The sequence below is a fragment of the Folsomia candida genome, unplaced genomic scaffold, assembly GCF_002217175.1.
Source record: "Folsomia candida strain VU population unplaced genomic scaffold, ASM221717v1 Fcan01_Sc008, whole genome shotgun sequence".
Taxonomy (NCBI): Eukaryota; Metazoa; Arthropoda; class Collembola; order Entomobryomorpha; family Isotomidae; genus Folsomia; species Folsomia candida.
This window is the reverse complement of record NW_019091200.1, coordinates 1,849,818-1,918,796: the sequence shown is the minus strand read 5'-3', so window position 1 is coordinate 1,918,796 and position 68,979 is coordinate 1,849,818. Positions and strand designations below refer to the sequence as shown.

Here is a 68,979-nt window from a genome sequence, read left to right as displayed (position 1 = left end):
AACACACACTTGTATAATCTTTTATATTATCTTTTAAAATAATACAAAATTTCCTTTACGCCGTCTAATTTGGTAAATCTCAAATTCCCAACTATTCAAAAACAACAATTCTATCATATTATTAACATATTTTTTAATTGACATATTTAAAAATAATAAGTGTAAGTACGATTATTTTTCAATTTTGGAAACAGATAATTTTACATCAAAAACTCCAATCAAATTTCTAACCAACGTCTAAAATGACTTGTGGACCGAATATATCTAACCTTTGAAATTAAGTCTCAAAATAAACAATTACAAAATTTCCCTTTCGCCGTCGATTCTTGCAAATCTCAAATTTCCTAAATTTTCAGAAACAACCATTGCCATCATTTTTTTTACTCCCACGTTCCGAAACTATATATGCCCCATAAAAATTGCAGTCCAGTCACATATTTTTTTTTGCTATCATGCATCCCATCTCTCTCCTCGTCCTCTTCCTACACTATTAAATATTATCCGTAATATACGTATCTCTTCTCCCATCAAAATCCAAATTCTACTCTACTTCCTTCCGGAAACTACATAAATAAATTGTTACACTAAAACCATACTATGTAACGTAACTGAAATGATAATTATGTTAATTTATGTATCCAGACCAGACCCACCTCATCCTCCTCCCCTCCATTTAACCAAGAGCTCACTCACTTCACTTCACTTCCCCGTCATCATAATCCCACCAATTTATGTCAAAATTAACCACAAACGCGTACATACACTTTTCTCAAGTTCAGGTTCACCCAAAGCGCATATTTAGTCCGACCAGATGGATAAATACGTTCCATGTTTCCTCCTTATTTGTTTCTAATCTCTGAAATTAATCGGGCAATTAAAAAAACCGGAGGAGAAAAAAGTGGAGCAGCAAAACAAGTAAAAATACTTCCCATTATGCCACACCGCTGACAGATCGTTGTCCAGATATGATATGATGTCTGCAATTATTACATGCACACAGGCCAGGCTGCATATTCTGGATGGATGGATGGAGGAAGTGGGCCTTCTCCATAAATATAAATTGGTCCGTTGTGCGGTGGCCATAAGTCCACGTCCACAATTTCGGTTAACCAACCGACAACTACTTATCATTTTGTCACCAATTAAAAATGAAATAAGGGAAAAGTTCCAAATTGAAAGTTGTAAAGTGTCAAAGTGGAAAAATAGTGCTCTTTTCGAAAATAGTAAGCATGCCTCTCTCCAATTAATAGGTTGGCTTGTATTTTGTCCTCCAGGTAAGTAAGTAGGCAGGCATGCATATGAGATAATACGTAACGTAACGTACAACTGGATTGGACTGGAATGAGTATAGAGCTACTGTTTTTAGTGAGAGCGAGATGGGCCAGTATGATAAGATGGCTTACTTTTGATAACACGTATATCCGACATGATGATGGGAGTTAGAGTCAAACCTGGTTTCCGGTGTGTACATTCGTAAAAAAGTGGTCCTTTCTCTCTCTCTCTGTCCAAATAAATAAGGAGCCTGCAAGCATTCCTATTATCGTATCATAAATAGTAAAAAAAAGAGTCGAGTATGTATGTAAAGCTTTATTATCGCTGATGAGATCACCCACCACAAATAATAAAACAATGCCAAAAAGCGAACCCAGACCAGACCAGGCCACAAATGTGGAGAATGTATATGTATACAGGTAATTATAAAAATTGGGGCGACAATGAGATTATTTATTTAGTAACAATGGGATCGTTTGCAGAAAGCAGGCCAGGTTTGGGTGCATTATTATGTTGTAAAATAAACCTGCCAATTCTGTGAGATTACAATTTGCAGGATCAATGTCTCATTGCAAATGGAAATTTAGACAGATGCAAACTTTGCGGATCAATGACAAGTCTTTATTTACAATATGTGCATGAATTTCAGGCGTTAAACGTGTCTTCAACTTCGACTTGTAATCTTTTTTTGCGAATTTAGACAGATGCAAATTTTACAGATCAATAACAAGTTTTTAGAATATACATATGAATTTCAGACGTTAAACATGTCTTCGCCTTCAACCTGAAATCTTTTCCCCCGTAAAGATTGAGACATCGTCTCTTTTCTAACAAAATAATTAAAACACGCACTTCCAACCCATCCCATCACATCAATTCTCTCCAAAACTGAGACAAACATCCGTTTCTACCCACACCTACCAAAACGCAAGAAGACGGAGGAACGAGCCCGTAAAATAAATAAATAAATAAATAAACCGTCATAAAAAAATGTCTAATGAATGAAGAACTCAAGATGCAACTTTTTCTTTAAAAAAACATAATTTTAATTACTTTTACGACAACAATGAACCCAAACCTCATTCATCGCGGGTTGCGTGCAGTACATTTTATTCGCCATAAAAAAACTGTACAGAGTGTCAATTGTGTGTGACGTGTGGTGGTTGAGGTGAGGACACAACTCGACGACATTGTCGTGGTGTCATTGTCACTGTCTTTCCCAGCGTGTCAACAGTTCTCAGTTTTCACATTATGACAGATTCATCTCATTCGGTGTGACACACGAATTTTCATGACTTCTTCCGTCTCACTTACGTAAATGCAATGCATGCAAACCGAGAAGTGGAAATGACTTTGTTTTAATTTTGGAGCTTGGTGTTGGTGTTGTTTCCGTCTTAAATATTTTTTTAATTAAGAGTGTGTATGTAACTCGTAATTAAAAAGGTCATCCAACGGGACGATAAACTCGGATGAGTGGCATGACATTGTGACAATTAACGACCAAGACCACCACATTGCGAAATAAATAAATATTTGCATACATTTTATTTATTCGCATTTCTCACAAGGTAAAAATACCTAAATGATAAACTGCCAACTAATTTGTAAATGATAAATAAATAAATAAAAGTAGCAGAAATTCTGCAAGGTTAGATTTTCTCAGGTAAATAATTTTTACACACAGATATTTGCCTAAACCAGGATAAATACAAATTCACAAGCAGGATACGGAGAGTGATGGATGTTGACGTAGATTGAGGCGAGATGCGAAAAATATACGCGATCAGTTTGCTGCTTCTCTTCACTCTCCACTAATGCAAATTGTTTGTAGTAGGTAAATTATTATTCTAATGCCAGAAGATAAGGCCAACTTGTACAATGTGTAAGGAAATGAGCACCCAGTTCGGCATGGATGAGCGAATATCAGAAACTACATATGCACACTTTTGCAAATAAGTAATTGTACATAAACCAAGCAGCCAGCGCCCAAGAAAATAAATGGCTTTGACTTTAATACCACTTAATTATGACTAATTGCTTCCAACACAGGAGAGGATTTTAGTCCAAGTGGATACCACCCAGCAGAAAAAAACTGGATGATGCGGAAAGGATAAGTCAGTGGTAGTGGTCGGTTCGTTAGTTATAAATATCTTATCGTACCGCTTATCAATAATCCTCTCTCTCCTGCCAAGACGTATGTTCGCAAACCACAACAAAGAAGAACAAAAAGAGTACATAGCACAAGCAAATTGTAGAAATATGTAGAAACAATGGCTGATAAGACAGAGAGTAATGATTCTCCGCGATCAAAAGTGCAGATTTCCTTGCCTTTTTTTCTGCAGGAAACCAGAAATATTTGGGTGGTGGTTGGTGGGGGTGAGTAATGTGCGAAATCCGGACCATTTCAAAAAATGTGGTGCCTCATTTGTCAAAGTTTTTCAAGTTAATTAGCTAAACTGGATTTAATTTATGAGGATAAAAGTGTATGCGCCATTTAGTTCGAGGTTTTACCCTTGATAACATCTTATCTCGCTTGTAAAGCTACTATTTATGAATCCGCTTTCTTTCTTTTATTTTCCGTGTATTTGTTCGGGGCGGTGGTTTTGGGACGTGAGCTTTTACCATTTTTTCCTGGGTTCTTTCCCGAAGAAAAACTGACACTAATTATCTCACAATTTACAACTTACATTAAAAATTGGCTTAATTAATACTAATTCTTGCGAGATGGACATGTCTGATTGTTTGTTTACTTAGTTGTTTTTCATGTATTTGTTTTAATTGGAGCAATTGAGTAGTGATTTTGACCGTCGTAAATTATTCAGTTGCGTAAAACATGATTAAATTGGTGTTGAGGTTTTGTTGGGGAAGATAAAGATTTGGATGGCCATTTCCTGTAAAGATTTTAGCCGTGTTTCATAATTTATGTATGTATTTGCATATGTATGTATTCATACGTTGAGGTCTGTCCAAGCCAAGGCATGCTAAATTTGTGCAAAACTTCATGCCAAAATGCATGCAAACATGTAAGTTCGATCCCATGTTTGCAAGAAACTCTAAATTCATGCAAAATTTGATGCAAAAATGTAAGTAAATGTTGATTTCATGTTTATCGTTAAATGTTTCTACCTGTGTAAATGAGATGCAGCCAAGAATTTTCGATCCATAGTCAAATCAATAATGCGCAAACTGTCATGCACACAAATCTGCTGCATACATGCAAATCTGCTGCCCTTTTGTGCATCAATCTATCGTTCTGTCTGCTGCCGACTTGTGCAACGCGATCATCCAACTAAATATTTGTCAAACTTTGAACATCCAAATGAGGACATTGTCCGCAAACGGAGGCTATAAATATGAGTGACAACTCGACCAAACTCCATTTCGTTCTGGAGATCTGAGTAAATAGTTTGCCGCGCCGTTCCGCACGTCCCAGATTTGTATTAATTTTTGATGAATTATTGATTTAATACAAGGACGAAGCACATCTATCAACTAAACGTGGACAAGTCGGCCTGCTTAATTTACAAAGTTCAAGGTACGCAATAATAATAATCAGAGTAGAAATTGCCCTCCCCCCTCAGAAATTTCGAACAATTTAATTTACCCTAAATTAATTTTTCCCTCCAGCTTATTCTACACATCATGAATTCTGATCGCCCCACCCCCGGAATTGGTCGAGGTCGTGCCCGTGCTCGGGTTCACCGTTCCATTTCGCCCCGTCCTCGCGCAGAAGATATCCCCCGAGCGCATGATGACCAGCCTTCACTTGCTCACCTGCAGCGACCCGTGGTCGCACCGGGAGCACCCTCATTTCCCGAGACGACCGCCCGTGTCGCGCAGCTCAGCATTTCGGATGAAACCGCGGCCGCGTCGGTGTCCAGTAGCGCTGCTTCGGATACGGAGAAACGGGGATCGATGCGAGGTTTCCGCCAATCGGATTCCCTTTTTCAAGATTATCGAATCAGGACGAGGCCGATCACGCTGGAATCGAAACAGGGAACGAAAGGTAAATTTTCGAAATTTGTTTTTTTTTCGAGTAAAAGTAACCACTTGGAAGAAATAACTGCAAGAATGTAGTTTGTTGGTGCTATTTTGACCTGCAAGAAATGCAAGGTGCAAGAAATCGCTTCCCGCCGCTAAAGTTCACACATCGCGTGGCTAGATGGCGCATATTTCTTGCACTGTTTTACCTTGTACTGCAAGAAATGTAGCAAACCCGCAAGAAACTAAACACTTCTGGCGAAAATGTATGAAAAAAACTGAACAATTTTAAAATATTTTGTAGGTGAACATCTTCGAATGATTACGAACTATTTCCGCCTGAAACGCGCCCCTCTCTGGACCCTGCACGAGTATCATGTCGAATTCCAACCACAATGTGACTCCAAGGCGATGATGAAGGCAATGCTGCGAAAAAATAAGGACAAATTGGGCGCCTACATTTTCGACGGGATGAAAATGTACAATTCACGACCACTCGAACCATCCCCGTTCATCTTCCAACAAGAAATGACTGAAGGGACCTTTACGGTTAAGATCAAGTATCATGGACCCGTTGAACCTGGCGACCCGACTTACATGCATTTTTACAACTTGTAAGTTTTTACACTTTCAAACTCCCAAAAAACGAGAGAACTGTTCATGATATTTGAATTTTTTTCCTACAGGATTTTGAGAACTTGCTTGTTTGGCATGGGGTTGGAAGAAATGGGACGAAACTTCTACGACCACACGGCCGCGATTTGCTTAAACGCACACAGATTGACTTTATGGCCGGGTAAGTTTGTTATCTCAATATTTTCGACACATTTTCGACATAGTTTAGCTGCGAACTTATCTCTATTTTTCCTTATTTATTCAGGATTCATCACATCCCTCCGCCAACACGAGAACGACGTCCTCCTCTGCGTCGAAACGACCCACAAGGTCCTCCGCCTCGACAACGTGCTCGCCACGATCCGCACCATCCAACAAGGCGCCCGCGGTGGGAATGCCGAAGAAGCCATAAAAGCCCAGCTCTTGGACACCATCGTGATGACCGCGTACAACCGAAAAACCTACCGAATTGCGGACATCGACTTCAAAACGACGCCATCCTGCACCTTCGAAACGAAAGCGCGGGATGGAACCATGTCGCAAATCAGCTACGTCGAGTACTACCAGAACCGCTACAATCAGACCATCACGGACCTGAAGCAGCCAATGTTGGTGGCCAAACCGGGGAAGAAAGACTTGCACCGCGGCGAAGACCAGTTGATCAATCTCATCCCGGAACTTTGCCAACTGACCGGACTGACGGACCAGATGCGCGAAAACTTCACGTTGATGAAGGAACTCAGCAAATATTTGCATGTCGGACCGCAAGAGCGTGTCAAGGAGATCACCCACTTCATGGACCGTCTCTCCTCCAAGATTTCCGACAGTCAGGTCCCCTTGGGAGAGTCGTTGAAAAATTGGGGGCTCGAGTTTGAGAGGAAGTTGTCCCCCGTGAAGGGTCGCACCTTGGGCTCGGAGAAGATCGTGTTTGCCTCGGGGGAAGAGTTGGCGGATAACAAGGGCGATTGGACAAAAGCGTTCAGAAATCAGAAGATGCTGACGACAGTGAATTTGGAGAGGTGGGTCGTCATCGTGCCTCAAAGGGATGCCCCTGGCGTGGACAATTTGACCAGGACGATGTCCAAGGTGTCGGCTCCGTTAAATATGAGGATTGGGAATCCGTTGGAAGTGTGAGTAATTTTGAAAATATTTGTCTAATTTTTCCCAAAATTTCTTTTAATTTAGGAAATATTTGTCTCACTTTTCCCACTCTTAAAAATTCCTGTTGTCTGATTACAGCTCTCTTAATTTAGAAAATATTCGTCTCAATTTTCCCACTCTTAAAAATCCCTGTTGTCTGATTACAGCTCTCTTAATTTAGAAAATATTCGTCTCACTTTTCCCACTCTTAAAAATTCCTGTTGTCTGATTACAGCTCTCTTAATTTAGAAAATATTCGTCTCAATTTTCCCACTCTTAAAAATCCTGTTATTTAATTATTTACAGCTACAAACTGGCCGACATTAAGGGGACGAGCTACGTGAAGGCGATCAACGACTTGGTCGCGAAGCACCAAGATCTTCAAATGCTCTTCGTCATCCTGCCGAACAACAAACCGGAACCTTACGGAGCGGTCAAGAAGCGCTTGGCGGTCGATCAGGGGAGTAAGTTGCAAAAATTATTTTTTCGCAAAAAAAATTGATACAGAATTTATTTTATGCTAAAAAAATTACCTTCGTTTTTTCCAGTTCCATCTCAATGCTTCGTGTCAAGGAACGTGACGTCGAAAGGACTCATGTCCATCGCGACGAAGGTGGTCGTCCAGATGAACGCTAAGCTGGGTGGGGAACCCTGGTCGATCAAAATCCCCCTCAAGAAACTCATGGTGGTTGGATTCGATGTGTACCACGGAGCCAAAGGGAGCAAGGGCGGCAGTGTGGGAGCCATGGTGGCCACGATAACCCCCACTTTGGCCAAGTACTTCAGCACCACGTCCGTTTTCAACGGTCCCGACGAGTTCTCAAAAGTTCTGCTGTCTGATTTTACAAGTAAATCCAAAAAAATTGAAACAGTTTGAAATTTGTTTCTAATTTTGTGAAAACTTTGCCTCTTTTTCAGAATGTCTGCATACATTTGCTGAAGAAAGAGACCAAGGGCTCCCCGAGAGGATCGTCTTCTATCGCGATGGCGTCGGAGATGGTCAGCTTGGACAAGTTTTGACGCAGGAGTTGGTGCAGCTTCAGGTAAAATGATTTCCAGTTTTGACAAAAAATATTTTTTTTACAATATTTTAAAATTGGGGGTTATTTTGCGCAGGAGGCTTTGAACCAGGTTTACGTCCATGCTGGCCTCCCCCTCCCCAAGTTTACCTTGATCGTGGTCACGAAGAAGATCAACTCTAGAGTTATGCTGGACCGTGGCGGAAAGTATGACAATCCGGCCCCTGGAACGGTGGTGGATGATGTTATTACACTTCCGGAACGGTGAGTCCAATAAATTTTTGTCGTGTGGAATTATTGACCTTATTTGCATCTTACTTTCTCCATTTTCGGTGATACACGTTGAATAAACTGTGTCTCTCGCTAATGCGTCAAATTTTGTATGTAAATGAGGTGACTGGCAATAGAAATTCCACTATATTTACTCCCAACTTTCTTATTTGGCTTGAAATCTCACCTTGCCTCATCGGGTCGCCTCATTTACATAAGTCTCACTATTCCCACATGGACTTTCCATGAATAAACTCTGTCTCTGGCTAATGCATCAAAATAAATATGCAAATCAGGCGACACGCAATAATTCCACTGTACTTCGACTTTATTATTTTACTCGAAATCTCATCTTGCCTCATTACTAATCCTAAATTCTCATCTTTCCAGCTACGACTTCTTCCTCATCTCCTGCGCCGCCCGGCAAGGGACCGTGAGCCCGTGCTGTTACAACGTGATGTACGACTCGCAAGGCCTCGACCCTGACAAGATGCAGATGCTGACGTACAAAATGTGTCACATGTATTTCAACTGGTCCGGAACCGTGGCCGTCCCCGCGCCCTGCCAGTACGCTCATAAACTCGCCTTCATCACGGGAATGTCCTACGGAGGCGCGGCGAACAAGCGGCTCTCAAAATATTTACATTTTCTCTAGAACGAAAAATTTATAATTTATTTACCAAATATATATATTTATTTTCGAGTATATTCTAGTCTATTTGCCAAAAAGAAGAAGAGATCTATTTATCACAGAGCTTTTATATATTTGTCAGAACTTTATTGTTATTTATCAATAATTTAGGAAGAATTTAGCTGAGATCTATTTATCATACAGAGAATTTTATATATTTTAACGAAATCAGAATTTTATACATATTTATCAAGCGAAGAACTTAACTTTATTTAACTTATACTTAAATAATTTATGTAGCTTTTACTTTAACGAGATCAGATCTGCGTGTGTATGCATTTGTCGAGCGATGTCCAATCAACTATTTATTCGCGACATGCATACACATTTTTATTAATCAACTATTTTATCGCAGAAACTCTGATGTAGTTTTATTTTTAAGATTTTTCTCCAGTTTTACCTTGTTAGTCGTTATCATGAATCGTCACTTTGTTATTGTTGAAATATTATTTATCGGAGAAATTAAAGAAACTTTTTATATTCCACTAAAAAAAATTAAGAGGAAAATTGTCGCATTTTGTTGGCATAAAAAACGGTTTGGATGGCATAATATTGCACGTTTGTTGTTGTATAATTGTATTATTTTATTTAAGGTTTGCATAGCGTGACTACGTACTCGTTGGTTTGTGGAGGTGAGTGAGTGGCATGTTTGGACTTTGTTAATACATGATTTCGCGATAATAATGGATGCTCTCTCTCTCTCTCTCTCTAATCATAAACAGAGTAATTACTTATCATTAAGATAACGCCGCAATCGTAATTAAATCGAGTCATGCGATGCATTAAACTCCACCAATTTCTTTCTTCTGTTGGGTGATGGGTGTTAATTTAACTAACTGTCTGCATTATCGGGGAAGGGATCTTTTATTTCGAGAAAAATCACACATTTTTTGTGTCACTTTGCTTTCACTCAGGTCGACGTCCACGTCCACGTTCACCTTTTGGAATGATGAGGACGGTGGTTTGGTGGGTTAAATTATTTATATGTCGTCCTTCTCTTCTGGCAACTAGGTTGTTAATTAATCTCCGCTAATAAACTGGGAGGGAAGGCGGCACTTATTAGGAGGATGGGCAGTGTTTCGTTTCTTGCACTGTAAAGGCAAAATTGCAAGAAATGGGAGGTGCTAGAAACGGGGAGAAAGTGCACATAAATATGCCACGCGCCCCATGTAGGACGGTCAGCGGGGTGTATTTTCTTACGCTTTGCATTTCTTGCAGGTCAAAATTTGCCCATGAAACACTGATGAAAATGTTTGTGTTTCGCTTCTTGCGCGTTTGCTGCATTTCTTGCACTGCAGATCAAGAAACTGCAAGAAACTGCAAGAAATTGCATGAAACGTGCGTCATGCGAAGTACAGCGGCGGGGCGTAGTTTTTTGCGCCTTGCATTTCTTGCAGGTCAAAATACCTGCAAAAAACCGCTTTCTTCCCGTCATTTCTTCCAAGTGGTTTCTTGCACCCGAAACACTGACTACATATGAATACGTGCATTTGCAGGAAGCACATACACAATTTCTGAAAATAACTCAATTTGTGTGCACCACAAATGGTGAGCCGCCACACATAATCTTTCCCATCGATCTTGACGGGAAAGTTTTTGGCCTATTTTCATACTTAATTTACTTTGGTAATTGCATAATTTTGGGGTTATTTTCTCCCTGGAAGATTTTGGGGGTTGGTTTTGTATTTTATTATTTTAGAGGATTTGTTCCCTATGCAATTTGTGTGTAAAATGTGTAGCTGGGATTTTGCGTAAGTAAGAGAAGAAAAAGGAGTGCACACAATAAGAGAAACTAAATGTTGTGTGTGATGCGAGACAATCCACCACTCGTCCAAATCTTAATCTAAATCTTAATTGCTTCTTGTTTTGATTTGACTCCGTTCTGTTGCTTTGACTTGTGACTTCCTTAACCTTACGCAATATTAAGTAGGAGAGGCAGAATTCCCTTGTTCTATGCAACCTGTTACGATTTTTAGGAAATGTCAAATATTCCCTAAACTAAGATATCAATTGAAATACCTTATCTGAAATGTAAACTTCCACAAAATAGTGCAATCCAAAAAAAAATCTGACTGTGCAAGCTGTCACAATTTTTGGGAAATGTCAAATAATCCAAAAAATATGAAATCATTGAAGTATCTAAGATGTACCAAATATTGTGAAATTCCAAAAAAAATCATTAATGTCGTATGTACCAACCAAGCAAGAAATAAGTCGGGTTAAAATCCGTACTGCCCAGCCCAACTAAATCCAGGGGATGAGAGAGAGAGACAAGATATTATCTAAAATTTAGGAGATTGTTCTACCCATCCAATTACTGTTGGTCTAATTAACGATCGTCCACTTTAATTCGTTCGTCTGTCTCTGACTGAATCTCAGCCAGGAATTAAATGAAATTCGTCCTTTGTTTGTGTTCTCGTCGAACAGTTTGTGTTTTATCGTCTCAAAAATTCCTGTTAATTCGCTCCCATGCCCTTTTCCTCCAGCAACATTTGTGTATATCCAACCCAGAAATAAAATGAGAAAAAAGCGTGTTTTCTTCAAGTATGCAAGTATCCTTTTGGTTGTTGGGAGTGTCACTGGAAAGTTGTCTCTGAAATAAAATAAATTGGGGATCCCACCAACCATCCAACCAGCCAACAATTCATTGAGTTTTGGTTGAGTGGAGTGCAGTCCTTTTCTTGTTGGGTAGCCCTTAAAACAATTAAATTAAATTAATGTCAAGGGGCTCGAAGGTGGGTTGACATCTGTGGTGGTGGTGGACAGTGGCCGCGGAAGCGTGGGGACAGAGGGACAACGTCCCCACGTTTATTCGATGTCCCATCATCTGCCCATGCTATATAAATGCCCCTCCCTCCCCTATCCTGCAATGTTAATGTCCCCACATGTCCCCACGGCTTCCGCGGCCACTGATGGTGGACTTGAGGAAGTGACACAAAATAACTTATGGCTGTTACTTGTTGTTGTGGTTCTTCTTCTTCTGGTCACAAATTTATTTCGAGTTGACATTTAAAGAATGAGAGGGAAAGAGCAGAAATGGTCCACGGGTTGGTTTGCTGGATTGGATCATGATTGATTGTGGCGACTGAAAGAAAAGAATTAAGGTGACCTTTCCTACATCGTCTGAAGTAAAAAAAAATGTAGTGAGGAGGATGAGACTTTATGTATCCTGAAGGGAATTTTAAGGTATAAGGAATGGGACAAACTTATCTGGAAACAAGTCGATAAGATAAAGAGAGATCGTTGTGGCAAGATTTTTATGCAATTTTCCGTGTAAAGCTAACCTTCCAATTTGTAAACGAATTTACTCATGTTACGTGATCGCTTAGAAGTAAATTACGGTTTTAATTTGAGTATCGTTGCGTAATTTGGTGAATGAAATGTGTAATTTTTGGTTATTTTTGGTAATTTTTGGTCGTGCTTATATACATCCTTTTCCCGTAATATGTAAATGAGAATTTCCACTACAGCAAAGACAAAATGTGACTATTTTGTACGTATTATTACTTGTTAATGCCTCCCAGGGTGAGCTAAAAGTATGAGAAGAAATCGTCTCAAGACTGGTTTTTGGGATGGAAAATTCATATTTTTCGTCTCACCTCACACACACAGGCGACAATTTTTTCTCACTTTTTCCCATCCAGTTATACGTATAACGAGAGTGGTTGGTTGGTTGTGGTGTTCGTTGGACCAGGTAAAAGTTGAGACGGTAAATATAAATGAAATATGTAGTAAAAACGGTAAAAAGTGAATCCTTTTTATTTTTTGGCTGGTCGGGTGGTCGTGCTCTTCATTTATTTCAGATTGGGCAGGTTGTAAAATAATTTATTTCTTTGGGATGGATGGATGACTGACTTTACTTATTTCACTTTTTTCTGAGTTTTTAGCTCTTGGTTAACCTAACAATTAACTTTTTATAAATCCCTATATTTTAATTGGTAATTATTTTCTTAAAAAATATTGAAATTTAAATTTCATGAAAATTTCGAAAAGCTAATTTTTCTCCCTTTAATTTTTTTTCTATTTATTGGGTCAATTCATTTTCCACCATGAACTTTATTTTATCTGCGTAGAAAACTAGATGTTTATCATGTTTTACAACTTTAGAGCTCTAGTTTTAACAGATTTTATTTTTATTGGGGCAAATATAATGGATGGGTTACGTACGTTAAGTTAATCCGGAGACTAAACCATTTCATTGTCAAATTACCACTCTAAAAGTTTTCTAAAAGAAAAGAAGAAACCACGACTAGGTTACATTATTGCTGCTATATTATTGTTTAGGATGCATCATGTCCCGGTTGATGGAAAACAAAACAGCACCTTGTTTGTATTTTTTGACTGCACTTTAAAAAATAATGGGATGCAGATCTAACAAAAACAAGATTCATATCAGATTAGACGATTTTACTGAAAACCGATTCGCAAACAGTACGCAACTTTTCTGCATTTATTTTTTGACTGCACTTTAAAAAATACATAATGTGATGCAGGTCTACAACAAGATTCATATCAGATTAGACAATTTTACTAATTCGTAGATAAACTTAAATTTTGTGCAGAAACTAATTCGCAAATAAATACTACGCAATTTTTCTGCAGTGTCCATGCCCCGAGTCCGTCGTAAATCAAGGTGGTTTCAAGCATCACTTTTAGCATGCTGACTTGTAAACCAAATTCATACATCTACACATCCACTCACACGATTCTGGAATACAAATTAATTAAAGGTGAATGGATTTGGACGTATCCATCTTCACAATTTGTCTGCCGTAATACTTACGCGATATCTGTCTGGTATTTAGCTAAACGGATCATTAGATAGCGTCCGGTGCGCCATGAAGGACATTAACATTTCCAACGTGAACATATAATTTGCTCAGGTTGGTTTTACCAAAATCGTGGTCGTGGCTGGTTTTCTTTTCTAGTGCAGGCAGGACAAAGTAGGCTCTTGAGCAGTCTTTCCTTGGTCAGGGGAAGAAGTTTAACTCGTTTAATTGGGATTGATCCCATGAGCGAGGGTGTAATTACGAGTAATAATAATGCAAATATTGCAATATTATATTTCCCATTCAAAAATTCTACGACGGATTTACCTCCAGCCCGAAGCGAGTAAGATTTCTCATCTAGTTCTTATGACTTTATATAATTTTTAACTCTCAAATTTTCCAGAATGACTCCAAAATTTGGCGAGTTTTTGAAAAATTCAAATCTTTGTAAGAATAATAACTTTAGTCCAAAACAAATACGAGAAATTACGTATGTATGAAAGACAACAACTTTTTTTTAACAAGTTTCAAGTACCTACATGCACAATCCAGTCGTAATTATGCACTTAATAATTGACTGATTTTCGTAATCACTACTCTTACCAGGGAACGATTTAACATAACCATCCATCCATTGTAAATAAACAGAACATTTATTTTTTCCACGGTATAAAGCAAGAAAGACAGCAAATTGTCTGCTAGCTAGCTTTTCTCGACTGCCTTTTTCCTATTCGGGACTGATTATTATACAACGTTCTGCCTCCCAGTAACAAATAAAAATCGTAGGTTGTCGATTTTATTTTCTCTCCAGTGCGGAACAAACATCAGACCAATTTGTTAAGGCCACGAGGCTGGGTTAAATAGTAGATTGTGGTAGAGGAATTATAGAATTATTATTTTCTGCTCTTTTATTATTTTACGATGATTGGACTCGGAGTTTTGGGTGGATTGGATTTTTACGAGTTTTTATGATCTCTCTGTTTTCTTGTTTTTTTCGCAAAAAAATATGCCACACACAAACAAATAGAAATAATACGATAAATGTGTAAAGGTATGAGGGAAAGGGTTAAAACAAGAAATTTCTACATATGTGGTCGAGCAGCGTCGAGTCATGTTATTATTTTTTTTTGAAACAGGATCACAATTTCTGTGTATGAATAGAGGAACCTTGTGAATCTTGGGAATCTTGTGTATCAAGATATTTTTAGTAAGAAGAAAAATTCAGTTTATTGCAAAATGAACATAAAATAATGACCGCAAAAAAGAAAATTGCATTAATTCCTATGCATGTGCGAAAACAAGGAATATATTTTTAGTAAGAATAATTAAGTTTAATCGAAAATAAGGAAAAACTAATGAACTTTAAACAAATGGGAGTTGCATGTGGAGAAAGAAAGGTGAGAATAGGTACGAGTATCGTTGTATCATAATTTATCATGATCTACTTTCCTTGTCATCGTGTCAAACGTTTTGTTTTAATAAAATGACAAAAAATGGGAAAACAAACCAATGTAAGTAATAAAATAGCCATAAAATTATTGTGATTATTTTGTGATTATTTCGAAATCTATTTTTTTGTTTACGTCAAAACATGGAAAGAAAGCGTCACCTGAACAGAGGTTGGAAGGAGGGGTCAAACTCGGTTGCATAATAAAAGGATGAATGACACTATAAAATGTTGGCTTTTCCTTATTAAATGTCGACCATCACTCCCTGCGTTCCAAAAACACTCAGAGTAATTAACAACCTATTATTCAAATGGAATGGAATAGAATAAATTAGGAATTGCATCGCATGTGCATTTAAATTTTGTGATAAAAAGTTATTTCCAAGATTTTATTGCATTTCAAAAATAAATCGGGTCTGAGAAAAAGTGAGACTTGGGAGGAGAGGTTGTGAGGTTGACAGTATCGGAATTTTATACCATTTAGTAGTAAGCGATGAATGTACCAAATGGTTCATTTCATAAACCTTCATGGTCGCATTTAACGCCACACCCACTCAAATGCATGAAAAAGTCCGTTTTCAAAAATCAAATTTTAGTCGGATTTTGAAATTTTTTGAATTTTCTTCACAGTAAATAAATTTATTTATGGCCAACATTAAGTTTTTTGAAATTTAGATGTTTTCGAAGATGAAAAAATTTTCAAAAATGTTTAAAAAATTGTAAAAATTGAGTGAATTCATGTCGGACATCGTTTTTTCAGTAAATCCATATCCAAGTTGCACCAAAATCTGCACCACCATCTGGTCTTGCCAACCTCACCTCCTCTCCTTCTTCTTACGAGTTCCATTTTATTATGGAATGAGACAGACTTATACGTTTAGTTTGGTGGAATGGGCCGTTTGCGTGTCGTGAGGCTGTTGTAGGAACAAAGTCGAAAACTGATTTATGATCTGGGCACAGAAACAACAACAACGCAGCCCAGCATTGATACGTATGCAGCAGGGACACAGGATTTCGTGGGACTTGACCCACCAGAAACGAAACTCACTACGGCGACAAAGAAAACGAGACCAAAACGACAATTAAATGGCCACCTCGACTTTTATTCCATTTTTACTTCTTTTTAACAAGCTTCTCTCTTAAAGGTGACTTACTCGACGACGAAAAACGACCACGACCAGAGAGACCACACAATGCAATGAAAATGAAAATGATACGCAGTTCACGACATACACAGCAATTCCTACGATTAAAGGTGAATGTATGTTGTATGTAATAATCACTTTTGTATTATTAAGAAATGTGTACAAAGAAATTTCAGAGAGAAAAATATGCTAAAAAAATCGATCCATTATAAAATTAAGGAATGCCGGGTTGGACTGAATTTCTTGTTTTATTGGCACATTTCATTTTAAAATCCCGAGTTTTATACTTGGAATTCATGTAAATTCGAAATTTTCCAGTATTGTGGGTACATTAACAGATTTAAAAATATTTAACCCCTTCACAAGAAAGTAAATAAGTAAGTATGCACTATGTAAAAGTAAAAACACGCAAAAAATCCATCACAATGTCAACGTCAAGCCGGATCCATGTCGGAATAAATCTTAATCCTAAAATTCCCAGATTTTGATCTCATTTTTATTCACTTTTTCCATTTTCCTCCCTCCCTTCCCACCCGGCCAATTTCATTTCCGCCATTCCGTACTCACTCACGACTTACTCGGAAATGCACCCCGACCACTTTGCGGATAATCTAATTAAGCACGGTCAGGCCAGAATAAATAATAAAACTCAGTTTTCCGCTCATATTTACATATCTACACTCTTTCCTAAGGTCAAATGTCAACAGAAAAAATCCATCCCTAAAATAAAATCAGAGCACAAATGTAATGAATTGTTGTAGCAATAAGTAAATAAATAAGGCGTCAATTTCCTCGATTTCTGCATGCGATGACCTGACAAACATCTCATCTCTCTCCGTAATCTCTTCTTCTCATTTGTTTATGTAGCAAGATTACGGCATGAACTACACGACGATGCACTCGTTAAAAAATAAAACAAAAGGCATATGAAACAACAACAAAACAAGCAATTTTCAACCACAGCACATCTTCTACGTACCCCTCTTCTTCCTCCACTTAAAGTACCTGCAGAATATGTATGTACGAGCAGGGGAAAAAACGTGAAGAGTAGAACGATAGCGATCGAAATGTTTTATCTCGGAAAACAAAGGGGGTTTATTACTTATCAAGTATCAAATTAGTGCAGTTTGATGGATGGATGGCTGGCTTGTGCTACGAAAGAGAGAGATGTGGTGGTTGGTTGCAAAAAGTGAGAAGATCTCGTGCCAGCCCTCAAGGAATTGTGTGGAGCTACGTAAGGTTTTTTTCAAGTTATCAACTAATTTGCTTTTTATTCGGGATGAGCTTCACTTGACTTGAGTGATTAGATCTGATGAGATGAGATGAGATGCGATGAGATGAGATGGTGAAGAAGACGAAGGTGTTACTTCATTAGTTAACCAGGTTTTACTTACTTGTTTTTTACGGGATTTCTTCAGAACCAACTGCATACTGTGAGATATGTATGTTTGCAGCACGTACGTAATCGTATGTCAGGATAAATAATGTGGAGGATGAGTTACATCCCTGTAAATATTCGAAACAGTGGAGAAAGTGGATGTCAAAACAGGGAAGAAATTAGTGTGAGGATTGAAAAATGGGAATGAATTTTTAATTTTGAGGTAGGATTTTATGAAAAATATTTCGTAAATGTCTTTTCTTAGCAAGAATAGTATGAATTAGGGACGAATTTGTTTTTGTGTAATGAATTAAGTTCTGTGATGAGTGAGATTTGTATTTTTAACGTAAAAGTTCGAAAGATTGTCAAGTAATTAGTGAGAATAGAAAAATGAAGAAAATTTTGAATTTCGAAATCGGATTTTATGAACATATTTCGAAAATCTCATCTCAAATATGAATTTGTATTTCTCTCCTGAATCACAACTTGAGTAAGAATATTTTTCGTTTTGCATTAAACGTAAAAGTCCGACTCATCCGAAGTGATTGGATTGGACACCCTGCTGACTCCCTTTATTTTATTTTTGTGCTCATCACCACAAAACCAATCAGTCAGTCGGGCTGACACCAACGCCAACCAACCAAACCACCAACGTCACCTTTCTCTCTACCATTAAAAAAATTAACCAACAATTCATCAATGTTTCGAAATTATTCATTTATTTATTTATGAGGCAGGCAGAAAAATTCTGGCAGGAATTTGGGCCATGTTTTCGTCGGAAAAAGTGAGCAGTTTGTTGAGCTCTGTGGGTTAATTAGTCAGGATTGGAAAGTGAGTGAAGCCATTTAATTTCCATCAGTCAGATTGGGATTGTGTATTCAATACGAGACTCGATCTGGGCATTGTTCTTTCTTCTTGGTCTTACATTGTTCTGCAGGCGTTACATTGTCTTTTTTTCATTTCGACGTAACGTAGCTCGTGCTCACAAAGTCTCTTTAGCTCTGATAGATGGACACGATTTCGGCTTCTTGGCATTTTTTAAGAAATATATGTACTACGGGATGAAGGAGAAATATGTATGATAGGAATTTGTATATACGTTGGTATTAAAATGTGAAGTAATTTGTGTAACGTTTTTTATAAGATGGACGATTTGAGTTTAAAAATTAGCCAAAAATTGGATAAAAGTTGCCAGAATGAGACAAATTGTTGCAAATTTTTATGGCAAAACTTGTCTTCTTTGCAATTAAGAAATGTCTATGAATTTGCAACTCAAAGTATGAAGCAATCTGTAATAGAGACGATTTGATTTTAAAATCTAGGCAAAAATTAGGTAAAAGTTCCCAGAAATGAGACACAAATTGTTACAGATTTCTAGTAAAACTTGTTTTTTTTGCAATTTGTGACTTGGTCGTAAAATATGACGTAATTTGCAAATGTTTCTTTTAATCGAGTGACCGACCATTTGATTCAAAATTTAAATTATCACCCAAAATTTCCAAACTTGTTCCAAATTCCTAGCAAAACTTGAACTCGCAATTAGCCCATTTTTCCCATCTAGAGCAAACAACCAACCCTTTGCTTTTATTCTGATTTATTTTTTCCACCCCATTACGAGATCAATTGAAAGATAAGGACTCAACTCACCACAGATGAGACTTTGACTTTTTGATTCGAAATTCCTCACCTTCTTTCTTCTTCCTTCTCGTTTGAATCAAACATTTCCCAAATAGTTTCATGTCATGAAAAAGGCAAACAAATTCCTGTGGACGGACGAACGAAAGTCAATCATTTTTCTTTTATGGATCCACTCCATTGTCAATCCGGCTTCATTGTTGGTCTCAAAATGCTCCAATCCTCCTCCAAAAAGAACAACTACCAACGAACGGCTTTTGTTTAACCAAAGTGCGTCAGATTGAGCTACTTTAAAGTGTTTTTCCGATGTGGGAGGAGAAAAATGGGGTTGTTTGACATGCCTGAGATTCCTTGAGAATTAAAGGAGGAGGCGTGTGCAGCGTGTCAGGTTGACACGTATTGAATTATAGAAGAAGGGATGAAAAGAGAGATCTCGAAATCTTGTAGGTAGGAGAATTTGGAGGAGAAAAATGCTGCATTGCTTAATTATAAGGTGGCTAAGGACATAAGTAATATTTGTGTTTAGATCAATAAACTTACCACTTACGAGATAAAGGGAGGGGTGTGGGTGGACTGTCACTACGTGGCTGCGTGGAAAAGTGCACTCGAAACGAAATTTTGGGTATTGTTCTTTGTGGGGCGTTTGGCGTTCATTTAGTGGAGAAAAGCGTCATGATTTCTATTACGATTGCAAGATGTTGCATACACGCTGACAGTTTATTTCCGATTTGAAAATTGAAAAATGTAAAATTTCTAGATATTTTGATGCGTAAAATTTGCATAAGTTTCTAAAGGATAAGATTTTTGAGAGACATTCAAGTTTTCCATAAAGTTCATCAAAATTTCCAATGCATTTTTTCACTCCCGATGTACAGTTTATTTCTGATTTCAGGAAAAAATAGGTATTGTGATATACCTAAAATCTTATATAAGTTTCATAAATTGCTAAAAATATAAATTTTTCAGCGACAATTCAGTTTTCCATCCATACCAAAATTCCCAGATTTTTTTCACCGTGTAATTGAATTCCTCCACCATTCATTTATCCCAAAATGCTGCATCCTCTCCAACTTTCACCCTTTCGCCCATTCTCCTCGTTCACCCCATTGACTCGAGCTAAACCAACCACTGGAGAAAATTGATCTCTGTCCCTGGGAGAAAGTGACGTGTGCAACTGACCGTTCCTTCCCCAAGAACTAAAACCAAGTTGAGCGTGTTGCATGTAATCAATTCTACCAGATTTGAAAGTAAAGTGTCCTCCACTCTCAAGATTGAATTTTTTTTCGCCCCCGTGATAAATACGTATTGCGCAAGGATTCCTATCCAAAATTTGAGAAAACCTCTTACACTTTCCTACAAGTAGGCTTGATAATATTTTCTCGTAGAAAAACTTGACTTTTTTCGAAAATGCTGCATTATTTGTGTATGTTGCTGGCTGGCTGACACTGTATGCCCTGCGAAGATAAGAACCATTTCGTTTTCTGGTTCGAAAAGCATTGTAATTCCATTTTCCGAGAGTAAATCCGTGAATAAATAAGAGGGAACTCTTCTTCTTCTCGGTGGTAGTGGTTCATGCCCTCTCGGTTGGACGACCGCTAATCCCCTCCCGTCGCCCGGCGGACACTGCACTGCTTTCTTGCTGCCCTTTGAGCCAGCTAAAGGAGAAGAAGCTTATGAAATTACTGCCAGTCTGATACATCCATACGTTATGCAAGTGGTTCATGATGTAAGGCGACTTAGGGAGGGAAGGAAAAAATGTACATTTTCTACTTCTTCTAAGGGCAGGGTGATACAGGACAAATCCGTGTGTCGGATAGAATACTCATGGGAAAAGTGAGATGAGTACATAAATCTTGACTCATTTGGTTAAGATCACATCGTATTTAATTTTATGGACGGTGCAAAAAGAATGTGATTGATTTGAGGGGAGGAAGGGGTCAAGGGAACACCCTATCCTTCCCATGTTAATTAATAATTAATTATAACATGGGGCATATAAGTCACATCACAGGGTCAAAATTTACATGCTTCATTTATGTACAGCCCTTTCCTCATGAAAAACAAGAGTGTTCTGCTAGCTATCCCCTCATCTCAAAAATCAATCGATCCTCTTAATCACAGATATTTTACATGCGCAAAACGTATCATCATGTCATCTCCCTCGTCGTAATAATCCACTATTGCAAAACATTTAAGCATCATCACAAGAAAATGTATCGTGTTTTGTGTGTGAGGATGATAACTCCGAGTGAATTTACAAGTAAGTAAACCAACCGGTACGATCCATCCCTCCATTTAACATGCATCTAACTTAACCGTTTCATCTTCTTTCAACCTAACGACTTAGTAAACTCGAGCAAAAAATGGATTGCATTCATCACAATAAACAAAAGAAAAATTAAGTAAAGCAAGCAAAACCTTGGGCACCCACCAACCAAAGCAGGACAGGCAAAAAAAACATTCCTATTTATTTCGCTCATTCCGAGACGTTTAAAGGTTTTAAAAAGTGTAATAAGTAATTCTTGAGTGAGGCAACTTTACTACGTTTGTGCTTACTTGGTGGTAACAAGCTGTTTTCCGTAGCTCAGAAACGTATGTAATGTAACGTAATGCAATGTAAGCGAGACAGGAAATGGGCAAAAAGTGGTTGAAAGTTGAAAAATCGGCGGAAATTGGATCCTCGTTAGTTAAGTGGAGTCGCTTGTTTTGTTTTCAAGGAGGAATACATAAGAAGAAGAAGAAGAAGACAGCTTATTAAAAATGCACTTTATTTGGATGTAAACTTTACCCATTAAAATAAAAGTGTTTGGAATGGGTGGTAGTGGTCAGTGGCCGCGGAAGGACAGAGGGACAATGTCCCCACGGTTATTCGATGTCCCCATCATCTCCCCATGTTATATCAGTCCCTCCCTCCCTCCCCTATCCTCCAATGTTAATGTCCCCACATGTCCCCACACCTTCCGCGGCCAATGGTGGTATTATGGGGGTGCGTTAATAGGGCAGGTACATATTAACGGCCAGATGCAATAAACAATATGTACATTCATGCGAACAAATAGAAAACCTTGCTAAAATTGATGAATTATTAGTCGAGACCGCATTTTTGTACCAGTGAAAAATAAAAAATAAATATCTCCATGTCAGAAATTTATCTTTGCTACGTCAATTGAGCGGATTAATTATTAAAAACTTCTTCCTGACTTGTACGTATGTATAAGTACAACAAAGTTTTATTTTAATTGCACTTCCAACATTTATAATTGGAGTATAAAATCGCATAAAAATGTCACACTTGGATTTATTCCGTGTCACATGGCTTTGTTGGAGTGTAATAAACTGGTATTTATACTCATATGCCTACCGTTTTGCGTCATAAATAATTTCTCGTGAAATATTTGCGCTCTTTGAAATAGTTCATCATTCGTTCATTTGACATGCCATTTTATTCTTTCCCAAGTGCAACAATAACAATGAGGCGAGTTTAACAAGTTCAGTAAACAAGGTGTTTCCTTCCGTCTTAACTTTTTTGTCATTCTTCTTCTCCTTCTCCTGCTGGGGATGGATGCATAAGTCAACAATTAATTAGCTCGTTATAATTCGTTCATGGTTAGAGAGAAGAGAATTCTTCGTAGTTTTTTCAATTTCCTGCCGTAATTCTTCTTCCCTTAGAAGCTAGAAGAGGAATTTGATTGCAAAATATGTAGGAATATGAATAGCAAAATATTTTGTAAAACTAGTGCAAAATTCTGCAATAATTTTGCGATGCCACACAAGCAGTTTAATAATCATCTTGTAAGGGTCGTAGTAACAAACATCGATTAAAAATTATGTTGGGAAATATTGGTAAAAGTCAACAATTAAAATGTCACGTGTTTCAACGTTTAAATGACAATTATTTGTATGCCACGTGCACATTTATGAATGCTATAATTTGACCTCATGGTAAAAGAGAGGAGAACTCTTCTGTTTTTTTTCAATTTCCTGCCGTAATTGTTCTTCCTTCAAGAGGAATTGGATTGCAAAATAGAAATGTGTGTATATCTTGTATGCAAAACTAGTGCAAAATTCTACAACAATTTTAGCATATGCGTCTCATTTTGTACCACACAAGCAGTTTAATCATCTTGTAACAAATGCCGATTAAAACTTATGTTGGGAAATTTTACCAAATAAAAGTGAACAATAAAATGTCACTTGTCTCACCGTTTAAATGACAATTATTTGCATATGATATGAACCACGTGTACTGTACATTTTATGAATTAATATGCGTGAGAATGAGGCGAATATGTAAGTGAGATGGTATAAAACTAATAATAAAGCTCCGTCATCCGTTACATTTTTTTTACTCGTCCTCTCATCGATGCATCACAATTATGACAAGTTTTCATTATTCAGATTTACGATGGGAATCTTGTACCGTTTAGAAATATGCAGTTAGAAAAAAATACGACGAAAATTTAGAATATGGAATATTCCTTTCAAGTTTTTATTATTATTCTTATTTCATCACTTTTGTCGGCAATCGAGACTATTTATTTATGTACTTAACTAAATAACAATTATGTATTTTATGGAATCGACAATAGTTTTTGGTTTCTGGTTTGGTTTCTTATTAAATATTTATCATGGTTTTTTGCATTTTTTCTTGCAAATACATAGCTAAAATTTAGTCTTAATTCTTTACTTTACAGTATTCACACACGCCTTAAAAGTATTTTACATTACGCCTTAATTAATTATTCAAATTTTGGATCGATACGATACAAATTGAACAATTATATATTATTCCGGAAAATCCGACTATTATTGACATTCCGAGGAGGAGTTCAGGAGATAAATAAATACGTACTTAATTGAATATCATTTGGTTGATGGGGACATTAATTAACTTTTGTATAATTATATGTCGCAGAATAATAACTAAGTATTTAATTAATACGACTAAATACCTAGACTTATTAGATATTATTACCAGGAAAATAATAGGATAATAATGATAATGAGGTAATTTAAATATTACGATGATACACATACACAAATATTGCTTACTTATATACTTTAAATATATATCCGGTTTACGTATAAATGTTTGGTTGTTTTGGTTTGGTTGGTATTTTGTATTCAATTACTTCTGCAAGTTTCGTGATTGGCGAGGAGAAATATGTAAATAAATTATGAAGATATTCAAGCAGAAGAAGGGGACAAAATTGAAATAAATGAGGTAATTAATTGCTGATTCAGTAAGTACATAAGTAAATGCTCATTCTTAAAGAGGGTGAAAAGTAAATAGTCATGTGATATTTTGTTCGCAGTAATAAAAAGAAAATGCACATAAATTTTAAAATACTCGGAATTGATTGATAATGAAATTGTGACGATTTTCGTAATTTTGTAATTATTGACTGGATATCACGCAAGAATGCAAAGTAAAGACTAATAATACTTGGACTTTGTATAATAAATGCAAATATTTACGTCTTTTATCTTACTGCTGGCTCTCTCCACAGTTAAATAGGTAATTAATTAATTAATTAATGGATGAGCTTCTAATGTAGGCTTATTAGATAAGTACTTAATTGAATAAATAGAGAAAATTGCTACCTAATTTGCCCCAGAGAGATTGTCCCAAGAAGATTAATTAATTAACATTGTTGTTTTGTTTTTATGAAAATAAAGTCCGATTTTAAGTTAAGTAGCTAATTAATTATGTACGTAGCAAGTATAAATGAACCATTTTTCTGTCTAGACTGACACGGAAGCCGAGCCAGGCCAGGCTTTTCATCGAATCGAATAATATCTAACTGTGAATGAGAGGTGAGAATGAAATGAATGAATGAATGAAATTTGAAGAACATACTTTGCTTTTTAAAAAAAGACGTGTAAACAAACATTGTACGAAGATGATTGAAAATCCGTCAATTAAGTACCTCAAAAAATACTTTTTTGTAAAAAAAAACTGACGTGTAAACATTGTAAATACAAACATTAAATGGGTGAAGATTGAAAATAATCCGTCAATTAAATATCTAAGTACCTTAAAAAATAAAATGAATCACGTAATAAATACTTTGAATCAATCCGTGAAAGAATAAATGCCGAGTTTGGTAACTTCAATAAAACATTTCATCAAGGAGAGAAGGATGTGTTCACACTTGGGAGAAAAACATAAAAATTGTGAGGAATGTGGATTAATTAATTAATTAATTAATTAACGGGGAAGAATTATTATTATATATTCCTTGAGAAAGAAAGAGAGAGAGATGGAGGAGAGATCGGCCATTTAGATAAGATAAGCACTTATCTTCAGTTCCAGTCCAACTTTAAGTAAGTCCAGCAGCATCCGGGATTTAATTGGGTGGTTTTTGTACACGGTGAAAAAGTGTAATTTTCTGCGGGACTTTGATTCCATTTGGCTGAATTTTTGTAAATTTTTATTAAAGTTGAATGGAAAATAGATATTATGGGGATCAATTTCTTCCAATAATTAATTGATGATGATTATAAATTTTGTAAATTGGGTTGGCGCGATTATGTAATTTTTTGTATAGCATAAGTATTTTTTTTCGTAAAGTTGATGATGGGGAATATGTAATTGAAGCAGTAATTTTTTGCTATTTGAAGAATATTATTCTCAAGTGTATTCTGTTCTCCAGCCGGCCTGCAATTAAAATGGGGAAGAATTGTGTAAGAATTTTTATCAGTCTAGATAAATATGCATGCATGCATTCGTTCTGGAAGGGAGGACGGAGGAATTTGCAACTATGTATTTTCGCAATTTGTTCCGGTCTGCAGATTTAACGTACGACTCTATGAATCATAGTTAAAATTGGCATATTTGTAATTATTTGTCCGCTCTGGGATTTTATTTAAAAATGCTGGAGGATAAATTTGCAGTCAGTAAGTTGATTAATAGAATGCTGTGAGTTTGTTAAGCCAGTTTTCGGAATTCAAATTTTTCTGAATTAAGGCTTCTTAAACTCGAGATCTCCTTCAAAAAATGTCAAAAACTAAAGTGCATATTTTAAAAATATTTGCAACGACGTGCTCAACAAATTTGTTATCCAGAATTTTAACACAAATTTCCAGAGCGAAGAAACTATTAAAAATGTGCAGATTTTTGATGATTTTGGCGATGAGTTATCAAGCTTTACGTTAACGAAAAAGTGAGAAATTCGGCTTGCTTACAGTCATGTGTTGTGTTGGCAGGCCTAGAGAACCAGCCGAGCCAAGACCTAAGGAACCAGGACCTGAGAGACCCAAACTGCTCATCCCCATCCCCACGCTGGACATTGACATTGGAGGTCCAGAGGGGACGAAGCCTCCGCCCATGCCGCCCCCGTGGTGGTGGTGATGGTGATGATGCATCCCTCCATTGTGGTACCTGAAAATTAATTAATGCATCAAATACTTGTCGTTAAGATAAGTGCTAAGCTTATCATGGAGGGTGTGGTCACTCACATGTAGGGGGACATGGACGTCGCGGCCGGGTTGAAGGAGGAGAAGGCCGTCTTGTTGAGATTATCTGGCAGCCCGAGCGACCCCTTCTTCTTTTTACCCTTCGAACTCAGCTTCCGATTTCGAGTTTGGATCCCCTCCTTCTTCATCGTGAGGGGACGGTTTACCTGAGGAGAAAAATTCAGGAAATTGATTTAAAACTGAATTTTTCTGAAATTATATAATTTTTTTTTCAAGTTCCAATATAAAATTAAATAATCCCCGAAAACTGTAGAAATGTCCGATCATAAATATTTTTAATTTAAAAAAAACGTTTTTAAATATTCTCCTGGGGAGCTAGGTTTCCTACACAGTGAAGTGAGTACCCCTTATTTTTGGAGAAAAGGGTACTTTTAAAACCACGTCACTCAACTAAAAAAGTTGTGCTCACAATTGTTCAACTTTTACTTTTGTGCTGGTACATATTTGTACAAAGCTTCAAACCAGATTTGTTATTTTTAATTTGTATTGATTTTTTTTCGAAATATAAATCAATTGCAGGATGAAATTTAGTATTTCAATTATTCAAATATTAATTCCTGCAAGAAGGTGGAATGAAGATATCTTCAATCGTTTTTATATATTTAGTACCATTCAATTCTGCACTCGGAGACAAAACGTGACAAAAATAAATAAAATATTTTGCCTCCTCATCTTCTTTCAATTCATTTCATTCTTTTCCTTTCCTACCAAAAGTCCAGTTTATAAGTCATATCGAAATTTTTACAAATTTTGGAAATATATGTAAATGAATTCCAGGATTCACATGAAATTTCATATCTTCAATTGTTCAAATTTACTAATCGGAGAAAAATATAACGATCTTCAATTGTACTTAAATGTTTTTAATTTCAGCAACTTCTGCATTCGGCGACAAAGCTCGACAACATTTTTGTCTCATCTTTTCCAACCTTATTTCAAACCATTTCATTTCATCTTCTTTTGCTCCCTCATCCTCCAAATCGGTCAGAATTTGTGCCACGAGCTGTAAAAACTTTGGAGCTTCTTCGTGCTCCCTTTTTTAAATCCTTACTCATGCATATCTTTTTCCTCAAAAGTCCAGTTTTTAAGTCGTATCGAAGTTTTCAGAAATTTTTAGAAATCAACTTATATGAATTTATTTGAATTTTGGTATTTACACTTATTCAAATATAAATCCTTGACGTTGCAGTGGACATCTTGAATTATATTTATATATTTAGTTCTAGCAAATTCTGCGCTCGGCGACAAAACATGACACTAAAATAGTTTGCCTCATCTTTTTCAAACCATTTCATTTGATTTTCTTCTGCCTTCAGAATTTGTGTCAGAATTTATGCCACGAGCTGTAAAAACTTTGGAGCTTCTTCTTGCTCCTTTTTTTAAATCCTTACTCACGCATATCTTTTTCCTACAAACAAAAAACTCCAGTCCAGACTCGACCTAACCTGACCGAGCCGAGCTGATAATTCATGTAATTATTGGTATCGAACCTGCTGAAGAATAGAAGAAATCGCCTCGAACGAACGAAAGAAACAGGATTATTAACCATTAGAAATTCTACTCGGACCATTTACAACAATGAAATGAAGCAGCAACGAGTCCTCCGAGATACTTATTTATTATGTACGACGAGAAGTATCCGTCCGGATGGATGTATTTCTGCCTCTGAGCGGTGTTACCTACTCGTCTTCACTTATTACACATTTCTCTTTCTCAGGTGGATACGATTTTGTTTCGTAAACTGGACAAGACACGACACGCAGATCACTGCTCATAATTTATGTAAAAGATCATATTTCATCTCCTTCAGAAGAGAAGAAGTTGTTGCGGATTTGGAAAATTGGGCATGTTATTTATCACCTTCAGCCAGCCTGGAATGCTCATCAGCACTTCTTCTTCCCCTTGCATGTTCAGTCAGAATTGAAGAGATGTATGAACTACTGCATAAAAGAAAGTGATAATAAGGGCGAGTTTGTAGGCATGAATGTCCAGCTGCCTACTTAACAAGGCACTCTTTTTTTCGTAATGGTGACGTGGATGATAATTTTATGACTTAACTGTTCATCAGTATTGGACTCGGGTAAGTTATGGATGTGATGTGGGGAAGAATGTAAGATTTAATTAATTGGGGATGTAATTTTGCTAAATATTTTGATTACTAAGAACCTGGACAAGTCTTCAGCTTGTATTTGGAATCTACACATGTCGAGCTGGCTACTTAACAAATCACTCTTTTTTTCGGAATAATGGTGACGTGGATGATAATTTTATGACTCAACTGTCCAGTTACTGATATAGCGAAGAATGAAATATTTAATTAATTGGGGGCATAATTTTGCTAAATATTTTGATTTGATACGTTCCTGGCCAGTAAAGTATTAGAATCCTGGACAAGTGTGAGTCTTCTTAAAGATTTGAATACTGTGTGGGGGTATTTGGAGGGTAATTAAAAATGCAAATTGGTCCACAGGGGTCCACCCCACACTTGCAGGCAGGCAGACCCGACAAAAAAGCTAATCAACCACTTCACGCTTTTTATTCAGCTGTCCACCAACTAAAACTTCATTCATCTTCCGTCCCGAGCGACGGGAATCGTCAAAAACCAAACCATTGACACAAATACATAATATGAACATCATGAGTAGGAAAGGAATTCTACGTGTCGATATAAAAAAAAATGAGTATCGAGCATCACACCAGCGTCGTCTCATTTTTCCTGATTTTTTTTGGTCCACCTGGCGAAGATATTAGTTATGTAGTTAGTCCTAATTAAGCTTAAGACAGCAATTAACAAGAAGACCAAAAAATGTGAGGGACCAATTTTGAGCGAATTTTGGCAAGATGAAATTTAAGCAGGCATTTTTCGAAGGGAAGCTGAGTAGTCTCGATTTCTGGTAGAAATTCATTAATCAGTGTCCGTTTAAAGGGCATCGAGAGAGAGAGAGAGAGAGAGAGAGAGGTTCCCTTCGGAGGGGGTCTGCCCATCTAGAAATATGGTGGAACAAGACGGCACTTGCGACCACCACCTCCCGCGCGACTTGCTTGGTTTGGTGGGGCCGGCTTAATTTATTTGGAAAGTAATTAGGAGAAATTCTTCTTTGGAGGTGCGTGGTCACCATCTACACAACGCACAACTTCTTATTGGTGCTCTAACTAGTAGATTATTTATTTAATTGTTTAGATTGCTTTTCCGAAATCAATTGTGATTTTTAGAGTTTGAAATTTTATGCTATATAAAATAATTCGAGGGGAAAATATATTAAAGAATCCGTATGAATTCGCATGCATCTTGAATCAGAAAACAATCGTCACTTGACTTTCATAACCTCTCGATCTTTATTTGTACTTAAATATATTAAATTCCAGAAAATTGTAAAACCGGCGTCACAAAACGTAACTTTTTCATATAAATTATGCAATTAAAATGGTGGCCCAATTTTTCGCCTAATTTTTCCAAAATTCCAGCCCTAAAAAATCACTCATTTTTCTTCACTCCTCATCTTTCATCCATCCCACAAATATTTACCGACTCGACTAATCCGCAGACACCAGACACACTTAACCATTTTACAAAATCATGCTCAAACCCACCACAAATGTAATTTCGATCCATTCCATCCCTCTATTTATTAGTACACAATTATTATTATTTTAACCAGTGAACCAATTCCATGATCCCTGATCTCCACCAATTTCACCCTCTTCTTGACCGCAGTTTTGATTGAACCAATTTCCGAAATGATGAGATTTTATTTTTATTTTTATTTTTAATTTCAGTAATTATGATCCCGTCTACGAGAGAGAGCAAGACCAAGACCAAGATCGAGACCAATTTCCTGGGTCCGAGGGTGGCCTTAAATATTCTCTCGCAGGTAAAGAAAAAAAGAGAGCACAATTAACTTGCACTTTTCTTCAAGAGGTACGTACATACACAGATTGACGTCTCGTTTTGTTTACTTGTGGTCTGGTCGTAATGTGCAGAAGTGAGTGATGAGATTCTTCCCCGGTGTGAGGCAGATTGATTGGGAATCAATCAGAGTAGTCGATTTTTTTACACAAATCTTGTTGCAGGGGGTGGTTGTGGCTGGCGAGAGGGAAAATTGAGACAGATTGCAAGACCCGATTAGTCTCTCATTGAACAATAAATAGATTGGATTGGAAAAAGAAAATTTGAATATTACCAAATCATCCGACTCGATTGAATTTTGAGAGTTGGAGAAACAAAGTGGAGACTGTTTTTTTCGTAACTAATTTCGATTTGGATTGGAGGGGGCGTGAATTTGCAAAAAAATATTTTATTTATGTATCTCCCCTGGGTCTTATTTAAGTACTTAGGATTAGTTTTATTTATTTATTTACAATGTTAATGACACGAAGTGTGTTAAATTTTGTGGTTGCTTAAAAGATTTTAATACAAATGTGTCAGTTTGAAACGCCAAAGTTAAAATTGTAATAACCCAGATAACAATTTGAGATTTCGCTGTGGATTCGCTAGCGAATTCGCAGCGAAATGTCCGCCGATTCGCTAGCGAATTCGTGGAGAAATCGTGGAGTCGCTGCGACTTCGCTGCGAAATCGTGGAGTCGCTACGAGTTCGCTTCGAATTCGCCAGCGAATCGGCGGACATTTCGCTGCGAATTCGCTAGCGAATTCACAGCGAAATCTCAAATTGTTATCTGGGAATAATAACAATACAAATTAATGGCGCGCGTTGACATACCCACAGCCCCAGGGAGGATCCCAACCCATTACCTGGCGTCGTGGGTATGTCAACAACTTAGGTGTCAGGTTAGGCTGAATCTTCTTATTTCCTTATCATATAAAGCCATTTCTTTCAGTTTTTCGTGCATGAATGAAATATAAAATTGTATCTCAAAGTTTTCGGCATATTTTAAATCATGGCCTAATTATAGCTGCATTTGTATGATGATTATTCCGTTTTTTTTAGAATAGTTGTGTTTGGAATTCTCATTGTACGAACTAATCTTATATATGTAATAAAGGGTTGAAATTCCCTAAATTTATTTGAATCGAAAAAAAAATACAAATTAATGTCGCAGGTTCATATACCGCAATTGTAGTCAGCGTCACCATAAATTTTTTGCACAAAATACCAAAAAGACGTGTTTGAAGATTGAAAACGTAATGCAAATTGTAATTTTATAACGCCAAACGTAATAAAATTTAGTGTTCTTTTCCCGTAGAACTTTCTCTCCTCAAATTTACCAAACAAAACGAAACCACCAATTGGATAATTAACCCGTGCTGATGAAAAATGAAGTTCAGATCTCCTTCAAAAACTGTCAAAATCTGAAGTATGTATATATATTTTTTGAATTTGCACGACCTGCTCTACAATTTTTAAATAAATTTCCAGCGCCGGGAAATTATTAAAAATCTGCGATTTTGACAATTTTGGTGATAAGTCCCACATTAAAGATTGAAAACGAACAACTTGTAACTTTGTAACGCCAAACTTAATAAAATTAACTGTAGCAAATATTCCTGTCGTCACTAGATTTGAGCTTTTTTTGTCGCAACTTTCTCTCCTTGAATAAACCAAACTAATCCTAAATGAACCCACCAATTAGAAAATTAACCCGTGCTTGCTGATGATGAAATATGAACCATGACCTTAACCACTGTTCTGGTGAACCTGAATCTCTTCACTCCTAATAGCGTGTCGTGCCGATATGCATGTCACTTTTCTCCCTATCCTCACATATCTCACTCCTTCCTTGCGTAATACACAGGGTTAAAAAAGTCTTTAAAAATTAAAAATGCCTCAACACGACAGACAAACCCAACCAAACCCTCGCTCGTCGTTGTCTGTCTGCCAGCACGCGATCCGTCTTCAAGTCATCATGTGCATTCTTATAAAAATGATGACACATGAAAGTGAGTGAGCGTTGTTTAGCGTGCCACCACATTTTTTTCCGGCTTGATGATAAACATGTTATATTTTCGAGAAGATTTACGTGCAATGTGCTCAAAATCCATGCATTCTTCTTCTTCCTCAGATTTATATACGTGCTCTTTTCCATTTTGATGAATGAATTAAACGGAGGAGGAAGGAAGAATGCTTGTTAAAAAGTCAACCAGCCGGCTGGCTCCCCATTCATAATTATTCAGATTTTTGTTTGCATTAAGCAAAAATCGGCTCAGATTTACGTTACGTGACATTTCTCCTCCTTTATAAACAGATTTTTTATCCTCTCCTAAAGTGCACGCAGAATCGAGAATGAGCAAATATTTACAATAAATATTGTCGCAGACTTTCATTCACAATTTTTTTTAGGGACTCGGCTATTTTAAAATTTTTGTCATGTGCTACCTACCACGACAAAGGAGGAGAAGCCGGCAATTTGAATCAGTGGCCGCGGAACAGAAGGGGCAATGTCCCCACGGTTGTTCGATGTCCGCATCATCTGCCCATGTTATATAAACCCCTCCCTCCCCTATCCTACAATGTTAATGTCCCCTCATGTCCCCACACAGCTTCCGCGGCCACTGCCCTTAACAATACCAGCCAGCCCACTCCCACCTACATACACGCATTCATTACTACTTTCATTTCATTGTGATTCCAGTCTGTTTGTCAATGAACCTGAAAATTTGAATTAAACCGAAACAATGACATGAAAGGGAGAAAAGATTTGCATAAAATGGAATGAGACGAGCCTATCCCCACGTTCTTATTAAGTTTGTGTCCGCCAGAGAGAAAGAAAATTAATATGACGAATGCGTCCATCGTTACGTTACAACAATGGAATTTCACAGTCGGTATTATTATACGAACGGAGGAAATAAATAAAGGGCTCAGTCCAAGAAATGTTGAGTCATTTCAAACTCATCAACATTGTCATCGTCAATCATGGAGAAGAAACTTGGATTGTTTCACGCGATGATTTCTTGAAAAAAAGTCTTGATTTTTAAAAACAACTTAAAAATATAAATACGAGATTTTATAAAGATGAGATAATTGATGATTTTCAGGCCCACGGGACAGATAATTGATGAATTTGTTGTCATTTCTTGTCAATGTCGAGTGGGACACGTAATAAATAAATGCGTACGTACATAACTTTTAAGCGAGTGAATTTCTACTACATACGAGGACACAATACGAGTCTTCTCGTTTATGTGACAGTTGGCTGGTGAGCATTTTAGAGAAGGATTTATTTTATTATATATGAAATGTCAAATGGGGTCTGGCTAGCTCGCTGTGTGTGGAAGACAATGGCTCCAGGTCGGAGGTGGTTGTCGCCTCGGTCGAGTCGTCGTCGTCTCCTCAGCAATATTAGTAAATATGAAGCCAAGAAATGTTGTTCATTTTAATCCTGTGCATAAAATGTCGAGTTCTTGTGTACATAAAAGAAACAACAAATTGAACCGTAAATCTGTGCTTTCTTTCTCTCCCCGAAATCTGGTCGGGTCAAATCTCTAAGTTAAAGTTGAGATCAAATTGTCCGAATAAAATAACTTTGCTAAATCCTACACTTGACTTTTTTGGAGAAAAATTGACCCAGACAGGCAAATAACAATAGAATGCAGCAGCTCTCAATCTCTTAATCCCTTTTCAAATCGATTTTGTTTCGTCCAGCCGGATTTCCACAAATCCCAGGAAATAAAATGACCAGCTTAGCTTAAAGTCACACGGAGGACGAGAAGTGTTGCCTTTCTTTCTCTCTCCCCTATTATTTTCTGATCGTACAAAATCCTCGCCCGAACAAAATCAATGTCATGAATGTGACGATGAGACCTTTGCACTTTGCTTTTATTTCTTACGTAACGTATTTATGTAGGAGCAAGAGCGTTTCTTTGAGACACGGCCATTAAGCAATTGATGGGTCGATTCTTCCGGTAAAAAGGAGAGTCAGTCAGTCAGGAAATGAAGGCGAATAATGTGAATTTCTTTACTCTTCGGTCTTCTACCGTAAATATTTACAGAAAACAATCGAATTTTGTATTTGTCGCATTGTCACAATTTTCTTCATTATTGGAACTAATTTTGAAAAAGGTTGTACAAAAGGCGTTAGGTGATGGTTTTGACGAATTCGCGGGTGAATATCTCTGGCAGGGAGTAGAATTTTGAAGTGATTTTTGGTAGACTGCAAGATAATACTCTCAAAAAGGTATTTCCAAAATTTTAAGGTGATAGCTTCAAAAATGACACCTCCAGTGTCCTCAGAGTTGGAGGGTGCCGTAAAAACACTTTCCAAACTTAAGTACTCGTATAGCATAATAACCTAAGAGGTCAGAGGTGAATTATTCTTAATATTATAACCCTAGATAATCATTGCATGTAATAATAAAAGAATCCACAATGAATTACATAACGTTGGCCTTCCATTGTTAATGAAATTTTTCCATGAAAAGTGATAAATCGGACCGTGCACGGGAAAATTGACCTGCTGACCTTGAATGCAGACCCACTGGGTCAAATGAAGATTGAGGGTAAAGCTGGAAGTGTCCTGAGTAATATTAAACAAAATAGTTAAGATTTTGAGTAAACAGTCTTGGAGAAGGACCCAAGCTAATCAGCTGACGGGGAATCATAAAAAACTCGTAAACTAATTTGGAAAATTAATGGTCAAATTTTGTTGAAAATAAATTTTAATAACGTTTTTGTGTCCCCTGCTACAGAACTATTTTACCTACAAGGTACAAGTGACAAAATAATAAAATTACCAAGTTTTGGTTAGTTAAATTATTTTTGAAGTTCAACCTTGATGACGACGGAAACTTTTCCAAAAATTTTATTGGGTTTGATGAAAACTCATTTCGTGGGGTGTAACCACTTATCAAAATTTAATCAAAAATATTTACAGTGCAATATACTATATGTACCTTGGATAAAAACAACGTTAGGGATTTTTAGAATCAAAGTCCTAAAATGTGGGGGCCTTAAAAGTCGAGGAGTTGCGTTAACGAGAGCATTCCATTAGGACAAGTATGAAGCTAGACTACAAAAGTGACTTAAAAGATAAGCATGAGACAAAAATGGTTTTATATAGTGAAAAGTATGCTAAGTCTCTTGATAATACTCGCAAAGACGATTTTTGCATCAGGACCTAAGAAAAAAATCTTTTGTTCAACGCCATTTTATAAGAACACTGGTTTGGAAAACTAAAAAAGGACACCTCTCTATATTTGACCTTCCCTCATTTCGCAGAGTACACAAAACCGGAAGCCAGACATGTTTACCTATAGTTTGAGACACGGGCTTTCACATAAAAAATGTTAGAAATCTCTACAACTAAAAACCATCCCGCAATTAAAATATGAATTCGTCAAAACCATGTCCTAACGCCTTTTGTACATAGAAAAAATGGATTCATTTGTGTAAACAGGGTCGCTTTTTTTAGTAAAATGCAGCATTTTGAAGTGGATGTCATTGTCATTGTCAATGTCATCTTGGCAGAAAGAGAGGCAGAAAACCTGGTACTTTGTCAATGTAATGGTAGCTCATGACCATGTGTCACAACAATTTAGAGAGGAAGGAAGTCGTCTCTTTTCTCTGTTATTTTATCCACTCGGCCCTTTGTGACTGAGAGAGAGCCGAATAAAATAAATAAATATGTACGAAACGACAGTTTATATACAAAATAGAAGAGGAAAGGTCGACCTCTTTTAAATACAGGCGTCGGCATGATGAGGACACAACTGTATCAACTTCACCCCTCCGTCGTCGTCTCTTTTTATGTCGGGAGGAGAATTATTGCGAAGAAAACCGTAATTTGATCCACATTTGCGACAAACTTATTGAAAAACGTGGATGGATCCACAAAAGTATTTATTGAGAAGGCTAATCTTTCAGGATTTCTTAGAGATCAATGAATTTGGTGGGGAGTTTCCAAACTTGCTTACTTCTTCGTTGTCATTGTGGGCATTCACCTAACTCAAAAACGTTGCAACTTTGCGGTGTTTGCGAAATCGGTGTCGTGAACGACCTATGTATGTACGTATTTTAAATGAAAATATGTACATAGACTGAAAATAAGAGGAGAAATGAAACTTGTTGCAAAGTTGCGAAGATATGTTGTGAACCAACGTTTACGGCGTTTACGAAGTTGACGTGAATACCCACATTATACACGAGAACAAATATGTTTGAACCTTCTGAAGACCTTTCAATTACTGCGATGTCACAGTTTTTAAATGGTCGCATTTGTTTCATTTTCGGGTTTCCTTCTTCCTCCTGGACTGGAAGAAGGGTTGACTCACTGACTGACGCGATGAATGAGCTGGAGTCATTATACGTAAAACACTCGAGATTCGGTTTTAACCTCTGATGGAATATTCTTCCCGGCGCAAGAATTCCTCCGTTCGTGTTCTGTTATTTTATTTTGCTTCGTCTCTCGTCATCTCTCTCTCGGTTTTTAAGAGGAGGACAGAGTTCACAGATTCCACGAATTCTGCTCCTCAACTAATGACCCTGCATGCCGGGGATGGATGGATGGATGATGAGGACACTTTTTAACTGAGAGTTGAATGAGTCTCATTGTCTCTTTTTAGTCATGTGAGAGAGACTCATCTAATAAATATGAAAATGGATGCATGGACACAAGAATGCATGGAAAACGGGCTGTCTCAACTGGAAAATAAGTTAGCCTTGGTCAAGATAAACCCCCTTTTCTTGAACTAAAATAGAAATTTCAAATTATTGAAGTTGTAATTTTTCAATAATAAAATTTGGATAACTTTCACTCCGAAAATAAGTATAAAAAAGTATGATAATTTACAAATAATTAAAAGATTACCGTGTCATCAATTCAGATTTTATAAATCGTTGGAGCATAAGTGGAACATAAGTTATAGCGTTGGTCTTGGATAATTCCCCACGAGGGGAGCAAATTAATATGCCTTTTCTCCTAATAAATTGAAATTTGCAATTATGCAAATGCACTTATGCAATTTTCTTTAATTTGCATACAATGTATAAAATTTGGACAATTTCACAGCCGAAAATAACCAAATGAGAAAGTTTCATAATTTCAAAACCATTCAGGTTGTGCTGGTGCATCTGAAATGTTGGATACAAATTTACAAAAATCTTTTCCACTTACATTGTGAAGTTTATAGTAAAGTCCGCACGCATTGCAGACCGGTTCTCCGTTATGATTCCGTCGCCAAAGGGTTGTCGTCGTCGTTTTACAGTTTGCACAACTCGTCCCCGCACGACGCGCTGCGGACTGGAAATCACAAACATAGTTAGTTAAATTAGCAATTAATAAAGGAGTTTCATCTCCAATTCTCCTTTTGGCTGCATGATGGGCATGATCATAATGAAAATGATGATAATAATAATAATGAGATCGCCATATAGAGAAGATTCCATTGTACAATAAAAAAAGTAGTAGTGGTCGTTAATACAGATCGGACGGACAAGTTGACACAAGTTGTCACATATTCGGTGGTGGTGGTGGACAGTGGCCGCGGAAGCCGTGGGGACATTAACATTGTAGGATAGGGGAGGGAGAGGTTTATCTAACATGGGCAGATGATGGGGACATCGAACAACCGTGGAGACATTGTCCCCCTGTCCTTCCGCGGCCACTGTTGGACTCTGGGTGACATACCTTGGCCCTGATTCAACAAAGACGACGGGGATACCCCCCATCGCGTCCGCATCGCTGTGTAATAGATTGTCCCTCCGTAATAATAAATGTAGCATCAAAACTTAAACGAGTGGATGGTTCTATCTGCCGTTTGATAAATGATGCAATCTATTCCAATTCAAGTCTTGTATGTAAACGGATCGACGACCAAGTTTAAGCAGCCACGAACGAACCATCCATTAATTCTTAATGAGCCTCCGCCTCTAATTCCAATCCAATCAAATCATCTCTCTCTCTCTCCAGATTAATAAAACATTAATTATTCACAAGAGGCAATCTACTTGACTCCGTTTAATCAGCCAAACTCGCCCCATTTCACTAATCTTAATCAAACTCGGGGTATAAATAATGTATCGGCCTAATAATCCTGGTAGTGAGGATAGGCACCTTTTATGTATTTACGTGGCTCTGATATAGGTACACATACGCACCTCATCGCAGGTTACTTATCTATTTACGGGTGGGATGAGTAGTCGCAGGTGGACGATAATAATGCATGAATTACATTACCCAGTTATTGATACGATACTACTTTTTACGCTACGGAAGGAAAGCTGGCCGGAATTCCAACGGGGGGAAGATATGTGAGAAATCAATATCAATCATGCGACCAATTCGATGAAATAGTAAAAAGCAATTTATCTGATAAATAGTGACTGCCTTGACCGTCGACACTATTAATAATATCGGGTTGTGAAGAGTCAATAAGTAAAATTTGCAATAAGGTTTTTGCAAATTTTGTATAAAATGGAAATTTTTGGTGTGAATTGGATTTTATTAGGGAAGAAGAGAGAATAAACAGTGTAGCGGTTTTTGGGAGATGAGAGTATCAAGTAGAAATTTGCAAAAACTTGTTGCTAATTTTGTGCATATTGATATATTCGCGAGAAATGTAAATTCTTGGTGTGAATTGGATTTAATTATTGAAGGGAGAACAACAAAAAAGTGTAACATTTTTTAAGAGAGATGAGAATATCGAATTGCGAATCAATACAATTTAGCGCAAAAATTTGCAAAAACTTGTTGCTAATTTTGTACATATTGATATACTTGCGAAAAGCTCATGCTCTTAGTGCCTGAATTTATTGCATTCCGACTCGTCTCATTTTTTGAGAGATGGGACGAGATTGGAGCAGAGGTGACTAGTAGAGCAACGCCCCTCCCGAATTCGGCCAGATCCAATCCGAGATTCGGATTATTTTCGGCTGTGCAATATATAAAATCGGGGTGAAAGTAAAGCCAGCATGTTCTCCAGGAACACGTCTTTTAATTCCAATGCCATGTTTTCATCATAAAATTCATGTCATTATATAAGACATATCCAATTATGGGGAATTAACCGCTGGCCTAAATATTTCCCAACGAAGCTAATTTACAATTTAAACCTCTTAAATAAAACCGTATTGACTTTATGTCACCCAAATTTTGAACAAGTTCCAATAAAGTAAGTAAGCGCCTTCGTCTTCGCATTTATTTATCTGTTTAGCTTTACGACCAATTTCCTCTGATTACGCAAAGTATTTACATACATACATACGTAGGCACGTAAATATGTACCTGTTTAAGGAGGCAATCGGGGTAAATTATTAATTTATTCGCAACTCCTCATCATCGTCATCATCATTACATCGCCATTGCCACTTCTGCTCGGATTCAGTGTTTCGTTCGGGTGCAAAAATAACCACTTGCAAGAAATAACTACAAGAAAGTGGTGTTTTTGCTGGTATTTTGACCTGCAAGAAATGCAAGACACAAGAAACGACGCCCTGGCGTTATACTTCATACGGCGCGTGGCTAAATGGGGCTTATTTTTTGCACTTTCTTGCAGTTTCTTGCACCTCGCATTTCTGGCGTTTTTGGCTTTGCAATTCAAAAAAATGTGCTAAAATTGTAAGGAACGATGCACCAGGTGAAAGTAGTAATTTGCAAAAAAAGTGGGTTTTTGCAACTATTTCGACCTGCAAGAAATGCAAGGCGCAAGAAGCTACGGCCCGGCGCTATACTTCATACGCGAGTGGGTTGATTTGCGAATATTTTTTGCAATTTCTCCCAGTTTCTTGCACCTCGCATTTCTCACATTTCTTGTTTTGCACCGCAAGAAACGTGACAAACCCGAAACACTACTCGAATATTGTCATGATTGGAAAACAAGACACCTTAACAAAGACAATTATTCCTCCAAGGAAGGAATTGGCACTAAAATAAAACAACTTTTCTTCTCTCTCTCCAGCCCCCATTTTCGCTCTCGTAATGCTGCCCGTTAATTGTCCATTTACTCGGGATTGGATTGTATATAGGGATGGAATTTGCAGGGGGTTCGGAATGCCAACGGGACACGGAACGGGCAGCTTTCTCCCACCCATTATCTTGTCTTCTGTGGAGCCGCGTCTTCTTTCTCTTTAATGGAATTCAACCCATCGAGAGGCGCATCCCATCCGCACGAACGAACCAAGGACTCAATCGCAGGCTGAAATCTTAATGGGGTCATTTTCTATAATCGACGCTTTTAACGACATCGATTTTGACACCAGACCACGCGCAAAACATTTTGCGTAAGAAATAAGAAAGAGCCGATCCCATTCTTTACTTTAGGTGCGTTTATACTTCATGATTTTACGATAATTTTCCTATCCTGCAATGTTATCGAAATACATTACGGGATAGGAAAATTATCGTGAAATTGTGAAGTATAAAGCTATAGCTTTTCTATTCAAGAAAATAGATCTACTTTTGTTTCAGCGCGACGTTAACATTTCCGCGAATAAAAAAAATTCGCACAAAAAACACGTAACCTTCACAAGTCAATAATTTCGCAAGAATTTAAAAATATGATCATCTCGAATCCTCTTTAAATAAATAAATCGGATGCCTTGAAAGTAGCAGCGAGTGAGCGCGTCGTTTATCTATTATTCTTAAAGGGTGGCAATATCAGGGTGGAAATCTCCCATACGACCACCATCCATTTTTATGTTATCTTTATTTTTATTCCGTACGCACACGCTATCCGCTCCATTTTTTATGAGTACCGGCCTCGACTCGACGACAAAGATTCTGAACTCTGTAGGCACGTGTGTGTCCCTCTCCGCCGTATTGATCAAACTTATTTCAATTCAAATCAAATCGGGATCAGTCGCTCAGTTTTTTTTAGAAAGAAACGTTTGCATAATTCGTTCAATTTGTTGGGATGAAAAATTGTCCCTAAAAAAATGCCTGACTGAAAAATGAGAGATTGGATAATCATCTCTGGAAATCGGGATCATTCACTTTTTTAAGAAATGTTTGCATAATAATTCGTTCAATTTGCGGGGATGAAAAATTGCCACTAAAAAAATGCAAGGACTGAAGAATGATTTCAATAAAAGATGTGAAGCTTGGTTGGTGGACAATTAGGCATTAATCATGCCTGACATTTTGTCCATTTGGAATATGGATAAAATAAATCAAAGGTATAACTTGAGGAAGCCGGAGGAGTCCGGTGGGGGTGCGGTAATAATATCGCATGACATGTTGTCAGTCTGGTCGGGTCATCTTCGCCTTTGTTACGATATTATGCAAACAAACTCGTTGTTCAAAAGTGCGCAAGAGTGTCAACAAATGTTTTATTCATGTCGTACAATAATAATGATAATAATAATGGACGACACGGGTTCGAGTCTTCAGAAGCCACATAATTGCGTATACATAATCTGTACATACATTTAGTAAGTATGCAAGTGCACTGTAGTTTTAGGCGTTCAAAAGTTTTGTGTTATGAAATTGTCAAAAGTTAAAAAAAAAATTGATACAAATGAAAAGAATCAAGTTTAAGCTCCTCAGTAGTTGTATGAAGAAATTGTCAACTTTTTTAAAAAAACGGAAGGAGCCGACAATCTTTCTTGTATTTATAAAATACTACACTGTCTTAAAATTTATTTAAAACGTCACAATTTTACATTTTTCTGTTTAAAAATTCAAAATTTCTTAGTAAATATCTTTACCCTCCAAAAATGCAATACTATTCCATCCATGCACCTCCTTGAAACAATCCATCTGCCAATTACAATCAGCCCCAACTTCCATCAAATTAGCACCACCACGTCGATAATAAATACATCCACGTCCATGTTTAGTTCAGTTCAATCACTATAAAATAAATGTGCGAAGAAGCTACAAAGCTTGATTTCTGATGGTTCAACATTTTTAGGGCAGTTCGTCATCCGTGTACTTTTCCCCTGAGCTAAGTAAGAAACCAGTATGTTTCCTTCTGGAGTGTGTCAGTCGCCGCGGAAGCCGTGGGGACATGTGGGGACATTAACATTGCAGGATAGGGGAGGGAGGGGTTTATATAACATGGGCAGATGATGCCGACATCGAATAACCCTGGGGACATTGTCCCTCTGTCCCCACCCACGCTTCCGCGGCCACTGGAGTGTATGTACACGGGTACATACACTCAAAATAATTGGTGGATTTGATGAGACAACAATGCTTACAGGACAAGACATCCACTCTTGGAGAAGTTTGTCAAGTTTTTTTATGATAAAAGTGCATAAAATTAATTCGCTTGACTTTTCTAGCATCCGTTCTTCACTCGCTCGTTATTATTGCTCTTTGTTAGTGGCAGTCGTCGAAGACAGAAAAACAAGTCAGGGCTCAAAGTGAACATTATATTTGAGACACGATGACATAAAGGAGTTGATCGAATAAAAATTATTATTCTGCTCGTAGGCTGTCGTAGTTCCCACCATTGTAAAAGTAAAAATTGGTGAGTTAAAAGCCACATTTTTTATTTTTATTATTGACAAGGGAGGATTGACAGGGATTTTATATCGTGCAATAAGTTCGATTAAGATGACAAGTTTTATCGGGAGGGCACAACAGGTGAGCGAGTGAGTGAGTGAGGGGGAATTAAGTGGAGATGGATGGATGGATAGTGGACGACCTTGCTTTTATGCGGTGACATTTATTCCTCATAAAATAAACTTGCAACTCTCTTGAACCGAGATGATAACACCTGACAACAGCGTTTTGCCGATTTTAATCTCAATTTGTATGCAAGTCGGGGACGACAAAGTTCGGCGCGTCATCATCATCGGCATAATTAGAGCGAGAAGAAGAAGAGATTTTAGAGAATATTTGTATGTATGAAGCAAAAATTAGTTATTATACAGTTTCTTAGAATGGAGATCTCCCAGCGGATGCTGTCCGATTTTGAGAAAACTAGTGCCAATCGATCGCAAATTTAATAAGTATGAGATTTGCAAACGATACGATCTCCCAATTCGCAAGTTTGGCGGAGATATTTGCATCCAAAAAGGAGAAAATATGGCCTTAAAGTTGTTGACAAATTTTGCACTTTCCAAATTTACTGTACGTTTTCTCCTCTTCGGATGCAAATATCTCTGTCAAACGTGCCCATTGGAGATCGCGTCTTTTGCAAATTTCATACTAATTAAATTTGCGATCGATTGACACTAATTTGCTCAAAATCTGAGAGCACACGCTGTGTGACCTCCATTGTAAGTAATTTAGTTATATATGCATGTATCATGTAGTTGAGTGCAAATTCGCAAAAAAATAAGTAATTCAAATTGGCAAAGAATGCAAATTGCCAATAATTATGTAGTGGGATGTTTGCTCGAGTAGTTGTGCAGGTGGAGGTGTAATATGTGCTCGTATTAATTAATGGGATGTGGAGATATGCAAGACAAATTCTCACAATTATCAAACCCAACCTGTGTCGTAATACTTATTTAAGCGCGACGCGTTTCTCTGTTACGTACAATTTTTATTTTCGAGTGCATCGCATACACATCGTCGAAATGGATGGAGGAGAGAAGCACATTGTAGATATTTTTCATGCACAAAAAGTGGAATAATCTGCATAATACGTTACTTTTGTAACAACGATAAAAACAACAATGTAAAATTGTCTTAAGTTTTGATACGTTTGTAGGTACGTGCCTAATTACACCCTTCATCCTTTAATTAACGGATAATTTGCACTTTACGCTAATACCGACATGACGCACATGTATGTGTATGCTACTCTATTATTCTGTGGGATAGAATAATATGCACGCTTTTATATAGTTAAATTGTGGTATGGTAAATGCTTATATAAGTAAATGCAGAGAGGATTAAATGCTAAGTTTATACACACAATGGAAAGAAATTTGGTTCATTTTGTTAGTTGACTTTGTCGTAATTGTGTCTAATTGTGGGGTTTGCCTTACAGCTATTTCCTCCTCCTTCCACAAAAAACTATTCAGATACGGCACGCAAAATAATAAAATATATCGACTTGATTTATGTAAAAAATTGTCGCAATTCTCAATTGATCTCATTCCCTAAAGAAGTGGAAACTTTTGGTAATTGAAATATTTACACGAATTATTTGTGATTAAACACAATAAGCATCACGAGATTTGATAAAACCGATAAAAAACGGGCAGAATAAAAATTGACTTGATTTATGCCAAAATTGTCGCAATTCTCCTTTGATCTCATTCTCATTTATTACTAGAAAAAAATGCGTAATTAAAACATTTACTCGAATTCTGATAAGCATCACGTAACCCGAGAAAACCGATAAAAACACGTACACAAAATAATCAAATCTTGGTTTGATTTATGTCGTCAAAATTGTCGCAATTTTCCATTCATCCCATTCAAATTTATTGCCAAAAAAAGTGAAACTTTGATTGAAATATTTAGTCAGAAAACTCTGATTAAACGCTCTAAGCACCACTCACATAATCCGATCGACCCATATCACCATGCATCATAACATAATCAATAGGGGAGAACTCATTATCAGTTTTTTTTCTCTGAGAAGGAAATTGAGATTGAATATTTTATCGAGATTGATACGACAAGGAGAGGGCGGTCAGTCACTACTATTCCGATTTCGACCTGGGTTATCGTCCCCTACGCTTATTTAAGATTCGATTTGGCCCAGCGATACATAATTTGCACTCGGTTGAACTTTTCCACTATTTGTTCTATAATTTCCCAGATGGCTGTCAATTCTGGACTTTTACCGGCACGAAATTAACCAGGCGTTGAGAAGAAGAAGCCTCCTCGCCATGAATGACATGACTGACATGCATGACACGATATCATGATGACATCCATCCCCGCATATCATATCGTAAAAAAGCCACGTTAAAATAAAGTATGGACATTGAAGCTACTGAACAATTCACTCTTTTATGCATGGAGGTTAGGTTAAGCGCTTTACAATCGTCTCCTCGGTGGTATCGTGTCGTGTCTATTTTTCCAACTTGTCAAAATCATCGCCTCCTCTATTTTCATAATTTTTTCAGCTAAAAACCTCTCCTCACGCTGCGCATAAAATATCTATTTGCTACTTCTCAAAAACTACATACGCACATTCTTATCGAGAAGGAAAACATGGTAATAATTCATAAAGTGCAAGAACACCCAGACAAGTCGGCAAAAAACTAAGGGGGCAAATAAAAACAGGGTTATCTGCCATCTTATCCACTACGCACTGCAGGGTGAAGGTCAACCTTTACCTTATCTGTGAGTCACACGACAATTTTAACAAGTGCAATGAAACCTGTAGTAAATCAACCGCTCAAAAATAAGCAGTCATCGCTTCCTCTATTTTTATTATTTTTCGGCTAAAAACGCTTCCTCAGAGAGGCGACACTAAACATAAAATATTTGCTATTTCATTCTTATCAAGAGGAAAAACATGAGAATATCTAATTCATAAAGAGCATAACACCCAAATCCGCAAAAAATAAGGGCGCAAAAACACACGGTTATCTGATACAAATTCGATCTTATCCACCAACCAAACCACGCAGGGTGAAGGTCAACCTCTGCTTTGTCTGTCTACTCACACGACAATTTTAATAAGTGCAATGCAATGAAACAAGATAAAACCTGCAGTAAATCAGTCGCTCAAAAAATGAACAGCTTTACTGCAGAGTCAGTCAGTCTGAGATGAGATTAGGATTAGAATTCATTAACCCTTATCGTATTATTACCACTGAACGTACATACATATGAGTACCTTCACATAAGGAGTATGCACGTAGGGATGGATGTCATTTTACGTATGCACCAGACATGCCAGCCAAAAAGCTGACTAACTAATAGCATAACGATCTTATCTTCATTCTTCTCTTTCAACTCGGTTCAGTGGGACGGCAGAGTTACGCACAAATTATCGCGGAAAGTGATCAGTAAACAAAAATGCAAAAAAGGGATGCATTTCGGCAAATATTTTGCACACTTTGTGACGAAATTGGGAAAATGAAGCCCTTTTTGTCAGTAAAATGGGAATTTTTGCTTGTAAAGATACTTGGTCGGACATATTTTGCTAATTTTTTTACACAAATTGTGGCCAAATTACGAAAACGTGCGGAATTTTTAAGGCTTTTTTGCCAGTAAAATGGGAATTTTTTAGGTATGTAATCACCTCAGTCGGAAATTTTTTACGCAAATTGTGACCAAATTATGAAAATCTACCGAATTATGAAGGCTCTTCTATGGAAATTTTCCCGTATTCGTCGGTCATTCCAGAATGAAACTGTCATCACAAATATTGAATGCCGTCTCGAGCAAATTATTAGGTCCGCGTCCCCCGAAATATGTATTTCTTGGACAAAATTCCTCTCCATAAAATGACAGGTTATTACCTACCTCCACAAGTTTAGCGGAAAAAAATTGCGAAAAATGTAACAACCTGTCATCATACCCCTTCAATGGATGGAATGAGTCAGTAATTATGAAAATTACGCTGCCTTATTATTCACCATTATCCGCTAGTGAATAATAAGGCAGAGTAATTTTCTTACCCTATTCCCCTAAGAAATTTAGTCCTCCACAGAAAAATACTAATTGCTCATTGATTTTTTTCCAAAGAGAGAGAAATTGAGCCAGATCTAACTAAATTCTGTCAAAATATTGGCACAAAAAAAAACATTGCGAATAAATCATTCATGTGATAAACTTTGCCATGAAATTTTTAGTTTCCCATCAAAAATATATCTTATCATTTGTCAATTACGACTTTATTCCTGATAAAAAAAGAAACCTCTTCAATTTCATTTAAACGGAACAATGCGCAATTTAAGTTGACTTTTCAATCGAGAAGACAAACAATATTACTTTTTATTATTCAACCTTCTCGACCAACCAAACTAATTTGACGGTTGTATCGAATTCTGTCCGTCGTCTTCTTCTTCTTGTAATAAATAAGCCAATGAAACTCTTCTACAGGACGTTTACACTTGGAGAAGACTTCACATTTGAGCCTATTGTTCGGCTGGCTCGATACTTCAATCAGAGAACATAGACAGACAACCAAGTAACCAAAAAGTAACGCCATTTCCAACCTTTGCAAACCGTTCGAGTGGAAAAAAGAGGGCGGACGTTATTTAAAGTTTTAGTCTCAGACTAATTTGCATACAATTGAATTTTCAAATTGATGTTTAGACTTGGACAGAAGATGTGAGCAAGTAAAGTGAGTGCATGCATTCATAAATGAACTGAAGGCGATGTATGGATGTAGACGGGAGTAAAACACGAGCAAATGCAAGGGCTATTACACCACAAATGGAATGGAATGGACGGCTTTAACCCTTTCTTTGCTTGAGTGATGGTATCGATTAAGAGCAAATCGCTGCTGCTGCTGTTTCGAAAAAGATATGTATGATTTTGGAGGAGGAGTATCTTTTTCTGTGTCCGGATTAAAGGAAAATTTAGATTTTGATGTTAAGAAAATTCATAAAAAGACAGGAAAATTTTATCCGAATCTTGTAAATTCTAAATTCAATGGTGAGATTACGTAACGTGAGAGTAAGAGTGAATTTCGTGTTAGAGGCATTTATTTCTGTGTCCTCGAAGAAAATTTTATGTTAAGAAAATTGATGAAAATTTCATCAAAATCTTGTAAATTCTGAATTCAATGATGAGATTACGTAAGAGTAGATTTCGTGGTTGGTGGAGGTGGAGATAGGAAAAGTTGGGTTGTTAGTTGGACACTCTTGTTGAGAGGGTATCCTTAATGGTGGCTGGTTATTGGTGGTGGCAGATGGAAATTGGATGCGATAGGGTTGTCCGTGTCAAATGAGTGCAAAAAATACGCTTGTAGACTATTCCTTATACACAAGAAGAGGCAATACAAGATTTTCTATTTCCTATTTTACAACATTTCCTAAAAACCAAATATTCTTCATTTTTGGTCTCACTTTTCCCAACAATCTCAACTTGTTTGCGTAGCTATACCAGAATTTTAATCCTTTTACTGTACAACAAAGTACTGCTGTTTTTAGTTTACGTTTACAAGAACAGAGAGCTACGTACTTTTGTGAATATGTACACATCGCTTAAAAGAGCTGGGTTTGGTACATCGTACACAGGCATCGTTCGTACAAAAGTGCAGTTCAGCAGGGAGGGAGGGAAGGAAGACGAAGGCAGTTTATCGGACTTAAGATCAAAATTCCTCATTGATTTTTTTACACGGGAAGAGCAGACTCGTGACGTGACAAACCTTTGCCAAGTTTCCTTCACCAGAATTTACTCGGCCGAATAAAACTTAACTCCAACCACCGAACCCAAACTCCTTATGAAAAAAAATATGCTAAAATATGTAAAAAGAATCAAAAAATTATTTCCGCCTAATTTGCATACTCACAAAAAATTTTCCTAAATTTTCCTCCATTTACGATGCTAAATATATTTTTATCCTCCATTAAAATAGAACTCATGCCACAATTTCGGTGCAGTTTGTAGATCGCGTTTTGATTGCGATACATAATAATGTGTGCATCATCGACCAACGAGCAAGGTGTGTGTGTGTGAGTGGGTGTGGAGGATGTATCCAGGAGACCGATGGCAAACGATAAGAGAGAGAGAGAGTGAAAGTGGTGGGAATATGTATATAAGTCCACTCTGCTCCATGCAGAATAAGAATTCGGTGTGGCGTAGGCCATTACAATTACGACATATGTTACTCATTCCCCAATGCAATCCAACGTGTTACACAGTGTTGAGAAGCTCATAAAAAGAAGTCGGAATATTGTGCCATGGTTGACATTTGCAGAAAAATGAAAATGCATTTTCTTCTCCATGAAAAACTATACGCTTTTACATAACGAACTGAAGAAACGAATTCTAAACAATTGGAAGCTACATATTTGGCTAAGATGGCGAACCAGATTATTCCATACATTTGAATCCACTGCATAAAGAAAAACCTGGACTGGATTTTTCTTCCCTGCAATTTCCCTCCTCTGCTTCTTCTTTTCGGAATAATAAGAAGCAAAAGTGGTGAATAAGTAATAACCACCGCGGCTGTGCTACCCGCCTCCTCATTTCCACCGAATTTCTATTCCCTCTCCATCCATCGTTTGAGACAAAACAGCTCAATTAAAAAGCCAATTTTCCTCCCTTGACGGGAACAAGTAGTTCCTATTTACTCAGAGAAATTGGTGTTTACCTTAATTTGCATGGGTGATGTCTGCATTTCGTCTCCAAGAAGAAACAACCAGCTACTAAATTCTTTAAACTGTTTTAAACAGAAGAAAGAGGAGGAACGAATGGAGGAAAAGTGTAAAAAGTGTGGAGGACGGAAGTTGGGCGGAGATGTTATCTCGTCATCGTCGTCGTCGTCGTCCTCGCTTTTTGCCAACAAATAGCTGCCAGCCAGCGTATGTAAGGGCTAAGAATGAGAATTGGGGATGCATTCACCTGTCCGTTCTCCCATCCATCCATCCCTTTTCAAATATTCATAGCCATCATGTCCTCACGGCCCGAAAAACCCGCTACGATCACGGGTACATGCCCACTTTTATTTATGGGGGAAAACTAACAGCGGGACCAATCACTAAATATTATGGGAAATGGAATGGAGGCAATGGAAGCCTAGGAACACACTTCCTTTTCTGAACGAGGTACAAAAAAACGACAGAAATTGAGAGAGTTGCGCACCTATAAATTTATTTTCCTAGTTATGAAATCATGTAAAAATTTGCAGATGTAAAGTACAAAACTCTATATGTGTAAATTATTTCTGAAATTATGTAACAAAAAATCGCAAATATTTAAAATTTTAGAAGGTTAGGAATTGTTATCCGTTTTCAACTTGTGCTAAAATATTTACGGATGACACTTTTTGTTTGTTACTTTGTTCGCTGAAGTAGACAAAAAAATGTAAAATTGTGCATAAATTGATAGATTTGTGCGCCTAGAAATTTAATTCAATTTTGAAAATATGTAAAATTTATTTTTTAAATTCGTAATATTGTTTTTACGCTATAATGTATGTACAGAATACTTTAATTATGCATAGCTGAAAACAGAGTGTGCACCTATTTAATTCTGAAAATGTGCAAAAATTTATTTTTTCTCAAAGTTTTCGTGTCGTAATTCATGCACTTTAAGATTTGTCTCAATTTCCCACTAAAATTTGTACCTACGTCAGAAGAAAACCATCAACCCAGCAAAACTTTCTTTCCTTTCCGTCCCTCCCGTGCGATTTCCCAATGCGAGCAAAATGCACTAAAAGTGTTCAACTTTATGTCCAACTTTACGAAAATGTTTCCCCAACAGAACGACGCCCATGAAAAATTCATCCTTACAAAACAACTTCCACTCTTTCTCTTTCTCCGACAGGTAAGCAATGGTTTGGGTTTTGGTGACAATAATTTACACCTCGTCCTCTCACATACCACACAATACACCAATTTCACACCGAATCGCTCCACTATACAAAACAACCTTCCATTAACTCTGCACCCTTTATTTATGCATGAGACGACTAGTGACAAATTGTGATTGTGAATAGTCATGATGACAACGGAGGATTAAGACCAAAGTGAGAATTTGACTGACAACCAGAAGCTTCGTTTTCCTTAAGGAAAAATGGGTAGAAAAACCAGAAGCTTTAAAATGAAGAGTAAATTGTCCCGTACGTAAGTATTTTATGCCCAAAAATCTCACGTTATTTATGACCCTTTTTTTCTTCTTCTTAAGAAGAGATGATTTTGGTTTTGAGCTGTTTGAATTAAATTTTACTGCCTCACTTCACCTCGCTCACTTACTTATTTTCAGGTTCAAGGAAGCCAATTATTAACAAGATGTTAAATTCTGTAAAACTCACCTGGGGGAGAATTCGTCAATTTTTGTGGGTAAAAAAAGTATCTATGTATGTACGTCAATGTGAATTAAATACGATGTTGTGTTGTGTTATACGTATTAGAAAAGGAGTAAGTAATAAATAGTTAAAGTTTAAAACTTAATAATAATCCTTGGTCAGACTGGAAGTAGATAGTTTTAGCTATGTGGCAGTGGAATTGTCAGAGGGCGGATATGTATTTAAGGGTAATTCCTGAAATATGTATTTAATATTTATAAAAAAACGCAAAAATATTTACGAAATATGTACAAAAAACAAAATTGGGATTTTTTAAATGTAAAGCTCTGAATTTTTTGTGGTAAAATTTCTTCGAACGAAAAAATCGTCTCGCATCGTTGAAATATTTAGAAGCATATCTATTTTTCAAAAAACTATCTAAAAGATTTACGACCATATTTTTCAAATAATATCGGAAATATCTATAATTTTATTTTTGAAAACCTAGAAATATGTGAAAATATGTGAAAATATTTTGAAAATTTAGTGACCTTTTCGAGTTAGCGAACACACCACAACGTTTGACCGGTGGTCATCATCCAATGAAAAAGTTGAAAATCCATACATATCCGCCCTCTGCTTATATATGTTATATCATCATCATATTCAACCCGACTACTCGACCTCGAGTTAACCACCCTTTTATTACGTGGTTTGCTTTTTTTATTGGAACAATAGAAATTGGTTGCTTGCTGCCGATGCTCTTTTATTACTACGGGAGGTTCCACTTCTCTCTTAAAGGAGGCAATTTCACCCAAGCAATTTCCTATCCTACGCTTCGTAAAATAATAAAAACTCGCCCGCTAAAATGTTGCATGTTATGTGTGCTTCGTTCCTGTTCTAATTTTGGATGGACACACATTTACCTCCAAAATCTTCCAATTTGAACCAGAAATAATAATAATTGACGATTTCTTGTACAATAATTGGAGTTAATGAGTCAAAATTCCGGGGAGGAACTTGCAGAATATTTTATTATGAAATGAAATCATCATAAAATTCTGTTGGGCAGACATCGAGCCAAATATTTGCCACCGTTTAACATTGCATTTTGTAGTATGCAATGGAAAAAAATTCATTCAACAATTCGTACTTATCAGATCACGCAATTATGTAAAAATAAAAATACGCTCCTCCCAGACACGAAATTATTTAACACACGGGACATGCAAAATGCTACAGACACGTCACACTATTTTTGGTGTTTTGGATGAGTTATGAATTTCAATAAAAGAAAAGAGAGACAAACAACACGACTTTATTCATTTATGAAATGGCCCAGTTCTGTATTTATGAATTATTGTGATGATATTTTATTCCATAGACGAGACGACGGCAACGACGGACCTTCACTTTTTTTTGCTCGTGTATGTAATGCACCCTCAGTAAATGGATGACATGACATGCACCCACTCCAACCAAGCTCCTCATCATCACACGAAAATGAAGGTAAAAATGCAGGGCAAGGTTACATTTATGGCGTTTGAAAGTACAAGTACGATCGTTTATGAAGTAAGTGAGTTAGAGGGTCTGTTATTTTACTTGATTTTATGGTGGGGGTGGATCCACTCTTATTTTCACCATATACGCACGTCAAGCTTGCATTTCTAAAAATTGATCTTGTTTTTCGCATACATTGCAAATTGAAAATTCGCCAACCGGATAATGTATAATTTGCCTGAAAAATTAATCTTTATTTTGTCTTCTGCATAAATTTGCATCCTAGAAAATTCGCCAGCTTTCTGACTGGACAAGAATTTTTCTACAAAAACTTGATGAATGACCACATTTACTTAAATGAATCATCCATACATAAATTGCACAATTGAAAATTCGCCAATCGAACTTCGAACAAGAATCCCACCACAAAAAATAAGTGCTCCTGATGAATGACCACATTTACTTGCTTAAACGGATCATCTGTTACGTTCCACAATTTACATGCTTACATAGCTGATTCGAATTCGAGTCACAAGTTGTTGGTTCGTGTCAGAAGGTGAATGAGAGGAGAGGAGGATGCAATATGCTGTCCAAAAAATTCATGACTTTTTTCGACACCGACTTGACTTCGTCCACGTCCACCACCCACCCACCATTTACTTACTCACCAGATAAATAAATGGAAATGGAGTAAACTACGCCTCGCTCTGAAGGAAGGAGAAGAGTTTATGTAACATATACATCAAAGGAGGGATATTAATAATAAAATGTGTATGTGATGTGATGCCCCTGTTTTTGTGCACCGGAAATAATTACGAGTTTTTAAGCCAGAAAGTCTCAAAACCCGTTTTCCCTCACAAACAACGACTTACTGACATCAACTCAACGGTAACCAAAAATTCGAAGCTAAGAAATTCTCTAAATTCATACGAATTATTTTATCGAGAGGCCAGAAAACAGCAACCTTGAGAGAGAGAGAGGCCTGTGTAATTGTAATGAGGATCAAGCCTTAAAAGGTCTGCGATGAGGAGGACTCGTCACCCGGTGTTATGTTATTTCAGTGCCAATTAAACTAACAAGTTGATATACAGCATGGAGACAATCAACCAAATTCGTTTGTGGTTTGGTTATAAGTGAACAAATGGCTTCTTAACCAAGTCAACTGGACTGGAAAACTGGACCAGCACTTAGAAATTATGTATGCTCTCAGGAAAAAAAATGACGACGACGACCAATAACAACGGACCAGACCGGACCACTTTACTTTCATTTAACTTAATTACGCTAAGTAAACATGGGCAGAATTCTAATTCTGTGTGAGCTGAGCATCATGCAAACCGTAAATATAATAACCTCGAATTAGTCTCATCTCGTGTATGTACATGTGTAACGGGTGATCTGATCGTATGTCTAAATATTGTGTGTAATTAAAAAAAGTTAAGAAATGGAGTACACGAAGATACGCGTATGTGGTTTGCATACACTCTTAGAAACCCAGTATTAAAATAATACCAACGTGGTATTGATAAGTAATATCGTGCAGTAATAGCTCGATATTCAAGTTTTACCATGTCGTTATGCAGCAAAGTTTTACGGACCGGTATAATTTTACTACCAAGTGGTATCAATTTTAATATATACGTGATTATACCAGATTTCTAACAGGGACATATCTAATAATGATGCCACTTATTTGATCTATTTTAATGGTGATTAAAATTCAGCTAAGATGCTCATAATTTCGTTGCAATTTTGCCTAAAATTATGCCCAGAACTAGCAAAAAAAAAATTTGTACACTTACAAGTCGTCTCTTTGGTTTGATAAGTGGTCGATTTTGCCCATTCATCTTGTAGTAGAGACCGCAAGCGTTACACAAATAGTGACCCGTCCCATCCCGACGCCAGAGAGGGGTCGACGTCGCCCCACAGTTGACACACTCACGACCCTCTGATGATAACAAAACAAGGATACATTTAATTCTCTCTAACCCCACAAATTAACCAATTTGCCCAATTAAACAGCAACGTACATACGAAATTAAGAGTGGTTGAGGTCATAAAAAGCGGGGAAAAAAGACATAAACATGGAAAAATCGGATGTACCAGCAAACAACTGCACTAAATAAAGGAATAACCGAGCAGCAATAAAGGAGATGTAGAGATAAAAATTAGTACTACTAGTAGAAGAAAAGGATGGTTAAATCATGGGAAAAGCAGATTTATGTAGATAAGTATGGAAAAGTTAAGTCAGTTGCATTTCCCAAAGTCGTAAAGTAAGTGGAGCTCAAGTATTTCACCTAAATAATTACAAATTAAGATAAGCAACAGAAAGTAAAATAAGGTAACTAATCCAATCCAGGTTTAACAAGGGGGAGGTGATTAAGTTGTGATGGTGGTGGTTTCGTAGTTTTGATTAGTTTTCGAGTACACCTTGTAAAAACAAATCATTAAAAACAAAGGTTTTTTTTAGAAATGGAACGGTAAAAAAAGTAATTTGTGGATAAAATTGGGTAAAAAAATCGACTCGTTAATAATTAAAGTTGTCGTATTTAGTTAGATCATAATTCCTTTTTTTTCTGTCATAATTGCGATTTGCGTAATCAAATCGGACGAATATTTTGGACCTTGTCGAAATCGCAGGAGAAACGTAGAGCGAGAAGAAGAGTTAAAAGCCGATGAGAAAAATTTGGCAAAAATGCAATTGTGTTATGTCATATTATAGATTTACAAGTAGCAATCCGGAAAAAATTAGTTTTACCGTAGCATAAATTTCGTTATGCGAAAGATTCCCGTGTTTTTTTTTAGCAGAAAATAGTTTGCTATTTTAAAGAAGGAGGAGTTTAGAGCATAAATTTTGTTATGTAAAAGTTCCCCTGAATTTTTTTAGTATGCGGAAATTTGAAAGTTTGAGAGTTTAGTTTTTAAAATTTTTATGAATTTCTCCTCGAAAATGTCCCTTTCATTTCTTACCAGCACTAGTTCGACTCTTGTTTCTCTGCGAGTTCGAGTTGGCGGAATTGTTGGAACTAGGGTTGGACTTTGAGGAGGAGGAAGAGGACGTGGGCGTCAGGAAAGTGGGTGTGGGCGAGGAACTGGACGCATTATTTTTGCTACTACTACTCGAATGGTGGTTGTGGGAGGAGGAGGAGGAGGAGTGGTTATTATTATTATTATTATTTGAGGAGGAATGGTAGAGGAAATGTTGGTGGGAGGCGGGGGGGAAGTAGTTGTTGTTGTAGTAGTCAACCACACCTTCTCTCCCTTTCGGGGGCACTTTGAGATCTTCGGAGGACGGGCAGGACGAGTAGTCGGAGCCATTCGTGGTCCCCGCGGCTTCCGGGGTGGACGAGTCCTTCGGCGGCGTGGGGGGAAAGGGGAAGGATTTGTAGCCTGACGAAGGCATCGTCCAGCCACGCTCCCCCAGCCAAGGGTGGTGCAGCGAGGCGGGCTGGTGGAACTGGGGGCGACACACGGCGGACAGGTGACCTCCCCCGCCGGAGAGGGAGCCCCCACCACTCCCGCCGCCGCCGCCACCGCCTCCGCCGGATACGGGGGGACTGTTCGACGAGGCGACGTGAGAAGTCATGCGACCCACTGAAAAAAAATATAAAATTTGATAAGACAACTTTTCATCGGAAAATTAAACTTAGGACTCATCGCCAAAATTAGCATAATTTTTAATCATTTATCGGCTCTGGGAATTTATTTTAAAATTCTGAACGAAATTTGTAGAGCAAGGAGTTACCAATAAATATGCATATGCACTCCGTTTACGAAGGAGCAGACCTCAAATTTAAGAAGAATTCAGAACATTTGTAAATTATTGAAACTGGCTCTCAAACCTCACAAGACTGCAAATTTGTCATCCAGAATTTTAAAATAAATTCCCAGAGCCGATAAATGCTTAAAAATGTGTCGACTTTAACAATTTTTTGACCAAGACGTTAACACTAATTTTGCATCTTGAAACAATCCCATAATTTTAATTTCTCTCCTTTTCTCAACAAAAAATCAAAATTTCATCCATCCACAAATCGTCACGTCCTTAAACCTTTATTACCACAACAAACTGATCATTACCCATTATTTCGTTCCCCTCATTAAAAAAAATCTTAAATTGCTGCCATCAATGTCCAACCAAACCAAACTTTTCATTTGCACATCACCCAGTAACGCTGTAAAAAAACCACGACTTGTTACACACACGATAAGAAATTTTGTATCCCAATAATCTTTCCTCCTAATGATAAATACGATTGACCAACCAACCAGGGTTGCCTTAAGCCTGCGACTTTGTGCAATTCTGACCATAAAAGATGCACAATTTGGACACCTTAAAAAAGGGATTTCCCAACCCAGCAAGTCACTCACTGGGGCGAGGAAGCCGTTGATTTTGCAACTGATACGTCGTAAACCACCTCAACGATTAAACATGCCAATTAAAAATTTACAAGTAAATACCTTCAGTTATGCTGGCTGACTTTTATTTTTAATGCTGCTGTTAACACGCGGAGGGAAAATAGTAACAAAAAAAAGTACAAAAATCTGTAACAAAATTATTAATACGATGTGTATTTGTACAATTCGGTCGGTGAGGTGATGTTCATCTCAGATATTAAATAAATGCTACGCGCTGCAACAATCACGTATTAATTATTAGGCATTATGTAGAACAAGGAAAAATATAATGATATGATTTAATCCGGATCTGAATAAACTTATATTTTTATATTTTTTATACGCACAAAAACTATTGGAAATGAATAAAAATCTGATTTTGGGCAACCAACCGGAAGAGAAAATCAACCTTCCGAAACACACGTATTCAATTTATATTTACTTCTCCGATTTGTGATTCAGTTCAAATTCAAAGCCTTAATGTGTAGTTGTAATCCTGCATAAAAATCTGAAAATTTTGTGCTGTGCAATTAATTTTATTTCTAATTAAGAAACTCATACCAAAGATACTAATCAGAATCTGAGGAATCGGCTAAAAAATCATGCTGCATGTTAACCGCAACTACAGTGCGTAAAGGGATTATTACAATGTATGTATGTACACATTTCACCGTAAAATGAGAGAAAAACGGCTAAAAGTACGGCAGTAAAGCGGATATTGTTGTATTTCTTTTAAAAATTGGCAGGTTTTCACAACAATTTAAAACGACGAAAAGTACTGCAAGTATAATAAATTAGATATTTATTTTCAAAAATTGGCACGTTTTCACAAGAATTTTGCCAATTTTGCCAGAAATTTATTTAGATGCACATTTTACCCTGAACTCAAGATAAAAATCTCATGCATTGTTGTACATACTTAAATAATTTTTGACGAAAATGCAGTAATTTTCTTCAGGTCACACCACAAACTAACCTTCTCCAACTGGCGATCTATGCGCGATTACCTGCAGTTTGGCTACAGCCGCCGCAGAATACTTAACAGATTAACATCAGGATCATCATTAATTATCTCGGAATCGGAAACACAAGTCAAAATGATGCAGTCTCATTTTAACATCGTAAATATAAATATAAATATAATTACGTAATTCATTTCATATCATAATTCAGCCTTGTTTTTTTCAGATAAAGACGAAAGGAGAGGTCCGAATAATAATAGCGAAATAATGGACTCTGCAACACTTTTATACGGTATTTGTGTACTAATTACTCATTAATCTTTCATGGTGGAAAATTATGTGAAGGATGGAAGAAGAATGTGATTTATTCGCCAAATTTTTACCAAAGTAAAATAATAAATACAAAGAATTTCAGCCGCCACTCACTTCCGCCGTCAAATGAAAGCCAGGTAATGAATTCAATTGCTCAGATTTCCGGCGGATTTGGTAAGTAAGAAAATTATTTTTATTAGTTTCGAATCAATTTAATTTTTAATTGCAAAACCGGCGATTTAATTTTCCAGATCATAAATTGCGACGTGAGACAGGTGATGGAAAATCTTGGCGAGATTAAAAAATGTATATGAAAAAAGTTGCATGCATTTCATGGGCCAAGAAAAGAACGGAACTGAATTTACCTTGTCATGCTATAGCCAGAAATATTTAGAAATATTAAGGATAGCGTGATGTAAATAATGCCTGTTTATGCATTTCTGACTGATTTGCTCCCATATGCAGGAGCAGGAGCAAGACGGTCTTATTCCTCAGATCCAGCCGGAGATTAGTGTCTTATCAGATCTTTAATTATGAATGGGCAAGTTCGGGTTTCTCTCTCTCGTGCCAAAATTTAAGCTTGTTTTTCTATACGTATGTACTTTTTAATGATGACATTTAACGTAATATGTATGCCGACTTGATTAATTATTAATTCATTGAGTTAAACCTTAATTGTGTTGGGGGATTAATTATGTGAGAATTGTGCATTAATCGGGGAGTAGAGATAGTTCATGAAATATTAATTACATACGGGCGAAAAGTAATTAATGAAATTTTGAGAATTTGAGAGATAATTTTACATTATGTTTGAGCAAATTGTGTCCTTACTTTATGAGACGAGATACAATTTATGAAGAAATTATTACTGGTGAAAGCTAATTAATGAATTTTTGAGAATTTTAAAAAAATTTAAAGATAATTTTGCATATGCACATAATTTACATATTTAAATAATTGTCCTTACTTTGTGAGTACTGGGACTGCATGACGCTGTGTTGCGAGTAGTATCTGGCGACGCGTGGGTCGGCGAAGAATCCGTCTGCGCCCATCGCCTCCTCCCCCCCAAAACCTCCGCGCTCCATGTACACACCCAGATTCGTCTCACGCGTCATCACAATTCAACACGTTTTTTTTGTATTAGTATTTAATGTTTCCACTCACTCACGCCACAAAAATCCTGACAATTGTATTTGTGTTTCTGCACATTTTGTATGTTCAAGATTTCAAATCGCCTCCAAATAATGGATGCATGTTAAACTGTTAAGATTTACCATTCATTTGAGAATAAAATTATCAGTTCACTTCCACCCGATAACACGTTATCTTGTTTTAAATACTTATCACATGAAACAGATGAAGGAATTCCACCCACTTTATAAATTCTTAGAAAGATGCACTTTTACTTCCTTCCAAATATGAATGAAGGGTCACTACTTTTACTCGTAACACTTTTTCATACTATGTCATGAAAAATTGTCACAAAAAGTGCGACCAATTCGCATTATTAGTGTCATTCTTATCGACCAAAACTAAGTATACGCTAAGTACTTATCAGATGAGAATTAAGAGATGCATCGATTTGTTTTTATTATTTATCTTGTTCCTTAATCAGTAATCAATGCAGTCGGAGTGCAGCAGGAACAGCAGAGTCCTTGTTGTTTGGTTGGTGATGAGTGATAAAATGGTAACAAAAAGCTTATCTTGTAGACGAGTTATCTTATCTCGGCCTGTACCAAAAAGTACAAAGTCAGTCACACACAATACAGCATGAGTCGAGATCGTATAAACGCTGCTATATGACGACGAGATGCATTGAATAAGCAACTCTTCTTCTTCTTATAACAATTCGGTTAGTGAGTGTTTAATCCTCTCAAGTTCAGTCCAATCCACCAGCACTGCTGCGGCCAACTAAAGTGAGACTGACGAGAAGGATAGTATGGTATCAAGTAGTGGAAAAAGGTAGTTTGGTCACTCTTACTGCTGACTTTGGGCGGAGGGGGATCGAAAATGGGGCTCCGCCTTGGCAGAAATGCTATCAGCCAACGAGGCGAAAGCTTTCATCGCGTTTCGACTGCCTCCTCCGTGGCGACGCGATATTCCATGGAGCAAGTTGGGCTGCACGGCCAGTTCGTGGATGGTTAGAGGAGCGAGGAGAGGAGAGATAGCTTTTCATGAAATAAGGACTGATTTGAATGGTGAAGATGAGATTGGGGTATAATCGGGGGGACAGAAATGGATTTTTATAAAATGGGTAATAAGGACGCCGAAAATGTAAAAATGGGGTAAAATATAATTTATTTAGGAGGAAAAATAAATAATTTTGGGGGATAAAATGAGAAACGGCGTTTTTGTAATCAAGGTTGAACGGAGATTGGTGATATAAATCGGTTACATAATTAGCTCCAGAAACCAAATTTTCTCTGGGAAATGGGTACAATACCGAATGGCGAAAATTTTAAAACGGGAATTTTGTTAATTTAAGTAAAATGTGTAACAGTGACGCCAAAATGCAAAAATATATGTATTTAGTAATATAAATTATATAAATTTAGGTGGTTGGATGTGAAAAAATCACTAGTATTAAATTAAACCTGAAACAACAACGACGTTTTGGTAAAGCAAATAATTCAAGGCGACTTGCTCCATAGTTAAATAATTGCTAACACTGGCGCAAGTTGCATCTAATGTCGACACACCAACTACATATTTTCAATTTCTTAATTTAATTTAATTTGATTTATTTGCAATTCTTTGCACAATTCTTTTCTCAATAATTTATGAATATCACGTAAAAAAAAGTCATGCCCTGCAACTATTTAGAGCAGAACGGTATGGAACGTATGTAAATATGTATGCTAAATGTCACAACAATGCTTAGCCCCCTTTAATGAGTGACATGACAAGTTAGATAAGTCAAGATTGGATAAAAACGTGTCTGATCTATCTGAGGTGATTTTCGCTCATAAATAAATTGTCATTATACAAAATCTCGTGCCCATAAACAAAGGAAAAGTAGCTCTGTTTTACTTAATTTACAACTCTTTGTTTACTTATTTATTCACTTGGCTCCGGTCAAACTTGACTTGAGGGTGGTCATGTTCTTCTCATTGTGGACGACGTGCCAGATAAGAAAAAAGTTAGTTAGTTGGTTGATGGTGGTGAGTTAATGAGAAAGATAAGATACGTCACGTCACCCCATTCATTACGCATCTCATCTCCATCTCATCTCATCTCTCACTTGGCAATTGGACTGCACATCTTATCTTATCTTGCCTCACCTTATACTTCTCTTTACCTGACTTTGTTACCCTTCATGAACTAATGAGCTTCGTAGTAAGTAAGTAACGTTCCGTGTGTCGTGTCCAGCTTGTCTCGTAATCCTCTTACATGATCAGCAGCAGCAGCATGACAAAAATTGTGCAAAAAAATGGGGGCATCAGATACGTATGAAGAATGGAGGTCTCCCAGCGTATGCTTTGTGATTTTGGCCAAACTTGTGTTAGTCGATGACAAATTTAATTAGTATGAAAAATTTGCAAAAGACATGATCTCCCAATCGGGACGTTTGGCAGAGATATTTGCATCCGAAGAGGAGAAAACGCGCAGAAAATTTGGAAAGTGTAAAATTTGTCGACTTTAAGGCACGTTTTCTCCTCTTCGGATGCAAATATCTCCGCCAAACGTGCCCACTGGGAGATCGTGTCTTTCGCAAATTGCATTCTAATCAAATTTGTGATCGATTGAGACTAGTTTGGCCAAAATCGGAGAGTATACTCTGGAAGACCCCCATTGTTAGTTAGGAGACCTATCGCGACTTCATCTTTATTTTTCCTCTGTGTTCACCTTATCGTGGACATGTATCGCTTATCATGCCAATAATGGAGCAAGTTTTCACTCTTTTGTGGCCGGGTATTAAATATTTATGTATCAGTAATCTGCCCATATTCATAATCCCGCTATATTTATGCGGATCTTGTCTTTGTCTTGGGCAGGCAAAGTTTTCCGTCGTGAATGAAAGTACGTAATCTGATGGGCATTGAATTCTGCGGTGGTTGGTGACATAGACATACATACAACAGTTGCTGTTCTTGTGAATGGATGCTGCAAAAATGTGTCGTTGGTTGTGGGGTACGTATAAAATACGGCCATCAGAGTGGCTGAAAATTGCAGGATAAGATTGGACATAAGATTTCTTTCCTCGGTGTTTCTTCGGGTGCAAGTTCGGGTTTCTTGCTGATAAGTACTTATTTTGACCTGCAAGAAATGCAAGGCGCAAGAAACGACTTCCAGGCGCTATAAATATTCATAAGGCGCGTGGCTAGATGGCGCATATTTCTTGCACCTCGCATTTGCGTTTCCTGCTTTGAAGTCCAAGAAATGCAGCAAACCCACAGGAAATGAAACACTGTTTCCAACTTTTTGGTAGTGATATCTGTGCAAAAATGTGTACACTTCTCTTCCGGAAATTATTTTTATAAAGAAAAAATATTAAAATTATTACTTAATTAGGTTAAGTCAATCTTCTCGATGTATTTAATAAGAAGCCAAGAAAAGCCTATTACCATTCGCCCCGAAAACTCAGCTTTTCCAGCCACCCACCCAAACCCAGTAGGCAACACCCGTGTCTGTCTGTCTGTCTGGACGCTGGCATCGCATCGTCCCGAAATCGGAGATGAGATTCTTCTTCTTCATCTTGACTTTGTGACTTTTCGGAGAGAAGGATGTCGGGGAGACTGACTTAGATTTATCTCCCAGCTTATCTCCCCCTCTCCTTTATTACAAAGGGAGACCGAACTGCAGAAAACTTTATTCCGTCATCTTCTTCTCGATCCCTCTGCGAGAAACCAGAGTTGGCTTGGGACTCGTCTTCCGGGAATGAAACACGATGTAAATTTCTGGATAGTTTTTTTTTACGAAAATATAATTAAGGATGCGTTTCCACATTGCATTAATTCAATTTCTGTACGATTTTCTTAAAATTTGGAGACATCATAAATTATTTTTAGGTCTCAAATTGAGCCACATTTCTGTCCTGTCGTGTCGATTGATTCGCTTCCCTGAAAGGTTTCATTGTCGTCGGTCGTCGTTTTGGTGCATAAATCTTGATCCATCCATTCCATTTATTATTATTCCGTCTTTGTGAGAGAGTGAAAAAAGGGTGCATTTTATTCCGCCCTTGTCTTGTCATTTGTTGTTGTGGGAGTAGTATCTTAGAAGTGGATTTGTATTTTGTAGCACTGCCTGCTCACTTTTTTATTTTCTTCAATCTTATTTGATTTACAAATTTGTTTTGTTGTGCAACATGTAAAACTGGAGCTAGATACGTTTTTTTCTGAGTCATTATACGTTGTGCGTGTGTGGTAAATATTTATGGGGAATTTGGTAATACGTGATTTTTTTTACACAGTTTCACTTTTCTTAGGCCATTTAGATGCTTATGTATTTACAAATATTTTTGGAGAAATATGAAGAAACTGGGGATTTCTTAGGATTAATAAATTATGCTAATAAATCTGGACCGGAATTTGCCTTGTGTTCGACTTATTTTTATAATGTAAATATTTCAAAATCGTCAATATTTCCAAATAATAGTAAGTGTGAAACTGGGTGAAATTTTCTTAGCATGCCTGGGCTGGATTGTTTATTAAATTATGTTAATAAATCTAGAATTTGACGTGTGTTTGACTTATTTTCATAATTTAAATATTACAAAATCCCTAATACTTCCAAATTATACATACGTAACCTAACAAGTTTTTTCTCAGAAATTTTTCCAACAAATTGTTGCCATCCTTATTTTTAAGACTTGTATGGATAAAAAAATCCTCGAAATGAATCCTCGGCGCCACAAAGCTGTCAAAAATGTCGCCCATCGCATCAAAATTCAATTGGATTTTGAATTCATGTAACGTAATCGACCTCACCTTCTTCCATTCTCCTCGCTTCTTCTCGTCCTCGTCTTCAATTCCATCCAGGACGTCGATCAGCAGAAATAAAATAGGAACAAATTGAGCCCAGATAACGATTTTGGTCATCTTCTTCCCTCCTCCTCCTCTTACTTAACTCATAAAATGTGTAACACCCCAAATTTCTCCAATGTTCTCGTTAAGCACTTATTTATGTTTATCCACGAGACCGAAAACTTAAAAACTTTGCTAAGCAAAGCAAACCAAAGGTTGAGTTGACATTGGGATTAAACACGGGTTTAAGTGCTTTAAAAGAAGTTTTCCTCTTTTTGTGACAAATTGCTGAACAATGAAGGAACTCGGTTTTAGGAGAAAAGTAAATAAAACTTGTGTTGCTTGCAAGGAAGAAAAAAGACAATGCAAGTGATGGGATGGGACACACAACACAATGACAATTCGGTAGCACGACGAAAAGAATCTCGTCGTCGTCCGTCTTCTCACTGGTCTCACCTTTTAGGCTTAAACAGGTCAAACCTTTTCACAGAGTGAGTGGGATTTGGACGGCAGAAATCAATCGTATAAGATGTACTGTACTGCATCCTCCAATAATTCTTTGGGATGATGAGCAGAAAATCTCATCTGTTTCTGGATAAGTTTCTGAAGGATGATGGATCTCGTATATTTTTTGGCTGGCGTCAGGTCACTTTTTTCGTCTCATCTTCCTTCCGAAAGCTGGTGGCGATACAATAAGAAAAGAATGACGGGATAGATACGTAGTAGGCATGTTACTAATCTTTCTTTGCGCATCAAGATTGTGAATCAGAACAGAATTTAATTTCACTTTGTACTTTAAATGCGGAGAACTCGAGACTCTTGTATTTTAAAGGATTTATTTATTTACTTAAAACTTAGGAGGAGAAGGAGGAAATGAAACGGTGGCGGTGGCGGCAGTGAGGAAGCCTTAAAAAAGATGAGGAGAAGAAATCTAAAAACCAAAAGGGGAAGATGCCACAGGTCAAATTCAGGAAGCTCAAAAAAGACTGGGATATGTCGGCATGAGGTATCTTGGTTTATTCAACACGATATTTAGACAAAATATTAATAATCATTCACGACGTCTAAATTTCGCAAAACAAAATATTTTATGGAAAATTGCTTTCTTCTTAATTCAATAGTTAGTCAATTATTATTCGGTCACCCCCTTCTTTCCACCGATAACATCTTATCAAGTTGTGACCAGTATTCACCAATTTTCTGCGTCACACTAAATATTATTGAGGAAAACGATATTATTTTCCGTTCTCATAACCTCTCCAGGTCCAATTTTTGAACAAAAGTTCATTCACCACAAACGTATTTATTCCAGTTCCTGTTTACTCATCATCCTCGTTTGTTCTTGCTCTGCTAAATATCATCCTCCCAAATGAAAGGGTTGACACTTTGTGGTTTGGTCTGGTTTTGTGTGACGTTCGTGATTTGATGTATGTACGTAGAGATCAAGATGCCTGGATAAGATAACCCGGCCATGGCAAGGATAAGCCACCACCCGGGCACGAGTGGGTCTCATCATAATAATGATAAGCATCATCATCGTCCTCCAATATCACATTCGTTTCATACGTGTATGGTTTCTTCTCACCTTACGAACTACAAACCCCAAAATGTACCCAAAGAGGACAAAATGCATACATACGAATTTTTACGTTGTCTCAATTTTGAAGGTGTGATGTGATGAAGGCAGGACGAGAAATCAGGCATGTTTTGTGTATGTTTCAAGGATGATGGGAGTAAAAGATGGGTCCAACTGATTACTATTTTCTCCAAATGAAAGTAATAATATGTACGGCCTGAAATTGAAATGTGTCTGCTCTTCGAGAACAAAAAAGGGAAACATCACAATTTCTGTGCGCAATGATCACTATCACATTCAACCCATTCTCACTTTTAATACAATTACACCAACCAAACCACTAAGCAAAAGGGAATGAAAATGTGCCATTTGGTCATTTCGTGGCTTGGTTTTGTACCATTACGCATCTGTCCTTTTCATCTTTTATTATGAAGGAGGAACTGAAATTTCAGCTTTTTGGGCAACTTGTGGAATTGAAATTTCCGATTTTTGCTCAACTTATGAACTGAAATTTCACATTTTTCTCAAGTTATTTATCTTTGTCTAATGTAAATAAGTACGTGTGAATAATTTAATCACTTAAAAAAAGGTGTGGTTCTTGAGTGAGAGAAATATCAGGAATGTGGAGTCTCCTGCTTGATTACCTTATTTTTCTTCGTCTTCCTTGTTAAAAGATTGGACATGAGAGAGTTCAGTCCACTTAAAATCCACCAATGTCGAACTTGTTACGATTTTTGATTTGACAGGAGGGAGAGAGAGACAAGTCTTCATTAGTTGGACGAGAAGAGAGAAGAGAGAATGACAACTTGTTGACATTGACAGAAAAAAGATGGTCCACTCGGGTCAATTAAAGTGCTTGGATTGGAATACATAGTATTCTTGTGGTGGAGATGAATTGCTGGGTTTGGTCCACTTTCGATTGATTTATACTCCAATTTTACAAATCCGCAAGAATTCCTTGGCAAGAATTTGCAATTAATTTCAAAACAATGTTTTATTTATTTTTCTGTGCGGAATGGAATTCCACCTGAAGGAAATGTCTGACAGTGTTTCGGGTTGGAAGAAATAACGACAAGAAAGTGGTTTCTTGCAGCTATTTTGACCTGCAAGAAATGCAAAGGCTCAAAAATATTTCATACTGTGCGTGGCTACATGGAGCAGATTTTTTGCACTTTCTCGCAATTTCTTGCACCCCGCATTTCTTGCATTTCTTGCCTTGTAGTGCAAGAAATATACCAAACCCGCAATAAACGAAACACTGTTGTCTGTCTGTCTGTCTGAATAATTTAATTTAATCAACTCTGTTTAATGAGCAAATGCTCATTTTCACAGAAATAACAATTATTTTTATTCCTATCAGAAACACGATCGAATTCTCGAAATCTTTTAAATCAAAGGAAAAAGGATGAAATGAAATGAAAGAAGTGAAAGGAATTTTCTACCCGAAGAAGATTCATTCAAAATCTGAACTGACTTCTTCTCTCATGGACTGAAACACTGAATGTTACGCAGTCCTCTCAAGTTTAGTTTGTTTTTTAGGAGGAGGAAGGGATAAAATAACACAAAACACGACACCAGATAGCAATTAGACTCGTTGACTGACAACTTGTTTTGCTTACTTACTCTCGGCCGAGATTTAGGAGGTGGGACGACGTACATATCTCCTTTCTGTCCGATACTGTTGTGTTAAGGTGAGGCAATTAAGACGGTTTAATTGTCAGGTTGGAGTTGGTTGAAGGATGAGTTGCACTTTGCGTAAGACGGAGGCTTTATTGCAGCCAAGTAATGAATGATTATTATAATTATGTTAAGAAAAGTGGGTTTTTCGTCGAATGCAAATATCTTGTTGCATCGTTTCCTTCCTGTGCGGTGATATTTATTTGAGAGAGGAAGGACTTGAGGGAATTTCGAGCGGAAAGGGTGGAACTAATTTTTGATATGTGCCACAAAACGAAGAAAGGTAGGCAAAGTATAAATTTCAAATCAGAGTTGATTTTCAGACGAATTTTTTTAAATGAAATTGTTCTTGAAGTTTCAAATATGTGAATCTACAAAAAATATGTAGCCGAAATCTAAACGCAGTTTAAATATTTAAAGCATGGATATGTTTTGAATGATCGTGATTTAATGAATTGTAGTAAAAATTTAAAATAAAATTGTTTTTTAAATTTCAAATTTGTGGATATCATCATTTGCAATACATGTGTTTCCGATAATCAAAACGCATTTTACTTGAAGTATATATGCATAGGTTTCAATCATCGTAATTTAACGAATTTTGGTTCAATTATAATAAAAATTCATAATTCGGCACCTGGAATGAAGTCATCTGTAAATAAATATGTGCCATAAATTTCAACCCATTTTATTTCTCTCAACGGCGTCAAAAGTTTACAAAATTTAAAAAAAATCTTGAACCTGGTCCTAAATTGAAGTTGACAGGTCACAATTAAAGTATTCTCACGATGAGAGGGCGAGACGTTGGTCTTATCGTTGTGAGCAATCGGACTCATCATTAGTCATTAGGTTACTTACCCGAGGTGAAAGATATGAGATCCGATTATCAGATGCAGTTACATACCTCACATGGAGGCGGAGGACTGACGATGCGAAGGTAGTACAAGTTCGAGAATTCTAATATTTATAAAAAATAATCGCCATGTTTTAGGAGAAAATTACAAGTTTAGTTAATTTAAAGTACAATTATCTCCAA

At 37.0% G+C, this 68,979-nt stretch overlaps 2 protein-coding genes across 3 annotated transcripts; one reads left to right on the top strand and one right to left on the bottom strand.

Moving 5' to 3' along the window:
• The first annotated feature begins 4,644 nt into the window (after positions 1-4,644).
• On the top strand, positions 4,645-9,483 carry LOC110852927 (protein piwi). The gene is made up of 10 exons (XM_022101103.2): positions 4,645-4,807; positions 4,900-5,278; positions 5,558-5,867; positions 5,940-6,049; positions 6,134-6,998; positions 7,315-7,472; positions 7,557-7,856; positions 7,927-8,051; positions 8,125-8,291; positions 8,688-9,483. The coding sequence occupies exons 2-10, from the start codon at positions 4,915-4,917 to the stop codon at positions 8,950-8,952; spliced, it is 2,664 nt and encodes an 887-aa protein (XP_021956795.1). The 5' UTR covers positions 4,645-4,807; positions 4,900-4,914; the 3' UTR covers positions 8,953-9,483.
• A 14,347-nt stretch (positions 9,484-23,830) lies between these two features.
• LOC110853349 (GATA-binding factor C) lies at positions 23,831-60,632 on the bottom strand. Of its 2 annotated transcripts, none has more exons than XM_022101613.2 (7): positions 59,695-60,632; positions 56,026-56,649; positions 54,858-55,003; positions 37,911-38,036; positions 26,824-26,987; positions 26,551-26,746; positions 23,831-26,023 (listed from the first exon to the last, which is right to left on the bottom strand). In XM_022101613.2, exons 1-7 carry the CDS (start codon positions 59,840-59,842, stop codon positions 25,997-25,999), a joined length of 1,431 nt encoding a protein of 476 aa, XP_021957305.2. In that variant the 5' UTR covers positions 59,843-60,632; the 3' UTR covers positions 23,831-25,996. The 2 variants fall into 2 exon arrangements, with proteins under 2 accessions (XP_021957305.2, XP_035710329.1); XM_035854436.1 differs by having other exon boundaries at positions 56,308-56,649.
• Between the last annotated feature and the right edge of the window lie 8,347 nt (positions 60,633-68,979).

Bases quoted from the DNA above. Each gene is read 5' to 3' on its own strand.
- LOC110852927 (XM_022101103.2), top strand. From the start codon at position 4,915: ATGAATTCTGATCGCCCCACCCCCGGAATTGGTCGAGGTCGTGCCCGT. The intron at 6,999-7,314 runs GTGAGTAATTTT...AATTATTTACAG, and splicing joins ATTGGGAATCCGTTGGAAGT to CTACAAACTGGCCGACATTA. The intron at 8,052-8,124 runs GTAAAATGATTT...TATTTTGCGCAG, and splicing joins AGGAGTTGGTGCAGCTTCAG to GAGGCTTTGAACCAGGTTTA.
- LOC110853349 (XM_022101613.2), bottom strand. From the start codon at position 59,842: ATGACGCGTGAGACGAATCTGGGTGTGTACATGGAGCGCGGAGGTTTT. The intron at 55,004-56,025 runs GTAAGAAATGAA...TGTTATCATCAG, and splicing joins CAAGAGTCGAACTAGTGCTG to AGGGTCGTGAGTGTGTCAAC. The intron at 38,037-54,857 runs GTAAGTGTACAA...TGTGATTTCCAG, and splicing joins TCAAACCAAAGAGACGACTT to TCCGCAGCGCGTCGTGCGGG.